Source organism: Electrophorus electricus, chromosome 25 (assembly GCF_013358815.1).
Source record: "Electrophorus electricus isolate fEleEle1 chromosome 25, fEleEle1.pri, whole genome shotgun sequence".
Classification (NCBI taxonomy): Eukaryota; Metazoa; Chordata; class Actinopteri; order Gymnotiformes; family Gymnotidae; genus Electrophorus; species Electrophorus electricus.
Window position 1 is genome coordinate 6,364,322 of NC_049559.1, and position 60,787 is coordinate 6,425,108.

Below are 60,787 nucleotides of genomic sequence, written 5' to 3' on the forward strand. Positions count from 1 at the left end.
AATAAAGGTGAGAAGGCTACAGTCCGATGACTGTTAGAAAAAGTTTGTCACACCAGCTTTGTGTAATTTAAATGCTTTTTCAATAAATTCATTTATACGTGTTGCATCTAAGCTAAACATTGGTGTCAATCTGATTTTTTTGGATCTATGAGTGTGTATATATATATATATATATATATATATATATATATATATATATATATATATGTTAAGTGTGGTTAACTGAAATAAGAAACACATTCTACATTGTTAATTAGGGCCAAATTACACTCATCACTGTCACGGTACGGCCCCTCCCCCCAGACGTCTACCCGTGTGTGTGTGTGTGTGTGTGTGTGTGTGTGTGTGTGTGTGGCCACACCCCCACGTTTCACACCTGCTCCTCCTTGTGTTGTTAATGTGAGTGTATATAAGTCCTTTGGGTAAATGTTAGTATTGTCAGTGTTTGATCCTCCGATGGCCTTAGAGCTACGTTGTCTTCTGTGTCTATAAATAAATGTCGTTGTGTGTGTCACGGCTCCTCTTCGCATCCTGCTAAGCCTCCCCCATCACAATCATGAAATTATGTCACTAAATTAGTGTCACATTAAGTTATTACTAAATAAATTTTGAACAACAGATGGTATATCCATACTCATTATTAATATTTCATATGCTCTAAATTTTGTTCTATCATGTACAGACATTTGTTGAAAATATGAGTTTCCTTGAATGAATGAATATTTCCTAGAATGAATATCTTTTAAAAATATTGTCCAAATATTAATATTAAATGTTGATTTTTATTCAATTTTCATATCCTTACCAAGTTTTATAAAATTTTAAATAACTTCTTGCCCTGATTCAGATTGTTGTATACTTTGTATACTCATATACTTTGTAAAACTGTATTTACTATAATCACACAATACACGTTTCAATGAGCACAGTAATACGCTCCTGTGCAAAAAAAATGGAATGTCCCGCTCAGACAGAAAAGAGTTACCATGCCTGAGCACAGGCAGCCTAACGTCACCTAGGGACGGATGAAGTGGTTCACATTATTATTATAGAGCCTACACATAATCTTAACGTCAGAATAATATTACTCTCTTTGAATTTCACGCTAGGGCAGAGATAAGATCATCCCAGATCCACATAGATCTCACCTTTAGAAACATTCACTGGCCATGATTTAGTGATACAGTACAGCCTAACTGCACTCTTTTTTCTTCTCCTAGTTGCTGGGATATTTTTCCTGCCTTGTCAGCCTTCGCGTCTCATCACCGCTGTAACGTTCAATATTCGTAATAGTTTCTGAGACTCCGGAAGCTCAGCTGGGACATGCTGAAACCGCAGAACAGATGAATCTAGACTATGTCCGAGGGTCCTAATAGAGAAGGGCAAATCTGCACCCTGGACTACATTTACAAAATGACCATCTGCACGGATTTTGCTTATGGGTGCAGAAATTATTTTAAGACCCATGTGAGATGAGGGTTTAAATGGAATAGATCAAACACGTGATTAATAACTATGGATGTACAGTGTACTTGCTGCTACAGCAATTATAAATAACTCAAGTCTGTGAGCACATGGCCTGGGGTTCTGGCCAGTATACTTGACAATGAGTCCCATTTTGTCCAGCATCACCTACAACAGTGGTCTCCTGTGTGTCCAATCAAAACTGAGTTATTTCTTTGGGGTCATGTGAATGTCTATGAATTAAAAGGAAAATACATACAGGATCCAGTTTATCATATTTTTTGCATGTAAATATTATGCTGTTAATATCACATAAAATCTTCAGTTTAATTAGGGTCCAAGTGATTAACCTTATTGCAACGGCTTAGGTGGTTTCTTGAGATTATTTTTCTCTGCTAAAATAAATCATGCAGACCAAACAGTAAGGCCGAAAGACATGAAATTCCATCAACAGCTAGTGAGATGAGCCTCAGCGGCATGAAGGGGATACCACAGTGCTGTGTTAGACATTTTCACCAATAACCTCTGACTCTTAATTCACAGACACAGTTCTTTTTTTTGGTCTTAAATCCTTGGCTTCTGATGTATTCCACTAAGCCCCACCCAAAAACTTCTGCCATTATGTTTTTTGTTGTTGTTGTTTGTTGTTGTTGTTGTTTTTTGTTGCTAATTTGCATAATATAAAATACTTTTAGGGTTTTCACCCAACCAACACAAAATTGGTATTCACAAAAGTTTGAACTTAGTTTAAAATAATTTATGTTTTTGTTACTGTAAACAATATGGCTGTCATATGCCAGTCAATAGTCCAGGGACCTTTATTTACTAAAATGGCTATGACTACTGAAAAGTTTCATCAATTTTCATGAAATCTGAAAGACTTATATGGCCTTTCGTTTTGTTGGCTATGTTGTTACATGTTGTTACGTGGGGGAGTGCTAACGGCCTCAGTCTTGTTTCAAATATGAATTATAGGGCTGCTGAAATAATCTTTATAAAACAGATTAAAAAATAATATTTTGGAGTTGCAAAACAAGCCACAGAAACCAGTATCATCGTGAAGCACTATCATGTCAACTGCACAAAGTGCAAAAATGGGCTTCAACCTCGCTATTGCCACAATTGTGGCTATATATTTTTTATTTATTTATTTTACAAGATAAACATTTACTTTTTGCTTTCACACATTTTAAATAAAAGAGAACACTGTGTAAATATTTTTTTCAGTTTTCTACATATTTCTGTTAGTGAGGCAAGCTCACTAGTTGCTGACTGTGTGTGTTCCTGTTTCTGACAGATGTGCATTTTGGGTACGTTTCCAAAGCTGTGGCAACTAAACCTCAAAAATAAGGTTCAATGAAACTTTTAATATAAGTATTGGTTATTTGTGGGAGGAAGATGTGCAGTACTAACCCTAACCCTAACCCTAACCTAACCCTAACCCTAACCACAGAATATCTGTGTAGAAATATTCCTAGATTTTTCAAATGAGGTTGATAGTCCCTCATAAATATTTATGGAGGGGTAACAATTTATCTTGTTTGTTGTCTATGACACAGATAAGCCACTTCTGCTGATTAAAATTTATTTTGAGATGAATCTCTGCCTTCAAGTTAAAAGTGATACATTTGGGGGCTCTCCCTATGTGTAGTTGTAATTGTAACATGTTGGTTTCATCAGTTGGGTTGTTGTTGCTGCAGAATTTTGTATCTAATCTTGTGTGACTCATGTTGTTGCTTCTTCTAAACAGGTTTTTGAAAATGTATTTCTCTGAATTTATGTTAAAAAACATCAAGTACTTTGTTCCCTTTAGAAATCTCTACATCCTAGGGTCAGGATACTCTGGGTTGTTTGAGAAATGCAATCACTGAAAGGTAGTAAGATGGCCTGAAGGAAAACCAGACTCTTTCAGTATTATGCCTAATAAATGGAGGAATTCATATGCAAACAGCACTGGTACCAGGGCAGGCTGCTTTACAAACAAGGTCCCCAGTGCGGGAATACGCAATTAAGAGTTACGGCTAACCCAACAAACTCTTCAGGCGGCGTGATCCACGGCTGCTAACAATAATTGTAGACCATCTAGTCTTTGGTTCCTCAAAAGTTCAAGCTCGTTCAAACCTCAGTTCTGCATCGCAAGTAAACTTTAAAAATGCCAATGGCATTTACATGATATGGTAGCTTTTAATTTTTATTCCGTTTTTAAATAAACAAAAATCAGCATATTCAGTAAACTCGGTGTTATCAGCATTTGGCACAACACAGAATAAGGACACGTGAGTGTGAGAAGAGAGAGAACAGGCAAGTTCAGCATTCAGGGATAACGAGTAGGCATATCACAGCTGGAGAAAGGTGCCTTTCCTTTGCTCTACATCAGTGGGTTTCTGGTTCAGAAATAATATTTATTCAGCCAGGGCCAGTGTTTCAAAAGGGTTGATCTTGCTTCAGCTCGCTAACCAGTGAGGTATTGTCATGACAACGTCCTGTTTCAAACACTGCTATCCAGGACCCTGTAGATGTATGATTTTATGAATTGAGGTTCTCCGCAAATCCCATGTATATCGCCAAATTGTGGACAGTTTTTTAGTACACTAAGATCATTACTTATGAGCTTGGGGGGGGGGGGGGGGGGGGGGGGCATGTTACAAGCTGCTCTGTCGTTCAAAGATTTGATTCATTAAGTCCCTGTCCGCAAATCTCCGTACTGCAGCAGTATATAGCGCATGTCATTGCGTGACCCCTCGCTGTCAGACGTAATGCGAGGTGCTGCAGCATGGCAGAGGGGTGCTTTGGGCCGGACGGTGGCCCTACACGATGCCCTCGCTGCGCTTGCTCCTCCACACCACTAGGGCAGTCATGAGCAGGGTGACCAGGACGGGCACGATGATGAAAGGCCCCAGGACACGGTTGGGCGGGTCGTGCAGCAGCCGACCTGTCGGCGAGCAGTCGTGGAAGTAGTGGCGGTGGATGCGAATGAAGAACTCATCCACCAGTCTGTTGGGCCAGAAGCAGTTCATCTTCAGGGCCACTAGGAAGGTGCAATTTGTCAGTTCTAGATAGGATCTGTATGACAAAACAGAAAAGGGCAGATTACGATGTGTCCAGGTACAGAAGAATGAGCTGTTTCCAATTCATACATTTGCCATGTCATTGGGAATCAGCGATGTCATCTTAACAATAGGATATAATATAAAAATGAATAATCAAAACACATGATGAAAATGACAATGGCAATTTATTCATAGCTACAGAACACCCTGCTCATGCCCCAGGCAGAGCTGAGTTTAATGAAGACACAAATGGTTAAAATAAGTGTGTATTTTGTGAATATGCATTAATCCTATGCACACGCACTGGTTCTGATAGTGATTAATCATTTGGCTGTTCCCTGTGTGTGCATGGTTATGTCATCTCTGTGGCAAAGAGAATGCCCTAGTCCAGGAAAGTCATCATTTTATAAAGCATTCATTGCTTCTGCTTCCTGAACATGCGCAGCACATTACTGCAGTCATTCATTGTAATGACATGCACCCAGCGGTTCCTGAGCAAATATCCTTAACTCCCTTAAGTATTTTAAACCGTCTACTGTGGACAGTGGATGGTTTATATGCATTTGTGTCCACTTTTCATCTGTTTCTCTCCTGATGATCTGGGCTTTTATGGAGTGACATGGACCCTCAATAATGAGAGTGGGCACTGTCTAAACAGAGCCTGGTGGAATAGGCAAACTCAGGCAATCTCTCTCTCTCCCTCCCCATAGGATCTCCATAGCAGTTCTCACACGCTCTCTCTCACCCATTCGGTCACCCCAAGCCCCCTCCCCCCAAATAGCAGGCTATTTATAAGACCAACCGGCCATGCGTGGGATGCATGCCACTGCTGGCGCAGACGTTTCATCAAGGGCCCTCTCCTGCCATGCTTTCCGGGCTAGCACATAACTGCCCCCCCCCACACTTTCACCCCACCCCCAGCCACATTTCCCCTGCAGGGATAAAGATGGTCCATGGAACAGCAGGCCAAGCTCTCGGAGAGCGCGGCTGATCCTTCCGCCACGGAATGCGGGGCAGGCGGGAGCGTGTGGGTCAGTTCTGGCCACCAGGCCTAGGTGGAGGCTTTGAGCAGAGGGTGGGAGTGTTAAGAGGAGGAGAATTAGAGAAATGTTGGTGCCTGGAACTGTGTCTGATGCCAGTGTGGAGCGCATGTTTTAGCTGTGAGAGCATTTCACGTGCTTCTCGTTAAAGATCGGTGTAAATCTAGACGCTTAATACATTTCCATGCTCCGTGCAGCTGTGCTTATAAAGACAGGTGCACGGTTACTGTGGCTACACCTGTCTTTCCCATTATTTGACAACTGGAAACAAAGGCAGACAGACTCTTTATACAAAGATGTGGGGATACAGGCAGTTACCCAGTCATGAGCTGCTCAAGCACTGGCCAGGTTCATTAGTGGTGGGCATGGGAGAGTAGAGAGATTCTCACCAAGCTGTCCGAGACAAAAGCTTTGTTGTTGGAACAGCAGCCATTTCGAGCACAAGATATACAGTTTAGTTTATGATCATAGACAAAGGAAAACAAAATACCCACATATGTTTTCAGCTATGAAAAATCTATCAAGTTAACAAGGTTTCTGTTTATTTATTTATTTATTAGTTCAACACGCCTTTCTCTGCATATCTGCTGATATATAGCATGAATTAGACACTAATTATTTACAAGTGCATTCATCAGCAAAGGTGCAACCAGACCCTGCAGGGAAAGTTGCTGTACTGCACATCAACAGAACAAACAGGAAGGCTTAAGAAATGGTAGTCACTATGAGCCCTCATAGTAGGAGCTTACTGGAGAGGAATGAGTTCTTAGCTGGTGAGAAGAGTATGTTCCCTGTTCCCCTTATCGCTCCCTCACTCTGTCTGTCTGTCTGTCTGTCCATCTGAGAGACGAGTGATAAAGTGTGGTCCTCATTATTCATGTACTATAAATATGAAAATACTTTCCTTTGCAGACACAAGACTGTGCCACTGGTGCTGATATTGGTCAAAGTAGCCAAATACTGTGTCATGACCGGAGCCACTAGCTTCCGAATAACGCCACTGTAATGCTTGGAATTCCCACATTATCAGAAAGTCTTTACATATTGTCCATGTGAACTTAAACTGGCCTGAATTTCAAAGATGATAATAATAATAAATATCCCTGTAAGAATATAGCTGTTCTATAATAGGATCAATCTAATTTATAAAAAATAAATGCACAATTAAATGAACAGAATACCCACAGACAACCCAGACCATAAATTCGTTTCAGTTAGAGAGAAAGGAAACAGGTGTTTAATGATACTCACTATACACATGCAGCCAGTAAGCCTGACTGTGTGCTTTTATCACTGCTACAAACAGATGCAGCACAGTAAAACTGCTGCCCAAGTTATCAGCATGGGGAAATGATTCAGGCAATCTAATCACATGGATGTGAATCGGCTTGTTATTGTCCTGTCAGGTGTTATTATCATGTAATTAGCTGGAGAAAAGAGATGGAAAAGCAACACGGTCAGAGACTTGGGTGATGTAATTTCACATGAGGAGCACAGATTCATCTGGACAGGAAATTGCTTTGCGTGAGCGCCTGCTGGTGCCCAAGCCTTTGGAGAGGACAGATCCTTGCTAAGAGGATCTACATGAGAACTGGTGTTGTCTTCCTGGAGCTCAGTGTCAGCATGATGTTCTAAAATGGTCTGACGTGCTAGTCTGCGCAAACCCACGTGAACCAAACGCAGCTGCGCTGATAATGTGTCTGTAGGGTTTCGTTATGGAAGCGCTTCACTTTCACATTCTGATTTCTTTCCTTCTTTCTCTCCAGCTCATATGTGACGTGAGTTATGTCCAGCTGGTCCACATGCTGCATTTAATATTTAATATTATTACAATCATGATCATTATTATGAGAATTACTATTCAAATGTCTATTATTTAACTACTACTGTTTAAACACTGTTTAAAAGGAACCAGATCCTTCTTGCACATGCAACAAACATGCAAATTGTGATTAGTCTTATGACACCCACTGTAGCCTCTGTTGTCTGACCTGTGGCAGTATCGTCACAGTAACTAAAACTGGCATGTCCAGGAAGCTTGTGTCTGGTTATAAAGTGCTGTTGGGGTGGGGGCAGGAAGAATTATCTTGCAGCTTTCAGTGCCAGATTGAATTTCCAATTGGTTTAGCACCACTAAATATAACCAGCTAGTGAGAGTGGTGAGAGTCAATGACAAGCATCCACACCCAGGGACTACGACTGTGGGTCACTGCTGTGACTTTTATTAACCCTGCTGTTGTACTTGTATACAGATCTGTGATGCTGCCTGACCTGAAATACATTTTTAAATGCCACTTCACATTAAAGGGGGTTGCCCTTTGACATACTGATCCGATTTTGTCTAATTGAATCCTACATGGATAGAAATTATCTATCTATCTATCTATCTATCTATCTATCTATCTATCTATCTATCTATCTATCTATCTATCTATCTATCTATCTATCTATCTATCTATCTATCTATCTATCTATCTATCTATCTATCTATCTATCTATCTATCTATCTATCATATATGTATATATGTATATATGTGTGTGTGTGTGTGTGTGTGTGTGTGTGTGTGTGTGTGTGTGTGTGTGTGTGTGTGTGTGTGTTTAAAAAAAATCTTGGAATGTCTTTTCCCCCAGTAAATATTAGGACTGCTTTAGTGTTGCGAATAACAAATGTAATCAGTTTACACGAGTTATAGGGTGCTAGTGAAAATAAGTGTACTGTGTTTTGGCCAAGCTCATTTACCACTACACATGCCTGAAGCATGTGTCTGCTTGCTTTTAACTCAAACACACAGTTTTAACAACTGGCCTGATGCAACATTTCTCTTAGGTCCCTAAAACGATTCACGTGCTGTAAGAAGCATTGATCTTAACAAACAGCACTGCAGAAATTTACCTGGGAACAAACTAAAACATCACTGTCCACTATGTCATGCTCAGAACTGTATAACACTTTCTAGCCTGAATGTATATCCATTCATTACCTCATAGAGTTGTTCCTTGCAAAAATGAAAATGAAGAAACAGGCATTAATACTTTTAATAATACTATTAATTATCAAACATAAATTCTATTTGGGCCAATATCTCAGGGGTTCTCTGTAAATGAGAATGTAAATATTCACTTTGTAGCTTCTTTCCCACACAGATATATGTCCCTGCCAGCTAGCATGGAGCCTTCCTTACCCACTCTACATTGATTAGCGAGCAAACCTCCCACTGTTCATAAAAATCAGCGGATTGGCACATTACTCAGCTGATGTTCCTTATGCTTTAAATGATGCTCTCCGTGGCACGGCTCTGCACAGCCTCTGTCTCTCTCTCTCTCTCTCTCTCTCTCTCTCTCTCTCTCTCTCTCTCTCTCACTCTCTCTCTCTCTCTCACTCTCTCTCTCTCTCTCTCTCTCTCTCTCTCTCTCTCTCTCTCTCCTCCACCATGTTACTGCTCCGAATGTGCAGCCAGACTACACACTGGACCACACAGACCGAGGCCACTCGCCACTCCCGCCAGCAGCATTCCCGAGCAGAGCTGCCTCCTTCCCTGCCCTGCCTGCAGGCTCAGGAGCCCCGGCCCGGGGACACAGCTCGGGTGCTTCAGCGGAGTTACACAGCATGGAAGAGGGACTCCCATTCACAGGGTGACCATCTCCCGGGAGGTGGTGGATCCACTGTATCTAGCATCGAAAAATAGCCTTCACGTTCCGTGACTCTTCCCAGAACAATTCCCAATAGGAGTGTCTGACCCCTTGTTCGATCAGTGACAGATTTAGCTATTGTAAAAGAAATAAATGGGACATTGACCTTGATTTACCCACAGGCTGCTGCTTTTTCTATGAAGTCAATGAGATGACATTGAAAGGAACTGATTGAAGTAGATAACAGGATATGTGCCACACTGACTGACACTTCACGCCTGGTCTTGAAAAGCGAGAATGATGGGGAGAAACATCTGTTCACAAGACACGCAGTAGGAAGATTTACAACTCTGATCTGAGAAATATGGCAAGAAATGATTGCAGCCTTCCACCAGAGACCTGTTCAGTTATGTAGGACGATAAAAATCCAATTCCCAGCATTAACCTGAAGTTCAAGATTTAAAGATATCTCCATAAATGCAGTTGGTGCACAGTCCAGTGGGCTTACAGAATTGATTTATGTCAGTATTTAGCTGTTGATCTTTTTCAGTATAAGCAGTAAAACCCAGACAGAGCTGCTAAGGGGTGGCTAAAACAGATACCGTATGAGTCAGGACTGCTTTCATGTTCATTTTTAATCTGATTCTCTTTATGTGGGAAGAGACTTGGTTAAGACTTGGTTTTGGATAAATAGTCCCTTATAAACAAGCGATGTGTCATGTTGTTTGTTTCTTTTTTGACACTTGCACAGTGTCAGTTTCACTGAGTCCCTTGGAAAAAGTCAGGTGGATATCAGGGGAAATGTCTTTGCTCCCAGCAGGGACAGGGAGGGCAGCCGTGGAAGTTTAGTGTGCCATGTGCCATGTGGTACAGTGTGGTGACCTGTATTGGATCTCTGGCTGGTAATCAAGCTAACCCACTGCTCAGTGAAGGTGCAAAAGGTCTCCGTCACCCAGTAATGGGTTGATGTGGGGTAAATTCTAGCTCTGTATCAGGAATTGATGTAGTCACAGGTTTCCTGGTGTAATAATCTTGTTGCCTGAGCAACAGGCATTAGCGTAAGCTGCTTCAGAGCGCTTACACCATGGCACTCTACTGTCCCTGACCTCTGACCCTGAGCATTGCTTCCAGGCACTCCCTGGAGGGGAGAGTAAAGCACTTTAAGTGACCAACAGAAAGACCAGGTGCCTGATATTCTGTTTACTGTATATAGGCAAAATGCAGCCTGAGGAAAGTTCACTGGCCCTCCATCAGCTACAAGGAAGCTCCCATTTCCTGCAGATTAGTTTTAGGATCTGAAGATCTGTAGGAGAATTATCCTGACAACATTGGCTTGCAGTATACTGAGTAGTTGTACAAGGGTTCCAGAAGGATTTTGTTTCTTTGATGGATAAACCCTAAGAATTCTACCTAATATTAGTAAAAAAAAAATCCATTGTCTTACTATAGACAGAAAAAAAAGTGTTCAAGTATGATTCATGGTTCAGGAATTTGCAATGAGAATGCTCTACTTGTTTGGTGCTAGTGCCTGTATTGCACAGCATAACTGATATTAATGATATTAAACACCAGTGTTCAAGGTTGATCCTGCTTATCACAGCAAATATTGGTCATGGGTAGCATAACAAATCACTCACTGTCGATAGAGACAGCAAACGAACTGCACAAACTGGTCAAATTTGTAATTAAGGAGACATGGCAACCAAATGGGGAGCTCACTGCTCAATGTCAGATGTGACTGGTCTAATTATTTGCAACAGTCGGGGGGGTTGAGGAGGGGGGCGTCTGGCCCTGTAAAGCACGGCACCAAACCTGCCACTTACAATAAAAAAGCAACAGCCTAGGAGCATGACGACAAACAAAGCCATCACACTTTTTGCACCGTGGGCTTAGCGGCGAGCGCGCCTGCCATGTTTGTTAACAGTCCGTATTCTGAGTGCAGTTGAGGGAATTGCCCTTCACTCCTGTGCTGTGCTTGAGCAATGAAATATGAATGTGGCTCACACTAAAATGTGCCTGACTGTACTAAAACCAGAGTGTTTCTTACTTGAAGATGCGCTGGAGATTTAGCAGGCCGGATTCGCGGCACCGACTCTGTTCCATTTTGGACACATTTCAAAGGCTGAAAGCAGTTAAAAAAAAAAAAAAAGCAGGAAGTATAAAAGGCTTAAAGTGCTCCAAATAATCTGCCTCACACTCTTCATCCACTTCAGAGGACGACGCATCATACGTTTCACTGATCTGATTCGTCTGGACTCTTGTATAGAAGCCAAGTCAGCTGGAGCGTGCTAAGAGAGGAGGCGATTACTCACACTACTGTGTCGTCCCAGCTGCACCAATGTTGCTGGTCCAGGCCCTCCATGTCTAGCTTAAACTTGGCCAGACAGAACTCCTCGATGGCGTACTCATAATGGCTGCTACACGCCAGCGCTACCACAGGGAGCATCGCTGCAGGGAAGACAGGACATGATTATGCAGGGTTGGTCAGGAGCAAACTCGCCTGTCTACTCTCTCTGTCTCCTGGTTTGTTTGGTTTTTTTTGCCTGTACAATAAATGGCAGGTCGGAGTGGCTGAAATCACTCAGCGGGTGTTTAAAATATTGCAGAGCATAAATTGTCCCTTATGATGGGATTGACTAAGATGAGCAAATTACTGACATAAGTGCACAGATCAACATCAAATTCTGCATTACACTGTATCAGTCATGAGCCACACACAGCATTTTATTTCATCCTGCATTGTCTATTATTTTTTGTATAAGCAGGCTGTCATATAATTTGCATGGCAAACTACGAAAAAAAAGGCCATTCTGGAGTAAAAGATATTAGTCCTGTTACCACGTTAGTCATTTACAGATAACCCATCTGTACAATTTAGAACCAACATTTTATGGTATGAATTTGACTCAGACTTTCAGTGATTTATTGCTTAGACTGTTGTCACACTTTGCTGGCAGGAGTGCAGACAGACTACAGCTTTTTCGAAACAAAGCAGCAGGAGTACTAAAGCACCCCAGGCACTGGGAGCCTGTCACACCTTCTTTAGCACCACCAGTACAACTGACTGTCTGCTTCATTCCGCATGGATTTCCAAATCCTCTTATTGGTTTTTAAAGCTTAGCAGCTTATCTTTATAAGCACTAAATGTTATTCATTTGATGCCCTTTACTTTTTAGATTTAAACTTGGGATTTTTTTGCTTCCTGATACAAGCACTAGTTCCTGCTTGCCATATTGTTCTTTTATTTTATTATTTATTAATTCTACTTCAACTTTTAAATTTATATCTCAGCAAGATCAGAAATGGGATCCTTGGTCATTAAGTGCCCATCTAAAGCTCAGGGCCAAATCAAGAGCTACAGTATTTAGAAAAACGTAATGTTGGGAGGCAAGGCAGGATATAGAGGAGAGCTGTCATTAAAACAGACACTGATGTTTACTCTGAAACGCAACAGAACTGAGAGCAGCAGCGCTAAGCGAATACAAGACAAAACTTGATAAGCGACAGAACGAATTCAGAACACAATGGGGCAGATAAACAGCAGTATGCACAAGGAGAAATACAGAACAGGACCCTAAATACACACGCTAACAAGCACAACAACTGCTTGTCATTGTCATTACATTGTCATTCCACTCAGCTGTCTTCATTGTGATGCTTGGAGGTTAAACAAAATCTAAAAAAAGATATTAAAGACCATCTTGGGGACAACTGACATGCAGCTGTCAAGAAGTGACTGACCTTTGTTCAGTAAACACATGGGGGGTCAGCGTAATTGCCTGGTTGGAAATATGTGCATTTTTTCAGAAAGTCCAATTCCGTGTGTGTGTTTTTCTTTTTCTTTTTCTTTCTTTCTAATTTGTTAGTGTAAAGAAACGCATCAAAGAATTGCTGAAATTCGGACACATCTAAATGTGAGGGTCTAAATGGCACAGGCTGGGCGGACAGAAGAGGAAGAATGCCCGAGATGGGAAGTGGTGATGAGTAGTGTAATTACCTCTGACAGAACTGGCTTAATATGCAGCACTTGGGAAAACCAGTAGCCCTTTCCAGTCTGCCTAAAGCGTACTGGTTACTGGCTACACTTATGCCCTTTGTTCTCATTATAGCCTCTATCGGTAGTCCATTTTGAGTTTGCAGCCATGACCTATGACCCATAATGCCATGGGTGAGGGGTTAATGGTTGATGGGCCATTGTCATAGCTTGTCAAGGGAATGTCAACTCTGGCAACAGTCCTTCTGGAGAGGGAGATGTCCAGGGGAAGCCAGGGACAGATCGATGCTTTTATGTGTGGATATGTGTTTAGCCACCAGGCTTTTATAGTGAGTGCCAGGCTACAGTGTGTGGATGATTACGTAAGTATGTAAAGGGCTGTTTGTAGGGGGAAAGTGAGTAAACATGTGGGAACGGGCAGAAAAGGAAATGTGAGGTTGATAAGTACATCTGCAGCCCAACCAACCGGAGCAAACTGGAGCAGGTTTTGAAACATCTAATTACTAGCATGCAGACACATGTGGAGGAGGCACATGAGTACGTGCTTTTATTGCTATTACTGCTTTTATTGTTTTATACTCTGTGTAATAACTCAAAGCATTTCCATAGAGAAAATGAGAGCGGGAGAAACAAACAATAACACTGCATATTCCCATATGCACTTATATAGACCAGAAGATTTTTTTTGTTTTGTTGAGCCCATTCAGATCATTCAGATTTATCGTTTCCAGTGGCAAGTCATTTTAATTCTTATGGTCTTTGCATTGCCTTAACAACATTTCTGTTTGCATTGCCAGTAGTTGCTATGACAGCAAAAGTTCTAACTCAGAACTTTACAACCCCATGGATTTAAAAAACACTTTTTCTAAAATAAACTGGTTTCTGCTCTGGAAACGTGGGGGGGTGGGGGGGGGGGTGCGCGTGTGTGTGAATTCAGACACAAGCTATCAGATCAAATGTTGAATATATGAATATATATGTCTTACTAAAGACATGGTGTGGCTGTGTGATGTTATTGTGACCCTCTTGTTTTGGTTCTGTCAAAGCTTTCCACATATTCAAGGCCTGTTGGAGGGATTTCATCGTAAAGATCAACTCCTGCACTGAATCCTGGGAGAAATCAAATGTAACCATGTTTTGTGTGGAACTCATTATAGCAATATAGCATAGCATTCTTCAAGGCCTTAGGAAATAGATGACAGAAGACAATGATTCCTTTTCCTGGTGATTTCACTCACATCATGCCATTGGCTTCTGTGATAAGATACATACAGCATAGAGTCCTGAAGCAGCCCAAACCACATCCGCTTTCTCAACTGACTGTCAGTACCTAGGCAGTCAGGCCTGCTGTTTATTTCCTTCAGTCTTAAAGTACACATTTTTTGACAACATGTGCATTTTTGTGCGTGCGGGCGTGCGTGTGTGTGTGTGTGTGCGTGCGTGTGTGTGTGTGTGCGTGCGTGTGTGTGTGTGTGTGTGTGTGTGTGTGTATGGCTGGGATGCCTTTTATTTACTGCATAAATGCTGAGTTTGAAGAACTGCAGTATAGAAACTCCCAGGAAAATCTGGAAGAAGCAGTAAAAACTGAACCTGAGCGAGAACACTTCAGCCTGAACATCCACACACACACACACACTTCAGCCTGAACATCCACACACACACACTTCAGCCTGAACATCCACACACACACACACTTCAGCCTGAACATCCACATACACATACTTCAGCCTGAACATCCACACACACACACACTTCAGCCTGAACATCCACACACACACACTTCAGCCTGAACATCCACACACACACACACACTTCAGCCTGAACATCCAGACATACACACTTCACCTTGAACATCCACACACACACACTTCAGCCTGAACATCCACATACACACACTTCAGCCTGAACATCCACACACACACTTCAGCCTGAACATCCACACACACACACACACACACTTCAGCCTGAACATCCACACACACACACTTCAGCCTGAACATCCACACACACACACTTCAGCCTGAACATCCACACACACACACACTTCAGCCTGAACATCCACATACACACACTTCAGCCTGAACATCCACACACACACACACTTCAGCCTGAACATCCACACACACACACTTCAGCCTGAACATGCACACACACACACACTTCAGCCTGAACATCCAGACATACACACTTCACCTTGAACATCCACACACACACACTTCAGCCTGAACATCCACACACACACACTTCAGCCTGAACATCCACATACACACACTTCAGCCTGAACATCCACACACACACACTTCAGCCTGAACATCCACACACACACACACACACACACTTCAGCCTGAACATCCACACACACACACTTCAGCCTGAACATCCACACACACACACTTCAGCCTGAACATCCACACACACACACTTCAGCCTGAACATCCACACACACACACACTTCAGCCTGAACATCCACATACACACACTTCAGCCTGAACATCCACACACACACACACTTCAGCCTGAACATCCACACACACACACTTCAGCCTGAACATCCACATACACACACTTCAGCCTGAACATCCACACACACACACTTCAGCCTGAACATCCACACACACACACACTTCAGCCTGAACATCCAGACATACACACTTCACCTTGAACATCCACACACACACACTTCAGCCTGAACATCCACATACACACACTTCAGCCTGAACATCCACACACACACACTTCAGCCTGAACATCCACACACACACACACACACACTTCAGCCTGAACATCCACACACACACACTTCAGCCTGAACATCCACACACACACACTTCAGCCTGAACATCCACATACACACACTTCAGCCTGAACATCCACACACACACACTTCAGCCTGAACATCCACATACACACACTTCAGCCTGAACATCCACATACACACACTTCAGCCTGAACATCCACACACACACACTTCAGCCTGAACATCCACATACACACACTTCAGCCTGAACATCCAGATACACACTTCAGCCTGAACATCCACATACACACTTCAGCCTGAACATCCACACACACACTTCAGCCTGAACATCCACACACACACACACACACACACACACACACACACACACACACACACACTTCAGCCTGAACATCCACACACACTTCAGCCTGAACATCCACACATACTTCAACCTAAACATCCACACACACACTTCAGCCTGAACATCCACACACTCTCCCATTGTGAATAATATATATATATTTTTTAACCTGAGACAGTGGAAGAATTACAGCAGGCAGATATGCTTTTTCCAATACTTTCTCCTAGTAACAATTGTCCTCTGATGCTGTAAACATTATTGCTTTATTGTTTTATTTGATAGTGTCCGGTCATAGCATTCAAAACATCCACCCACTGTATCTCTCTGTCACCACTCACGCATGCATGTGTAAGTCAGCGTGCTTGTGTGATGAAGCGCCAAGCATTAGAAATACGGTCAGAGTGTGAATCGAGGCCAGGACCCTTCATTGCCCAGTAATTAGTAATGCTTCATTGTTTTTGATGAGCTGGGAAAAGGCACCTATGATGAGGGGGCGTCACTAGCAAGCAGCTGGGATTAAATCCAAGGGTTCGGCCGTAAGGTGGAGTCGTGCTAAAAGTGGAAGGTGCACGCAGCGCAGCGGCGTACGCCGGGGGCTGTCTGCGAAAGGTCACCACAGCACCCACTCCCGTGAAATGGCAAAGGCGCCGCACCTTCACGGACTCCTTGTGAGGAACTCGAAGGAGAGCGAGCTCTCACGCTGAGGAGGGGGAACAGTTCGATAACAGCGCAGCCCACTTAGTTCCTCACATTAGGTTCCATCTTCAGAAGCAACGTGAATGCCTCCTTCGCAATTCCAGGTAAGAAATGCTGCGGTTGTGATGGTTCTCCAGCCCAGCCGCTTCTCAATGAACCCCAGGGTTTTATAGCAGAAATAAAATAAGCACAGCTGGGCGAGTGTGCATGCCAGCATCCAGCACATCTGGAATTAGTGCAAAAACAAAGACTGGGTCTCACTCTCATGGGAGTTAATGTTTGTACTAACCTTTCTTGTTTTCAAAATGTATCATATATGTGTTGTTTAAACAATACTGTTGAACATTGTTGTATATGATATTGTGATAGCTTGCATATTCAAAAGAATGTCCCACTGCTGGAACTGGGGATTCCCTGCAACAGGGATATTATTGAACAACTGTTGGTATAATTTTGTTTTAGTGTTTCTCATTATTCTGAAGGCGCAACTCAGAGAAGCAAGTGGTGGTAATGACTAAGAGTGACCACGGCTACTACTTATTCTACAGATGCAGTATCCCAACACCAAATCTTTCAGTGGACAGCTTATGAAACGTTTACAGTATAAACATACAAAATGAAAAATAGGAGTATAACATCCTTTTTCCTTAATGCTAAATACTAATCTAATGTACAATTTATGCAGAAACTGCATCCTGAGCAGAGAGAGGCATGAGGTGCACGTGAAGGGCACGTCCTTGAAAGGGAGCATGGGAGGTGGGTCATTCACATGTTCAGGTCCTGCCTAATTGGTCAGCTACCAGACAAGTGCTTTTCAGTTGTTGTGTTTTTCACCTGAAAGGATGGGAGAGTTGTGGTAACTCTGCCGCTGTGATCGGCAGCGCTGAATGACTGGCACAATGCTTGAGCTCACCAAACCTTTACGCACAAAAGCCCTGGAGAATGTTAGGGAGCAATGCAATTCCAGGCAGATATGTTGTTAGGCACAGTGAAAGAGACATAACTTTTATACTCAGAAGAGAAAAGAGACTTGGTGCACAACAAGCAAGAAACAGAGAGAAGCGATTTGACTGCTATATACTCTGTGCTGGAAGTCATTTTACATTCAGATGGGGACAATGACAAAAAATATTACTAAAGAAACAGCCTAAATCAAAAATTAAACTGTAACAATTCTGAATTAAAAATACTTTATGAAATACTTCACATTTTCCAGTGGAAGGTTAATGGAGTATTGCGTCCTTCACTGTGGGCCTTGTTCGTGCCTGTACACCCACTCTCAAAGCCAGCTTTGCTGTGTATTTCCGGAGCCTTTCAACTTGGGACTTACTGTTGTGTAACATACACAAACATGCAATGGAGCACGGAGCCTATAAACATACTTGACGGAAGAAAACACAAATCACGTACTAGAGTGAAGTACTTGGTGCTAGAGACGCAGAGGTTAAGGCATTTTGCATATGATGTCTTTATTCACTTAATTTAATTTAAATTTGACTAAAAGCTTACTAAAAGTTTACCCAAAATGTATTTTGAGGGGTTCTAAATGTTTATAAAATGCCTAAATACCTAAAAGGCCATAGCGGAAGCCAGACTGCAGGATTTCTGCTGGGGACGGCCGTAGCTGCAGGGGCACTGAGATATACTTGTCCATTTCTCTGGGTTTGACTTGCTTCATTGATTCAAACACTACATTACTGCAGACTGTTCAGCAAATAACAAGTCTCTACAGCCAGTGGTCTTATAACAGTCCTTATGTTTTCTCATTTCCTAAATAAATAAATCTTGGAAAGTATAATATATGCTAGAAGTTAACATAAGGAATGAAATATTTTTCAACACATAAGTGCCAATGAAATATATAACATATGGGACTTCATCTGAAATATCAAACAAATTTCTTCCAATAACATGAAATAAAATTCTGGCAACAAACATCCCCTACGGCACAATGTCATTACAGATAAAGATTAGCATTTGAAAATGCAGCTTCTAGACACGTTTTGTTTCACAGTGGTCACCCCTTATCAAATCTGGAAATTAAATCGCCTTTTTGTGTCTGTGTCAAACCGTCCGTGCTTTTCTAAACGTAATGGCCATGTAACAGGGGAAAGAAGCATCTGGCCCGGTGAATGCCACCAGCCAACGCTGCTTGGTGAACAAAGGCCTGAGATAGTGCGGGGCTGCATTCTGCAATCACAAGCCCACAGACGCACAGGACACGAGGCCGCACCTAGAGGTTGCCTGGTGACGTGTTAGCAGTGGCGAGGCATGGACGTGCTCACCCAACCTCATATCCTCTGTCTCGCTCCTATCCCTGCTGTGAATCGCACGCATCATCGATTAGCTCTCCGCACGTCACGTAACAATTATACTTTAATCCCATTGTGACACTGCTTATTATAAGAGAGGAAATGAATAATGAACAATTCCTTTTCTTACTGGGTTCGATGTTGAATAGTCCTATTCACGCTAAAACATGGCTGGGGGTAAACAAGAGTCCACTGGTTGAATAAGCATATATACAAAGACTTTGTCGTTTTCAACTGAAGATTACATAAACAGCCATTCAGGTTAGGCTAAATCATTAACAAAGTCAGAAGCAGAACGCCAGCATCATTAAAAAGGATATGGATCTGCTCTCCGCTGTAACGTATGGATTAGAAAGCATACAGAAAGGGAGGTGAAGAAACACAGGTAGCGGTGCATGATGGGAAAACAAGCAGCAAAGCTCGGCACAGCATTAACGCAAACAGCCTTCACTGCAACCACAGCATAAACAGCTCCACTTTAGCGCCGGTTTTGTGCAGCTGTGGTATCATAATATCCAGTTTTCTAGGTGACTGCTTGAACTGACAGGCTTGGTTTATAGTCCACCTACAAGTCCAGCTTCAGGGCTGTAACAATCTATCACACAGGAAAACAGTCAAATGTGTTGAAGCAAACTGTCCCTTCACTTTCTTCGGCATGGCTGCTTTACAACTATTGACAGAGCAAGCGCCAATGTGATACCCTCGCTCGCTCGCTACCTCACACACAACACGCTCGCGCTTACACGCTAGGAATTCATCACCACCTCCTGCAATAATCCAAATGGCAGCGGCCCTTTGTGATGTTGTAATTACAGGGGTCACTGGATGTCAGCCCATTCTGCTGTACTGGTGACAGATCACTCACAGTCATTATACAGAAGCTGATTCCCATCAACAGAAGCATTTGCTGGGGGCTTGTAGAGACTCACTGTTGCAGCCTTTAACTGACACCTTGCACTCTGGTTTGTTGTAATCTGCGACTGAGTTGAGCTTGCAGCTCAACGTGACTGTGCTAGAATGGCATACAAATCTATCCTAAGAGGGTGGGGACCCTTCCGATTTGTATGCATGTCTTGAGATCAAGATGGGAGAAGGTGCAACAGGATTTCTATAATTAGACAGATTGTCACAGCACAAAAATTGATAAATACATAACATATATTGAGGCAAATCGATACGTACTGGTGTTAGTTTAGACAGTTAACCTGAGCTTAAAAATGTTTTATTGTGCTTATTTTATAATTGAGTAATTGGTATGACAGGTTATTATCATTCTATTATTTATATCAGGCGACACATTAATGTCTACTGTAGCAGTGTCTACAGTGTTGTGGTAACACTGGATTGTATTACCTCTTCACACTCCAAGCCACAGCGAAAGAGCTCATTAAAACATCATCAGATGTGGGATTGGCTAACGAGGTGTCATTCATCAGTCCTCTTAACCAAATGAGATTACAGAGCCACACGCTGCCACAATCAAAGTAGACACTCAATAAAAAAAGAAAACCTTTAGTAGCCATTCCAAAGTACAAATGATCTAAGTTAAGTTAAATAAGTTAAATTGAATGTTTGAAAGCAATTCTTTTAATTTGAACCTGAATTCTTGGGAACTGAAAAAATGAAAAAGATCTGATGAATGTGATGAATGAATGAATGAATGAATGAATGAATGAATGAATGAATGAATGAATGGGTGGCCTAAAATATTAGTGTTTGTGTGTGGCTATCTGAAGAGCCGGGTTAACAGCTCGAGGGCACGCAGTTGTGGCTCTATTCAAACTTTCTTTTCATTGAGGTCTCATTTCTCATGCCATAGTCTGAAAAGAGTTGTTAAAAAGGACAGCGTGGGGTACAGCTAGACTCAAATTCCCATCGGGTGACACTACGTGTCGAATGAAAATAAAGGAAATCTGTCTCTGAAACCTTTAAAAACTGAGGCCCAACCTTAAGCAATGTGTGCAAAAAGCCATTTGACTTGGGCCTCCCTGACAGGCAGCACTGGCTTGACCGTCAATCACGCAAGAAAGGAGGGAAGAGTCATTCTTCCTCCTCCTGTTTTCTTTTCCAATGTATGTGACAGTGTCACTCTGTAGTTCACTGGAGGGTGTGAACTAATGGATATTCGTTGGAAGGATTTCCATTCTACTTCCATTCTGCAGCAGTGTAGCCAGCAGAGCCCAGCTCCTCACTGGCATTCTGCCTCAGATAAACATCAATAATTTACTGTATGCCATCCATACACCTGTTGCGTAATGCGACAAACCGCACATGCTCGATGCAAGACACAAACCTCAGCGGGTGGAGGAGGGCTTGAGCCACATTTCTTAAATATTTCATTATGTGTTTGTTTGTCCTTGTCCTCGTCCCCACAGATACTCGCAGTGTGTGGCCCTATCTGGAAAATGGCCGCTGCGGACATCGTGGTCCGAGGGCGTCTGCCATGCAGAACGGAATGGGCTTCTGGGTTAATCTATACCAAAGCGAGCGGCAGTGGGCCGTGGAACGTTCTCTGGCTCTTCAGGAGCTCCCACGGGGCCCCGCGGTACCAGGGGGAATCGACCACACCCTCCACGAAACGGGCTGTGGCACAAAATGCAACTGCAGAGATCTAAGGGGGCAATAAAAGCTTGGAACGTTATGAGGAGCTGCTTTCCATACTGGAGTATTGAGTGGTGAGGATATGGCCATTAGCGCAGCTCATGTGGAAAACTGCGACAGTAGCACACGCGGTTCCTCATGTTACCAAGAAACATCTTCTCTGAAAAAAAGGGAGACGACCTTCAGTTTTACCCCAATACGTGGCTGTCTGTATTAAATGCAAAACCCTCCTTTGCAATAAAATGCAAAAACAATCTGGCAGGCCCCCAGTGAGTAAAAAGTCCATCTACATCATTCACTGACACCAGGACATGTCCAACTACTTCAAAACAGCAGTAAAAAAGCCTTAGCAAACCTATATTTGGGTACATTTTTATTTTAATGCAATTAGCAACCATTATTTTGTTTATGTTCCACCTGTGTGTTAAATCCCACACATTTATTAAATTATTAAAAAACTGTAACCTGAGTAGATTACAAGGTCATTCTCCACCTTCAATGCTTAATGTTAAGGTGTTAGTGGGTTGAATTTGAAGGCTTAGCTGTTGGTGTGAATTCTTATTTTAGGATGAATTGGATTTTTGGATGCTGTTTTAATAGTAGGTCTTGTTCACCTCCCTTTTTAACATTTTTTTTCTGGCACACTTTCTTAATATTTTGTATGAACTGTTAAATCTTTAAATTCAAAACTCTCAGTGAAATCTTTAAATTCAAAACTCTCAGCAAAACTCTCAGTTTTAGTTCATGTACATTTAGCTTCTAAATCTAATCAGTGTAAAGAATAACAGATCAATTCATATATTTCGAATAGTTTAATCGCAAAAAGCTCAACAGTTACACAGTATTAATAATACCTTCGTGAATTCTCAGCACTTTAATAAAATCTTTTCTATGTTAATTTATTTTTGTTTTGTTTTGGTGGGGGGGGGGGGGGGGGGGCGCCAGCCACCTCCTCGTTTGTAGGCCCCTCGCCCGCGAGCAGCACGATCTGTCGCTGCATGTCCAACGCACGAAAACAGCGGGACAAAACCGCACCATCATCACTCTTCACGCCCGTGCACGGCCAAACTACAGTGAAACGTTATGAGCACATGCACAAAAAACACGGAGGTACTACGTGTGTAGCTAGAAACAAAGGCGACATAAAAGCTTCGTTACCCGTGCATAACACCTGAACCGCCCTGGCAAAGTAAGTGAAGTGGAGTCTCTCCAAAGCAAGGCGGTCGCCATGCATTATTAACACATTTAAGAATTCACCCATGTGTAGCCGGCTCTGTCTGTTGCATAGATTTTTGATTCAGCAATTTAACGACTACTCATGGCTTAATAAGTTCCCAAAAGAAATGTTCAGTATAAACCGTTCCGTTTTATGTTTTGGTTCCTGCTGTGTTACTAATTAAAATCTAATTTGTAGTAGTTTAGGGAGCTTGCAGAACTAGGCAAATCCATGTATAAATCCAACCTATGTCTTAATTTTGTAGTTTCACTGGGCAGATCCTCTCGGGCGGTGAAAGGAAAGTAACACAACTTGCCCACACGTTCCTGCCGGCGAACAGTCGCGAATAAACGCGTAAGTCCAGCGCGGGATTGCGGGAGGCTGCAGCAGCTTGGAGATGACGCGTGCTCGGACACAGGCGATCTCTGGTGTGCATGTGAGGTTATATGCGCGGCTTGAGCAAACTTACCTATTATAAGACAGACAGTGACACGCTTCGGGGCGGCCGCGCTGCTGACCCCCATGGTCATGTGAGTGTGCCCACACAGCACCGGAGAAGTTTGACGGGTCCTCTGCTATATCCGAGTTAGTAATATTCTAGCGCGCTGATCTCCACGGCACGGGGGACTTCTCCGCAGAGAGCGCGTTGGACATGTCCAAACAATGCTGGAAACATTTCTGAAAGCAACGACAGTTTAGCACAGAATCTGCACGGCGCAACGAAGCTTAGGCTTCCCGGCGCACGTCCCAGCACACCCGGTAACACCCTTTTAATGGGAAGCGTCTTTGCCAAAAAGCAAAGTCCGTGCGGCCGCGAGGACACGGAGAGGGTAGAGACTCGAGCGCGCGCGTTTAGCGACAGCACGAGCGGTCCGTGCAGTGGCGCGCTCGCACGGTAAAAGGAGCGCGTTTCGCGCGGGGAGGGGTCGCGAGCACACGGCGGAGAGCGCGGGATCAAAGTGTCAGTGGAATTGCGCTGGACTGGCGTCGCGCGGGCGTAAACGCATTATTCTCTGAGATGCACGCAAGTGAAGTTTGTTTTCCTCCAAAGCACGCGTTAACTTCGCGTCGCTGCATTAATTTAATGTCATCGTCACCGCCGAAGGTGCAGGACGTGTATTTGTTACATTACTTATGCTTTAAAATCTTACAGCCATAAATAAGATTCACATGTCAGTAACTAGGCGTGCACTGCTATTCACGTTGTTTTAACCTTTATAAGAAAACGCGATAAAGGATACGCACTTACAGTCAACTTGTTGCTGCTTTATCGCGTAACCGCCGTACAACATCCGTTTTGCCTGCTGGGTGGAAGTTACTGTCGTCTTAGTTTTAAGATACTATAGGTGTTTGAAGCCCATTCACTTTGTATCTGGGCGAATTTAAAACACTCTTTCAGTTTGTGCCCATTACCCTTGTTATTCCTCAGATCTGTCAGTCCTTCAGAGAAGCCTGTTGCCATGCCGGTATTCCTGCTCATCCTGCGGCGTCTGTTGCCCCCTGCTGGTAACGGAAGGCTCTGTCTCCACTAGGTAATGTGAGGGCAAAGAAGAGAATTTTAAGATAATTCCCTGAACATGACATAAGGCTAATTTTAATCTCATTAACACATTTAATTTGGTTTTACCTACTGTTGGATTGAAAACTTCCTTTACTGTTTCTCCTTTTTGTCAAAGGACAGTTTGGATTCACCAGTTCACATCTCAGACTCTGGTAATACCTCCTAGGTTTCCCTTAAATGCCTTGGTGTCTGGCTATAGTTCTAATTAACATAGACCACTTTCTTTCACTCAAGCATTGCTGACTTCGTTCGAGGTATTCCCTGCACTTATGTTGACTTGCATCCCATCATATTTTAATTTAAACTTGTTTATGTCCTCATTTTTTTTCTCAGTCATTTTAAATGAATTATGCTCTTGATATCCACAACAAAACTGCTGTAACTGTTCTATTTCATTGCTGAGCCATCTAGCCTCCTCATCTGTATATGTTTTTACCCAGTATACATATGTCTCTTTCTCATCACCAAACCTCTACGTCCTGGCACTTGGTCTTCAGCTCCACAATCTCTTTTCTTATTTATACATGCAACATTTGAATTGTTCTTCTTGTGTTGTTTGCTCAGTTCTTCCATGTCATGCTCCCTGTCCTGGGTTTTCTGATCATACTGCAGTTTTACCTCTTCCAGCTCTGTCACACTATGTTCACACGTTTTGATGTGCGATTCACACTTTTTTTTGTGATCCTCCAGCTTCTGGTGCAGCCGCTCTCTCTCGTCATCTTTGTCTGACGTCTCTTCAGTCGGTATCATGCGGTTCCACCTTATTTGCTATACCTTCATCTGCATTTCCTCATGCTAGGCCATTAACCTGTTTAATCTTTCACTTTGTTTTTCCGCCATGTGTTACTCACACTGCCCCTTCAACTTGTCAGTATTTTTGCCCCTTTCCTACAACTTTTCTTCATAAAGGTCTTGTATTTCATTCTCTTTCTCCATAATCATCTTCTCATGTGAAGCTTTTGGCTTCTCCGTGTCTTTTTCAATTTTCATTATCTTGTCTTGTGGAGATTTCTTGAATATCGTTGTCTTTTTCATTTAGGATCAGTGTGTTTTCATTTCCTCAAATTCTCCCTGTTTGGATATGTGCATGCCCTCAATCTTCTGCCACAACAGAAGTCTTGAATATCTTTGCCTTTCATTTAGGTTCACTGTGTAACCTGTTTTCAGTCGGTCAAGTTCCCTCTGTTTGGTTTTGTGCATGCTCTCATACTTCTGCCAGAACGTATTATTCTCTCTTATGCATCTTCAGTTCAGAATAAATTGGTGTGATTAGAGAAATGGATACCCCAGTTCTCCTTGACTAAATCTAAAGCTAAATTTTCAAACAGTTCGCAGTTTGTTTGGCATTGTTTTGTTTTCACATACATGAAGCTGACCTCTACACTTTGCTATTAGATCTTTCGACTCTGGTTGCCTCACAAGGAATTGTTCTTCACGTTCGAGTCCAAGCTTTAACCTTCAGGTGAGCAGGACTTTTGTGTGCCCTCACACAGCGGCACCCACAATTCCCAGCATGTTCTCAGTCACCTTCCCATTTCTCTGAGAAGTCTCCCACTGGAATGACTAGGAGGAAAGCATGGGGTCCTGGTTCACACAGTGGGATGCTGTTTGGAATCTCCTCCTGGATCTGAGCAGGCATGTCCTCAGCTCACACGTGGCCCCAGGTTGAGATGACAGTGGCTAAAACCACTGCCATCCACCCCGACCCGCCCACGGACGCACTTCTCGAAGCCTTGCTCAACATCAAAGATGGTTCGAGCCCAAGATGTTTTCTGAGGAACTCCTACCTGCCCTCCTTCCTGAGCCCTGATGTCTGTGACATCAGACACTGAATCTTTTCCCTTTAATGGTAATTAACCAGCAGTAGACTTACATTTACACACATAAGATTAAAATCTCTATTACTGGCAGTAATCTGGACATACTAGAAAGTGCCTTATATTCTTGATTAATGTGGTTAATTTGTATTTTGTGGCTAGTTTATAGAGATAGCACCAAGACACCAAGGTCTGAAAAAAAGAGTTTCCTACGGTTATCGGAGCACCAGGGGCTGTCACACCCAAACTGGAAGAAGATCCGAGTTCTGTGTCCAGAAGAGTGCAGTGCTAGGAACAGCACTAAGGTACGATCTCAAGCTCCCAGGCCTCTGATGGAGGACCTGAGCTGGTAAGAAAAAGACCATCCAGAGCAGGATGACTGGGGAAGCTCTATTACCCATATATAAAAACCAGAACATTAAAAATCATACAGCATAAACATGTCTAGTAAACATTCATATTCCTCCCCCCAACAATCATGAGAGTAAACAGAAGGACTTACCATAGTGTGGCCTGTCCCGTATTTTTAATGCTGGCTTTTTCTGTGTCTTTGCTTCTCTCCAGAGAACCACAGTGAAAAGAACATATTTCTTCTGTCCTAAGAGACCTTTTTCAGGCCTTCAACAATGACATCACACAAGTATAGTCTTGTAAAAACGGAGCACATCTGAATTTGAAATAAACATTTACATTTTCAAAAGCGATGAGGGTGGTGAAGTAAAACGTTCATATCATGTAATAGTCTGTACATGTCATGTGGTGTGTAAAAGTTCACTGTTCAAAGTTCAGAAGGAAGTATAAGAAGTATAAGATGACATCATGTCACCAACTACAAGAAATTGAGTGTGTGCAATGTCCCAAAGTTCACCCAGACCAGGAACAAATGTAGGGCTCAACACTCAATAGCGATCTGTGAAAACAGTGGCTTTGGGACATTGCACACACCCAGTTTCTTGTAGTTTAAGATTTATTAATGATGCTTTTGGGATAATGTGGCCTAACTATGTTAGTGATTAACCAACTAATCTTGGTCTGGGAAACTGAAACAAAACCTCCACAATAATAATAATAATAATAATAATAATAACAATAACAACAACAATCTTTTTCATAAACCCAATTATGTTAGGATGAACAAAACTCTTGGGATGTAGAGAGAGAAAAATATGTCCAGTAAAGAGGAAAGTGTTGAGCTGAATTTTAAAGGAAGATAGAGCAATTTTTAATTATGTGGTAGAGAATTCCAGAGTTTAGGAAAACCAGCAGTGAATGACCTGCAAGAATTTCAGAACTGCGGGAGACAGGGAGAGTATACATGAATCTGCTCAGTGAGTTAGACGGGGGCAAAACTGTCAAGGGCTCTGAAAGTTAAGAGGAACAGTTTGCACTCAAATGGGTTGAATGAATGAGTGGGTTACCAGCGAAGGTGATGTAGTACATGGATAAGATGAAGAGAACGTTTGGCATATGTGAGGACAGTGGTGAACTGAAGGCGGTTAAGACATTTAGTAGGGAGTTAATCAATGAGGGAATTGCAGAAACCCACATGAAAAAAAGGCATTTACTGGCCTCAGTATCACCGACCAGCGGAGGGTGGAGACTGGTTATATTATAAAGATGAAATAATGCAGTTCCAGTAAGGAGACTTGAAATGGGGTTCATATGTGAGAGAGAGGTCATAAAACAAGCTTTTATGTTTTTAATAAGCGGAGCTGATCCAACAGGAAAACTGGCATCAAAAACCAGTGTTTTAAGTTTGAAATGCATGTAATCCCCTTAATAAAATTGTGGATGAAGCACTACTAATATAGATCTGAATATCAGCAGCATAACACTGAAACTTCAAATCTTGATTACAAATTATCCAACCTAGGTTAGATATAGCTTATATAAAAAGCAGGGGTCCAAGAAGAGAACCCTGGGTGACATCGTGAGTGACTGGGGCAATGGATCAATTGTGCATACCTATAAAGATAAACTGTTGCTTGTTAGTAGTACCTGGAAGATGTTCTCTTTAGGCCAAGTAATACTTGTGCGGAAAATAAAATGGCGAGAAAGAGTATACTGTTAAAATACATTTTTATTTGGAGAATGACCTACATCATACCAAATGACAAAAGGCACACTACTCAAACTTCTTCAGTCAGTGTACATACATGATACCAATCAGTGCTGCGACCTCTACAGAAGTCATTAATACATCTATGGTATTCTACAGAGAGTAAAACAGGGTGCTTGTACAGAACAGAGAGAAAAAAGAATAAATTAAAGCCAGACAGCTACAGGAAACTGCACTTCTGATTACACATATTCTCGCAGCCATTAATCGTGAACGTGAAAGCGCTCAAGGCCGACTAGGACTCGTAACGGCCCATCGCAGCGTGGTCTTGGAGAAGACAACAAACTGAAAAACTGACAGCTCTCATCAGAACACTTTCATTATAAGATCAAGAAAACATTTCAGATTTTTGTCCAGAGATCTTCATCTGACGGTCTAGTTGTAAATTCAAATGTGTGATGCAGACAGCAGGAAAAAAAAAACGAAGAATACAACAGAGGTAAATGAAAGAGCTTATCTGGTTGTGCAGAGGTAACTGGTGGACAATAATAGACACAGGACATATTAAAGTGTGACCATATTTATGGTCAGACTAGCCTCAGACTAGCCAGCCAGCCTTCATGGCAACACAGTCGTTAGTTGCAATTTCAGAACTACTTGAGAACTGGGTACAGTTCCTTTCTCTGTTCCTCTTTCTAGCCAGTTCTCATAACCAGTGTCAAGACTACATGATAACCATCATGCATTATCCAGTGAATTACAGTAAAATGCAGTGATCCAAAAAGCAATATACATGCTAGTAGATTTGATTTACTAAAAAAATGAGTGAAGTATTTAAAATCTGCAAAATGAGCAGTTAAGACAAGGTAGGTAATTAGGCAACTACGTCTCTGACAGACATGAAAACAGCAACAACAGATCGAAGGTCAAACCAAAGTGGCTCAGCCATGCCATGATGGCATGTGGTCCAGTGCTACGCAACACAACTGTCCTAACAATAAACAGGTTTGAAGTACAGTGCTTTAAAGCTTCATACTGAATACTACCGTGCCTCAGAACAGACAGGACAGAAAGAAAAAAGCAAACAAAAGGGAAAAACATGCTTGTAAAAAGACCTACGGCTGTTCTATAAATAAAAGTTTCCAAAGTCGGTGATCCATAGCGGTCTGGCAAATTGCTCTGTCACAGTGATCTAACTACACGGAGTTTGAGAACAGTAGGTGGCCGAGCAAAACCACAGCCCTCTGAAAAGAAGTCCCAGCACCGCCAAATGGAGGCCTCCCAGCCCTGACCCTGGAACAGCTGCGGTGATATCAAATCGCGCCATGTCGCAGTGGCTGTAACGGAAACGATGTCTCGGAAAATCAGTGTCCACACCCCTCCACGTCCTTAAAGTCCAAGATGAGGCTGTTTGGTGCCGGTGAGGCTGATCCTGGGTCAGAGCTTGGAGGCCCCTTCTGAACCCTGATGCTGCTCAAAGGTGGAGCGTCTGGTGGAGTTCAGCCGGTAGAGTCACATGTACCGTACACGGGGCATTAGTGTCTTGCTGTGCTTTAAGCTCAGGGTGTGCTGGAATGTGTGTGAGGAAGCCTCACAGTAGAATGTAGTGGGGGGGGGGGTTGGAACAGCCCAGAGCGGGCGGCTGAGCAGCTGGCGGTGAAGAGGCGGTGTGGGGCCCGCGGGTCTCAGAGCTCAGTGGTCAGCAGGGTCCTTGGTTTGTGGCTGTTGTCCCTGGGAGGAGGAGGAACAACGCTGTAGTCAAGAGGAGACGTGGTGAATCCCACTGCCTGAGCCGTGAGGACCACTTCTACACAAAAAGGAACAATCTGAGACACTTAAAGACTATTTAAAACACTTCAAATTCAACCAAGTTTCAGTGTTAATTTGTTATTATTAATAATAATAATAATAATAATAATAATATTAATCATCATTATCATCAACAAACATCCAAAAGCCGCATCCCTTAGTGATAATTAACAAGAAAAGCGAAGCAGTTTAATTGTGTAGAGGACTGCATACTGCATTAAAATTTGCTAAATAATTATGGGGATGTTAATCACTACAGCAAATTGATGATAATTAAAAAAAAAAAAAAAAAAAACCCAAAAACTTAACAGTAGCAAGATTTTAGTCTTAAAACAACATGGGAATGAAGCAGGGCTTGCACAAACCTGGTGCCAATCACATTATGAGTGTGAGAAAGCTGAGGAAGAGAGGCGTGAGCGCCCCCTTCAGGATGGTGAGGTGTCGCCTTTGCTGTGCAATCCAGCTCTAGAAGGCCGTTAGTAAAGGCGCCGGCGGCGTGCTGGAGGTGGGGGGGGGGGTCACAGAGAGGGGACGGAGGTCACTATACTGGCTGTGTGTCAGCAGAAGAGCGAGAGGATGACAAAACGGACACCAGAAAGGTGAGCGCTGGCATGCATGGTCAGAGCGATGGGCAGCACTGCTCCCAGTGTCATGGCACACTGAACGCCCAGAGAGGCCGCCGACCCTACGGGTCTACAAACGCACGCAGTGTGCGCGGTACAGGTCAATATGTCTGCAGGACGCAGAGATTTACAAATGTCATCTTTTTTCCCTCATCTTCTTTTCAACTAACAGTGCATCCCAAGACTCTGGACTGCAGATTAGTAATGATAGCACCGAGGGTTGTTTTTAAACCAAAGAGCTTCAGAAATCATTGGACAATTCTTGAAAAGCCACAATACGATGCTGAACATTTCGAGATGGGTGTTGAAAATATGAAAATCTATTTGATGCTCATATTTTTCCAGCTGTCCCTGTGAGCGTCACGATGCTGCACTTCATACATCTGAGATGATTACGAGGTTAAAAAAACAAAAAACAAAACAAGCCCATCTTGTTCTTGTTCCTGTGGACATCATGCAAAGAGGAAGCAGTAATGCTATGAAGTGCTGGTAATGGATCCTATGCCTTACGGTGTTAAAAGACACCCACCATGCAAGGTCCACATGCCTCAATTAAATTACCCACATTTCAGTGTTGCGGTTAATTAAACTGAGGGCAAACACGGGCATTTAAATTAAATATATGGAGCTTGAGTGTGTGGCTTTATTAGTGACATGAAAAGCTTCCGCATGGTAACGACATGATGCTGTTATGTGATCCAGTTATTGGAGCCTGTCAACTGCCTGAACTCACCGTAGCTGCTGGAATGATCCACCGGGGGCCGGTAATAGGCTTGGGCAGCTGCACTTGCGTAGGCTGTTAAGATAGGGACAAGGTCATTCCAATTTCAGCACCATATCGCCTTACAATTTGTTGCACTTAGATGATTCGGCGTGTCCTCTTTGGCCGAGAGCTGACCGTTTTGAAATGCATTTCCTTTAAAAGCATCACAACACCTAAGCTTGATGGAATGCTGGCGTGTCTGTAGTGTCTTTGGACTCACTCCTGGGTTAGGATCAGTGAAGTCAATCAGGTTATCGCTCTGGGGTACAGGGCGTGGCTCCTGCTCCTCCAGCCTGCCCTGCGTTGGGACAAACACTCCAACGGTCATTTGTTGTCTGGTTTAAAAGGCATAAAACCTTAAAAATGCATTAAAAACTGCTTATGGACTGTCGTTTTTGCAAAGAAGCTCATGACAGCTGCTCTGCACAAGCTCCTTTGCTTTGCTAGCCAGGCTTCTGCTCTCGGGCAGCGGCGTGAGGGGAGCGAGGCCCTTCACCCTGCCGCAGGGCGCCGCCCGGAGGCTCTGCGGCTGGAGGGGGCAGGCTGTGCGGCACGGAGCCGCCTGGCGCCTCTGTTACCTTGGCGGAGTAAGCTTCCTCGCTCCTCAGCTCCGCCGGTGTGCCGGGCGGCGGAGATGTGACCTCATCTCCCGTCACGTCGAGGCTGAAGGGCAACAACAAGCAGATGATGAGCTGGATCACGTTTCAGTCGGTCTGTGAGTCTGCCTGAGCAGTGACATAACACATTCCTGATTCTGATTCACAAAGCAAGGTTTCTGAGTGAGCCAGATAACTGAAAACCACATGAAACCTGAAAGTCTTCTATATCTGGACCATGGGGAGGAAAAAAAGAAAGAAAAAAAAAGCAGTTTCAGGATTTGAAGTGCAATTATCCAGATAAGACAATAAGCCTGTTTTGTCAAATACCCATTTGGACTTTGCCGAAAACCAGGCTTGGAGTCAGATTTAGCTTTTGAGACCCGCTGGCTATAAAGCTGTTTGAATGCAGTCTTTTCAAGCAGTGTTGGGGTTAGTCTGAGCTCTCAAAAGAGGACCAAAAAAAATGCCACATGGCAACCCAAAGAGACGTTCATCTTATTGATGACTCACTGTTGCCCCTTATCACTCACTCAGTGAAGGGGCAGGCATGTTTGCAGGAAACCACATCATTCACCGTGAAGCTTTAGAAAACATATGTGCATTTTAAAATCATCCTGTCATAACTTCTGAGCTGGCCTGTATACACACACACACACACACACACACACACACACACACACACACACACACACACACACACATATATAATATATACATACATACACACACACACACACACACACACACACACACACACATATAATATATACATACACACACACACATACACACACACACACACACACACGTATGTGTGTGTATGTGTGTATAGTTTTGATTCTTCTAGACCTTTCAGCAGCCTTTGACAGAGTAAACCACAACATTCTTCTCTCCAGGCTTGGTGTGACTGGCTCTGCTTGGAGATGGTTTCAGTCCTATCTGGTGGGACGGTCCAATCAGGTGACATGGAGAGAATCCACATCCAAACCGTGTAGACTCTCCACTGGTGTTCCACAAGGCTCAGTATTGGGCCCCCTTCTCTTCTCTTTGTATACTCGTTCTCTTGGTGATGTAATATCTTCTCATGCTTTCTCCTACCACTGCTATGCTGATGACACTCAATTATTACTTTCTTTTTCACCCTCTGACACACAGGTCTCCAGATGTATCTCAGCATGCTTGACTGACATCGCGTCATGGACAGCCCACCACTTGAAGCTCAACCCCAGTAAAACTGAGCTTCTGTTCATCCTAGGTACTCCCACCCCTTACCATGACCTCACTGTTTCCTACGAGAACTCCCTGGTATCACCATCCGAAGCTGCCTGGAGCCTGGGCATAACTTTGGACAACCAGTTGTCATTCTCAACTCATGTTTCTAATCTAACCCAGTCTTGCAGATTCCTCCTTTGTAACATGCGAAGGATTCGGCCCTTTCTCTTGCAGGAAGCTACCCAGGTGTTTGTGTAGTTTCTTGGGATCTCAAAGTTAGACTACTGCAACTCACTACTTGTTGGTCTTCCTCCAAGAGCCATCAAGCCTCTACAACTTGTCCAGAATGCAGCAGTACGACTGGTATTCAATCTTCCGAAGTTCACACGTTACTCCACTGCCGTGCTCCCTTTATTGGCACCCTGTAGCTGCACGTATCAGATTTAAAACCTTGATGCTTGCCTACAAAGCCAAAAATGGACCAGCCCCTTCATACATGAGGTCAATGGTCAAAGCCTGATCCGTACCTCGAGTACTTCGTACCTCAAATACGGCTCGGCTTGAAATACCGTGCTTCAGGTCTCATGGAAGACAAGCATCGAGACTATTTTCTGTCCTGGCTCCAAAATGGTGGAATGAACTCCCACTTGCTGTCCAGACAGCAGAGTCTCTTGCAGTCTTCCAATGCAGACTGAAGAACCATCTATTTGCAGAATATTTAAAGGACAACTGACACTGCTCCCATATTGACTGACTACATTAGTACTTATTGTAGGGTATTGTTTATGTTGTTTAACAAACTCTAGCACTTATTGTTCATAGCACTTATTGTTTAAGATAGACCTTGTGTATTTTGTACTTCTAGGTATCAGCATTCATCCCTGTATTCTACAGTATTCTAGTTCATTGGTATGTTTGATTCTAACCTACTGCACTGTACTAGGATGTATTCTATGAGTAAATGACAAAACACTTTTGTAAATCGTTCTGGATAAGAGCGTCTGTTAAATGCCGTAAATGTAAATGTATAGGGTGTTATATAGCTGCACTGAGACTGGATTCCGAATGTGGAAATGAGGATTGGAGGAAGCATAAAAAGACAAAAAGAAAATAAAATCCATTGTGTTGGATGCCAGGAAGTGCGGGAACACAGTCAACGACATTTAAATTCATCATCGGATGTTTAAATATGATTTACATACATGCATGTAGCACTCAACTTATTACACAGCTGAAGTGGATTTTAAAATGCGCCAGTGAAATTGATGTCCTATAAACACACACACACAAAAAATTAATTATTGATGACCTAGTTTATTTCAATTCAGCCCTAGACTTATTTGGTTACTTATGAATTGTAGTATCCTTTGGTCTGGCAAAACTTTTTTCCAGTTTCATCACAGACAGAGCAGATCATAAGCGCATCAGGCAGACTTTTAATTGCAAAAGTGTATTATTCCTGCAAGCTTCCTGTCTGCATCTACAGAGACAGGCTGCTGGATCCATACTGGGTAAAAAAAAACAAAACCTGGAGCACATTAACAGACACAATGGGTAAATGACTCAAATCCCCAGCACAGCTGGAAAAGTTGTGTGTGGCTGACGTGTGGGGTGATGTGGACCCCAGCACGTTCCCCGTGCTATGGCCTGCCTCGCTCTCTGCTCTGTGCCTTGGCTGGGGAGAAGAGTCCTTCTGTCTTGAGAATATCAAAGCTCAACGTATCCCGGTCATGCCACAGCGCTAACTGCACAGTCTAGCTGATGCATCTGAGCGCATGTGGTTATGTAAGGACAACATGTATCTAGGCAGAACTTTGGTCACGTGACCCACAGAGCCAGCTTACCTCTAGATGGCAACAGAGAACTGGAAATGGACTAATGAAGTGGCTTTAGTTTTTACTAGGTTAGAGACCAAAGCAACCACTTTCAGCATTAAAGGACAACATGTGTGTTTGTTATGAAGTGGGTCATGTATAGCATTCACAGGTGGTGTTTGAAATGAAGCCTTACAACCTTCCTCCCTGCATATTCAGACTTCCCAAATGTCATTACTCCTGCACAGTCAAGTCATCCATCTGAAGTCAGTCACTGTACTTGGAGAATTCCACATGCTCCTGCAATCAAATCCACACTCAAACCGTTCCTTCTCCCACAGAGCGCGAGTGCCATGTACAGGGCCTTACCTCATGGAGCACGCCCCCAGGGGGGGCTGCCTGAGCGGCTGCCTGGCCTCCTGCGGCTCGGCGCGCCCGCCCACCGTCGGGGATGAGGTGCTGTCTGTACGCCCGCCACGCCCCATTAACCTGGGGGAGGGTGAGGAAAGAGATTAGATAATTCTAAGTAATAACAATAATAACTACAAATGAGTAACAGCAATGCCAGGAATGTAAGACTATTAGATTAAACAGTACAGGACTTGAGGGCTCAATAAAAATAGCCAATGGCTTTAGTGCATTCATGGCAACGTTCACGGTAGTGATTATTAATTTTTTTTGTTTAATTAGAAATGCTCATCTGTGAAGCATTAAGCATTCTACAAAAGCAAGGACACTTCAGTGCATTCCTAACTAATCAGTCCACAAGCATGACTGAGATATAATCAGTCATATAACACAGAAATACGCAACGATAATCCGAAGGACCCACAGCAACCACATGCTTGTAGGAGTCTGCACCATCTAATAATCCCTTATGAAGTCCTAAAGCAACCCACCCCCCCCACCCTCCGTGCTGAATCAGGGAAAGACCGGATGAATATTCTTAACAACCAATGAGCTTCACAACTGCATGTTACTAACTGCATGCTAAAACTACAGGAATGTTAAAATTCACTTCACTGTCTAATTGTTTGTTTATAGTCCAAACAAAAGCTCCTTTTCCCATTTCAAAGAAAAACAAAAACAAACTCTTTCCCTTCTCAGTTAGCCCAGAGTCTCACCTGGCTGCTGCATCCTGCAGGTTACAGTTCTTCTCCCCAGACAGCAGGGCCTGTTCTTTCGTGTTCTGAGCAGACAAGCCAGCATTAGATCCATTAAAAATAAAAATAAAAAAAACGATTTACTCTTCAGCATTAGAACATGCTGCCGTTTAAAAGCAAACCCTCAGACTGGCATGGGACACAGGTTGTTGAAGTGCCGTTGCCGGGGGCAGCCTGTGCAAGAGGGGAGAGTGTTAGTGGGGGGGTGCAATTCACCCGCAGCTCAGCATCTGCCTGGGCCTTCAGGACATTGCTTTTGAGCTGGTCAGCAGCCTTCAGATGGGTCAGGATGGGACTGCTGCCCACACTGTTCAGACCCTTCTCCGAAAGCTTCAGCACGTCCTCCTGAACACAAGCGCAGACACACACACACACACACACACACACACACACATCGTGGATTCAAGAGTTAGACTGTATACAGTGTGATGTATGACACAGACTCATGTGTAACAATTCATCACTGACTAAGGCAGGGCAAATCATTTCATTCGTACGTAATGTACAGTGTGGCCTGACTGTAGTGTGTCTGCGTGTGTGTGCAGTCGAGTGTCCGACACAGATGACGGTGATCATGCCCTTCTACTGTGTCGTGCCTGTGCAGACATGCTTCCTGACCCCTCTGAGTGTAAACGACCACCACGCAGAACTCCGCACACCCGCCATCCGTGTGTGGCGGGCCGGAGACGGAGGAACAGAGGGTTGCGTGAGTGCCGTTTACCAGGTTTTGTGCTCTGTGAAGCGTGAGGTGTGAGCATGTGTGTGTGTATCCGAGGGTTTGGGTGTGCATGTGGGGACAGAGTCCACGTACCCTACTCTTCCGAGTGGCTGCACCTACCTGGTTGTTCATGTTGACGTTGACGTTGGAGCGGGTAGGACTGGAAGCTGGCACACTCTCCAACTCCAACCGCTTCAGGCGAGCAGCGGCCTCTGGGAAGAAGGGAGCAGGGCCCAGACTCAGCGTGACCCATGAACCATGCACGTGCACGTGCACTTAGCATGCCTTACTCTGGGGCAACCACCGTTTACATTTAAGTGAAGTTGGTAAGACATAAGGTGACTAGACCGCGAGAGCAAAGCTCCCAGTACGGCCAGAGGTTCTGCTTCCATCTGCACCCAGCAGGGTCTAAACTACCGAAGGGTCTGTTTGCTCAACATGCAGTTTTTCATCTGCATGATGTAAACTTTCCCTTTATTGCATTTTCTTGTCGGTGTTCTGTCAGTCAGCAAATTATGATTATGCAATCATGTAATTCTGTAACTAATAAAATGTTATACATGTACACATTTCTATAAATACATATTTAAAAATATAAATGTTATAAAAAAAGTGTGTGTGTGTGTGTGTGTGTGTGTGTGTGTGTGTGCGCGCGCGTGCATGCACTTGCCTGACTCACCCACGAGAGAGAGGCTTTCTGCGATGTTGATGGGGGCAGGCCCGGGGCCCGCTTCCTCTGACAAACTTGCCATTGCCATGGAGACAGGCATCCGGACTACCTCGTCCACGCACGTCTCCGGCAGGTCTGCCGCACCAGGTGTGCTGGGTGGGTGGGAGGGCAGCGGGTAAGGCAGAACAAGAACCGAGCCGGTACTTGATGGCTTCTGCAGTAGAATTCACTTTGGTCCATGGATCTGGTCTCCACTTACCTGCAGTCTGGCACACCATGTCTAACGAGCAAAGATCCCTCACAGTGGGATGAGCAAAGATACTACAGTGGGGTCCCCACGGTAAAACTCCAGGGATGACGTTAAGTATACTGCTGCTCCTTGTAGTCTAAGTTTGGCTAAAGTGTTAAGAATAGTATGTATGATTGTTGTCTGAGAATGATTTTTTTGTTTGAGTATGTGTGATGAAGGAATAGTATGCATGATTTTTTTCAAAACCTGAGCATTACCAAAATAAGGAAAACCTGCTACTACTTAAAACTCCAGGCAGTGTAAAGTTTAATATGTAGGTGTCTTTGGTGTTTTTGTAGAACACCAAGGCAAGGAATACTGGCATAACATACACAAATCTTCTTTCCAGGAAAATAAAATTTAAACAATTATATTCCATTCTTCATAGAAAAACAGCATTTCCAAGAGTTAAACAGTTGACCAAATCATACGCAGCATTGGTGTTAGTGCACCAGTACAACCCGCATGATGTAACTAGTTCTTGCAAGATCTTAAACGGAATAGAAGTTTCATCATTAATAAACACCAAACTTCATAACTGGATTCCATAAATAACTACTGACAAAAGTTAAAAAGCTCAATATAAATGTTATTTAACATGAATGTGTAACGTCCATTAAATCAACATGTTAGAAATACCATGTTACTACTACAAGAAGTTAACTAGTAGTGGACTCAGTGTGATTTTAAATGGCCCGTGGAGAGAGACGAAATCCAATAATACACACTTCTAACAGACGAACAAAAAACAACTGGAACATTACATAACAGAAATGCATGCCTGTCTGACCACACCCGCACACACGGCTTGGTTAAACCAAAGCCCACACCCACACAAACACACTGCAGTAATGTAAGAGAAAGGAAACTCAAGGAGGCTTCTCCTTAAAACACCCTGCTCTCCCACCACAAAAGCCTTCCTACCCTTGTGTGATAGGGTGCACTCAGGAGGGAGGGAGGTCACTCACATTCCACACATGGCTAGAAGGAGACTGAACTTTGGTAGCGGTTTAAATGTCACCATTTAGTGATATTCAGCTCAGAATAGACAGCACCTCGCCCATCTATACAATGTGACAGTGCCCCGAATCTTTTTTGATGATGTAAGAGTTTAATAAACTACATGGTCAAAAAAGAATATATAATTAACTTCTAATACACTGAAGCTGCAGTTATGACTTTCATACAAGTCATTACTGAATTACTGCAACCTCATATCAGAGTCAAAGCAAGACGCTTCCCAGATCTACTCTCCTCATTAAGAAGAACATACTGTACGTTATAGCTGAAAAGCTCACTGCCTTCTTCATGCTTCCACATTGTGTTCTTCTCAGGTTTTGACTGCTGTGTATAAAACATTTTTCCCCCCCAAAATAAAATGTAATCCAAACACATCAATGCACTTTTATTGGTATCCACTAGGAAAAGTGAAGTAAAAGCGAAGTGAAATTGAGAAAATCTTTTGTTCACACTTTATATGTAACAGAAGGCAGACACAGTGTTTTCTGGTAAAGTTGTGTAAGGAGGGAGTCAGCATACAGGGAAGGAACACATGAATCTGGTACAAGCTTTCAGGACAAAAAAACCCCCAAAACAACTCAACCCCATGCAAAAACACAACACACTCAAAAACTTGTTCTGTGTTCCTGCCACTCCGATTCAACAGGGATTCAGTGAAAATATAGATGAACTGAAATGGCAAAAGGATACCATTAAAAAAAAAAAAAATTTAAAATCTATGCTTCCAGGAGTTACCTCATACTACAACATTTAAGGCAAGACAGAGTTAACCATAACGATGATAAAATATTAGCATTTAGCATAATTTCAGGAAAGAGATGTATTGTTGCTCATTCACGTCTTCAGTAAAAGGCCGTGAGCCCAGCGCTTCAGTGAGCTGTTTACAACAGGTGGGCGTTTCCCAGCTGGCTTATGGGAGACATTTGTTCGATTACTTGTACACTCACGCAACTTTGCTCTGGCTAGTTTCAGTCACAGGAGCAAAGGAAGGGTGGAGGTTTTTTTAATTCTTTTTTTTTTTAAAGCAGTTTCTGTGGTTACAGCAAGACTAGGCTCAAGCTCAGGTGGTTTCACTCTGGTACGCCCTTCGTCCCAGCACAGTCTGGGGGCGGAGCCGCAGCCAAAGAATGCAGGGGTGGGTGGGGCAGAGGCGGGTTCCCAGGGCGGAGGCAGGCTGCCCGAGTGGGAGGGTTTTTCGGAGGAGCTGAGGGCTGTAGTTAGGAGAGTGGAATGCAGAACAGTCAGGGGAGTGTGGGTAAGAGACAACACTTGAACGGAGGAGGAGGGACTCTGGAGCAAATGAGGGGGATTGGAACACAAAACAGTCGAGAGACTCGGATTAAGGACGCTTTCTTTACACGCCTGGCACTGGTCGTGATCCGACATGTAGCTATGCCCGTCTGAAATTTCAGCAGCTTATCAGGGAGGCAGCAAAAAGGTGTTAAAAAACAGCTTCCATGTCTCATTTACCTCTACGCACTCTGGTCCACTGTGATCTGTGGCATAAGAGACCAACACTCCCACTACGTGATGGAACACAGCTGAATGGACTCAAATGCCTGGCCTGGGTGCTGCGTCCACGCATCCACACCAGTGTTTTCCTCGTTCCAAAGCGCTCGAGGAAAAATTGACCGATTCATCTCGGCACAAACTCTAAATGTTTAACAGTCTCCGAATTTCTGTACTTGCAAAACCGACGCGAGACCAGGCTGCAGCCGCCCCGATAAACATGCTTCATCATCAATAACGCGCCGAGAAACTACGTTCTTAATATCGACATGGTTCTTGTCGAAAGAAGAGATCCCAGTTATTTAGGAACAAGAGGTCAAGGGAAAAGGGAGCAGAGGTCACAGGTCAGAAGGGTGGAGATGTTGATCAGCCTGATGAGACGTCAGAGCAAATAAGTTCAGAGGCATAAAACAATTGAAGCAAACCACTAAAAATACTTGCATGGAGTGTTCCTTGAATGATGCGCTGGGTTAGTTTAAGAAGAGTGGGAGGAGATTCGTTTTCAACCGTGCATGCTCAGAAACACACAGAACAGAGGGGAACCTACAGAGATGATGCTAAAGCGGAATGCATTAGTGCTAACTGTGCTTTACCGCACACGTCCACCAGCGCAGTCAGGCCGGTAAGGGTAGTTTTTCCCCAAACCTCAGTGAGATGAAGAAGAGCTGACCGAGGAGGAGGTCCGAACCTCCCCCCCAGCCCTGCTTTATTTCAGTAAGCTGACGCGGTCATCTGCACTGATGCACTCAACTTCTTCCATACGGTTTCACTTACAAGCTCTGCCCTTTGCTTTGGTCTCAAGGAGCTCTGCTCAACTGTTCTCTGTCAGTGATGATGAATGTCTTTGGTAAAAAATGTGCACTTACTGTCTCTCACACACACACACAACAGGGCTTTGGTAGCACAAAACATAAGCTTCTCAGCAAGTAACTGGACCCTCCACCACACACACACACACACACACACACACACACACACAGGTCAGAAGCCTGCATGCAAAGTCTACTTCGTTTGCTTTAAATTCTATTCTGCGAGAAAATTGGGTTTTTCAGGCTGGGAAAATTAAGAATGACGTCCGAGACTTTGGTGATAGCAATGTTGCTGTTAGGGTGGATTATAGTGGATAACCCTTTTGTTATTATTGTAAATTGTTGTTTATATACATTTTTGCTGAAATTAGGAAAGGTCTACTTTTTAAACATTTAATTAAAGACATGATGAGTAACAATGGAATTCAAATATACAGTTAGAAAAACTCTACAATGTAAGTGCAGAATAGTTCTTTGTAAAGGACTTTATACTGTAATGCTTCGTTTTGCATGTACACAATTTAGCAGATGTCCAGAGCAGCTTGCTAAAGCGCCTTGTTGTCTCTGTGAAACACAGGCATGTTATACTTGGCCAGAGTCTAAGGTTCAAAGACCCTTTAGTGGTCAACATAATTTGACATTCATGAACACTTCATGTCATTCATTAGTTTAACATCCCCATTAAACTCTGAATAAATTAAGATATTAACTTGTCTCACACCCCTTATTAAGGTTAGACATTTTTTTAACATGACGATTTATCATTCTATGACCAAAAAAGAAAAATGCCGAAGCGTACTGTTTATTATTATTTATTATTAGTATTTTGTGTGTGTGTGTGTGTGTGTGTGTGTGTGAGAAAAAGACAAAAGCATTTTTAAAATTCTGCTAAAAAAAAAAAAATTTCAAAGTCCTCTATCTTCATCTTACAAACCTTATTCTTCTTTGGGAAAATAGGCCTAATTTTGTGTAATCATAAATGGGAGCTACTCTGTAAGACCCTGAGGTCTAAATGTAATTATATATACCATTTCAGGAAAAGGTATCATATGCATGAGTGGGCAAACACAGTAAAGCTCTTGGAGTAATTAAAGAGATGGCAATTAGATCTGACCCAGGCTCTGTAGATCATCTCATCTGCCCTAACTTGCAGAAATCTTTCTGATTAAAATTTTCTTTAAACTTCATTAAATGCATGTTGACTCAAAAATGTGTCATATAGCTGTTCAGCATTATATATGAATAAATGTTTTTTTTTTTTTTGTGTTGTGATTGTCAACTGCTCCACTTCAGTCAGCCCCTGAAGCTAGCAAGATCCCGAACCGTCGATGGTGTGTGTGTCCATGGAAGTTGCTCTTGACAGCAAGTACATCAGTCTATTAGTCGAGCAATCACAGAGGAGACAGTTACAGGTTAGCATTGGCCCGTTTAAGATTTGAAAGGGTAAAAAATAAATAAATAATTTTGATATCCAGACCAGAAAGACCCAAGGCTTATAAATCGTGGAAGAGAGAGAAGAGAATCAGTGCGAACTGTTGGTTTACCCCACAGCACTGTGGACATTTGACAAGTCTGTCGTGTCTGTTGATTGGCTTGATTTGGAAGCACAGCAAGACAGTGCTGTAGAAGTTGATTCGCTCAGCTAGAAGAGGGCCAACTGATCCCAAGCCAATCATGAGAGCTCACCCACAATTCAATCACAGCGCGAGCCGTAAGAGTACATACCTCACCTTATGAAAAGGCCACATGCTTTCAGAACATCAGACTAGAACAAACAACAACAACAACAACAACAAAAACAACAACAGTTTTAATAAAAGAACCCACCCCCCCAAAACAACACACCAGGAATCAGGATAAAAATTCATGAGAGATAAAAACATATCCACGCTCATCTCTGGGCTTCATACAGGCATGCACACACAGCGCTAATGCAACGGCCCAACTTCATTACTTTTCAATATTGCAGGAAGTTTAGGCACAAGCGTTTCATAGTACAGTAAAACCAAAAGCTGCCTTAAGGGGAAGAGAGAATGAGAGGATGGAGAGTGAGCAAGAGTGGGAGACAGAGAAAGATAGAGAGAGAGGGTGCATGAGGAAGAGAAAGATGTCCATGCTTGCCACTGCAGCAGGGAGGTTTTCCCGTGAAAAATCACCCTCTGCTCAAAGTTGTATTGCTCTCACCACCAATCACAAGCCCCCACAGCACCAAAACCACTCCCACCACATAGCCCACTAGCTGCCTGAAGGAAGTACTGCACATAGCCGGCCAGCCAGGACCCCTGGAGCGAAAGGATGGCCAAAGATGACCCAGCTTATTTGTCTTAGTACATTAAAATCGCATTTGACTCACCTTCGCCTTTCCGACTGGCTGCCACCTGGGCTCCTGGGGAGAACTTCGACTTCTAAGGGGCTCTGGGCCAAGGGCGGTCCACGGACAACAGACCAGGGAGGTCGAGAATGGGCCAGCTGCGTAGGGGGGTGGTCAGGCTTAGATGCATAACAAATGCTACTGGATGGCAATGATGCATCGGCAAAGCCAGGCAGCTACAAATGAAGCCACTTGGATAGCCTTGTAATCTTTACACGTCAACATGGAACGCCCAGTTAGGCAAAAGTTTCAAATTATTCTTCCAGCAGCCTAATTCTTAATCTGAGAGGCATGTAAGCCTAAAATAATTTAAGACATCGACTACATCTGAAAGGTAAGATGTAGTTTAGTAGTTAATAACCAGATATGTTGCACCTTAAGATTAAATAACAAAAGGAATCCAACTGAGTGCCATTCTTAGATGAAACATTTGACGGTTTAGTACCTGTGTCTCTTTACTGGGACTTACTCCATTATTGTGCATCCTGGAGAGAGGAGAAATGCAACAGACATTATGAGCAGCAACACACTGAACTCCTGAGCACGTGAAGCCTGGCTATAGACCTTGCTTCGGTCTGGATGAACCGAGCTGAGGTTGAGTGTCTGCTTTGTGACGAGGTAATGCGATAGCAGACTCCCCCACACCGTGCTCCTCGGCCCCCCTCATCTTCTGCACAAAGCCACGTTCTTACATTCAGTGTCTGCCAGCATCAGAATACGAGACAGAAAGTCGCTCTACTCAAGTTTAGTCCCTCTTAGTGGGTTAGGTTTTGAAGTCTTGTTCTGAAGTCTTGCTCAGTGACTCGTGGGTGTCGGCTGTAACTGATCTCTACACACCGCTACTACTTTCCAGCACTCAGACTCGCTGGATAAGAAACCACTGACTTAGGAGTTCAGAACTTTGGAATCTAAAAGACCTCTCATTTAGCTATTTTTTCCACAATGAACTGCTCAAATCATTTCCACTGAATGTGCAAATATGCCCAAATGAATGCGACAGCAGTGACAAAATGCAAAATAGAAATATTCTAATTCATTAAAACCGAATGGAACAGACCCGTTAGTTAGAAATGTTTATACTGCACTTCAGTATAATAAGGAGGGTGTCAGACATGGTTAGCCTCACACAGTACTTACAAATCATGTCTGGTATTCGATCCGAATACAAGCTCACTACAGAAAGCTCTGGGTAAGTGTACTAAAGTGGCCTTTATGAACACAACAGGGCTTTGGTAGCACAAAACATAAGCTTCTCAGCAAGTAACTGGACCCTCCACCCCACACACACACACACACACACACACTTCAGTCATCATACTAGTACAGCTTCAGAGGTCACTGCAGAAGCTCCCATATTAAACACTGCACAATAAACCCAGTAAAAGAATTAGACATACTTACTCTAGGGATTTAGGGCCACCTGTGAAGAGAGATGACCAGTGGCATTACTGCTCAATGACTCAGTACAGTAGAAGGTTGAGCTAACGGTTCAGGTAAAGGTTTCTATCCTGGGGGGGTATCTTCAGTCACCTCGGTTCTGCAGGGTCCTCCTGGAGTAGCGTCGGCTGGGTCGCCTCTCGAACGAGGCCGACCTTCTGGCTTTGTTCGCTTTCGTGGTCTGGTACTCTGTCTTTCCACTGCAAAGAGCACAGGAAACTCATTCAACAATAACGGTGATTTTATATGCAAAATTTGTTTGTGTAATTGGAGATTTGTGTGTATACCCTTAAGAGTGCATTTTAAAACCGTAACAGGCAAATATGAATGAAGGGGAGGGGGGGGGAGGTAAAAAGAGTGCTGGCCCAGTGGACATCTGACAGCGCTGTGTCAAAGCAAGAGGATGGCAGCTGGAGATAAGAAACAAATACCACTGCGCGCGCACACACACACGGAGGGAGGGAGAGAGAGAGAGAGAGGGGGAGAAGGAGAGAGAGAGAGAGAGAAGGAGAGAGAGAGAGAGAGAGGGAGAGAAGGAGAGAGAGAGAGAGAGAGAAGGAGAGAGAGAGAGAGAAGGAGAGAGAGAGAGAGAGAGAGAGAGAGAGAGAGAAGGAGAGAGAGAGAGAGAGAGAGGCAAGCAAGGGGACATTCCAACCAATATGACAACAAGTGTGCTGTTTTGTTCTCTGATGAGAGCAGAAATGTAAAAAGACACCACTAGTCTAAACCCTGGGGAAGCCCCGTTCCTTACTGATGTGCTAAACTAATAACATACACTGAAACAACAGGGCAATGCAAGGATTGAGAAACTTAGATATTAGTCATAAGTAGTACATTTAAAAAAAAAACTAAATAAAAAAAAAACTCTGTTATATAACTGTTCGGGGAAAAAAAATTATAGTAATGAATGTTCTAAAAAGTAATGAACGAAAATTAACACCTAGTTCCCTAAGCCCACAGAAAAGTGGCCAAACGTAAAAGTGGCTTGGACATTTTCCCCTGACTGAATGATGAATTGCGCCCTTTCCAAACCACGGTAAGATCTGAGAGGAGGAGACCCTTCAGCAGCATGACTGACGCATATTCTGGGCTCTGCTCCACCGCGCCGGGCCAGTACTGCGTGGTTAAGAAATCAGCGCAGTCAGTCGGCGAGACACAGTGCTAGCCATTTACATCAGCTTCAAAACAAGCCAGTTTGGCACGTGGCGCTCGATTTCCGTGGGTCCGGACGGCGTGCCTAGCGGCACGGCGTCTCCCCGCTCACCTGTATCTGAAGCGGGAGCCCATGCGGATGAAGCTGGAGTGGGCGGAGCCCTTCTGGACGGGGCCGCGCAGGCGGAAGAAGGCGTGGTGCTCCACGGCGCACTTCCAGAGGTGCTTGCAGGCCTTCGGGTGGTCCATGCGGAACACGAACGTGTGCTCCTGTTCCTTCCCCTGTAACACAGCAGACGTGCGGTCAGAGCCGCACGCGCGCGGGGAATCATTCCCTCCAGCAACGGCCGCGAGTGCCAAGGAAGGAGGAACACTGTTTATTTTCCCCCTGTAGGTTAGATTAAACCTTTTTCGAAAGCACCATAGAGCGCAAGGAAGTGATTCAATACAAGAGTGATGTATTTGCTCAAAATGCTCATGAACATTTATTTCTTTTTTTTATATTATTATATATTGCTAACAGGTTCTTGACTAGTGGTATATGGGTTTGCGGTCTTCAGTGTAGTGATGCCTGAAAGCAGGAGGTAATAAACCACTGTCCTTCCTCAGGCTACACACACATGCACGCAGCACCAGAGTCAACATGACACATGAGCCACTCATCATTGGATAGGCGCACGCGCACACACACACACACACACACACACACACACACAAACTTACATATGCAAACACCTTCCCTGGATGCACCCATTGTACTTTAAGCCCTTTAATTGGATGCATTAACAGAGAAGAAACAGTCTCTTTCAAGTTGGCTTTGATCGACACTGGGCTTTCCAGAGCCCAGACGTTTGACTCACTCTGCACGCCTTTGGCTCTTGACGCCGTGGACAATAAAGGGCTGCATGGTGACTTCAGAACCCAGGTGGACCTGGAAGAATATAGTGACCAAAAGGGACTATTGTGCTGGACACGCACAGCTCATGGTGGAGCGTTTCCATGCATACCCTCTACCCAACACTGGCGGTATCCAATGATGCAGGACAGCCGCGTCCTGGCTTAAGGAAGGACTGTGGGGATAACTGTGGAGAGGTGGAAAGGGAGCATTACAAGCTCCGGGGCGTCGCGTCCAAGGTTGGAGGGACATGATATCCCTGCTGCTCCCAGGAACAGACGTGCATGTCGGAGCGAAAGCGGGAATGGGGGCGTGTCTGCTGTTACCTGCTCGTCATCCTCCACCACCACCAGGGTTAGCTTGCTCTTCTTGAAGTCCAACCGTGTGATCTTGGGCCTGCGGGAAGCAAGAAAACAATCACAATCACAATCTCCCTCGTGTGCCCAGCTACAACGCAAAAAAAACCAAAAAAAAAACAAACAAAAAAAACACAACAAAAAACTGGTACTACCACCTTACAGCTTAAACACCTTAAGCTAGATAGTTTAAACCCTTACAGACAAAAAACAAAAATACAAAAAATATTTTTAAAAAATCACCCAAAACCATCTAACATATGCAGGAAGTGGGCCATGGTTGTCCGTTCCCCCAGGCCTACTCTTCTCTGCCTGAGAGAACAGGGCCATCGTACCAGAAGAACAGGCCGATTTTGGTTTCCCCCTCGAACACGAGCACTCCGGTAGGGGTCAGTCCCAAACTGTACTCATTCCCGTCACGGGCCTGGAGGGGATTGCAGCAGAAGGAAATGACGCGTGTCGGGATGTTACGCGGACCAGGCCGAGCCCCAGGAAACCCACTCCTGTCTGGTACATGCCTTTGTTTTATTTGCTGAACACAGTATTTACAGAGAAGTGTTCACCTACCTTGACCATGTGCATGTCCACGCCATACATCTCTAGCCACTTGGCTTTGTTGAGATAGTTTATCTCAGCCTGGGCTGGCATCTGGCCCCTGCAAGACAGCGAGAACAGAGAAAAGGTAATTAGGAACAGAGTTCCTGCATATATATGCCTCCTAACTATTCCTTTTTGGGACTTAACTATCATAATGTACTTTTCTCTGAGAGGACAATGTGGACACTACAAAAAAGAGCACCTACACATGAATTCAATTACTAATGTTGTGATTTCATGTCATGTTGGCCTAGCAATAAACACCTTAGTAATAACAATATATAATAATACACTTATTACATTTTAACAAACATTTCATGCATGAAATAACGAACCTTTAACCTGAAGTCACAATTCATAAAGGATTACTCTGTCTTAACAATACAATCCTTTATGCTATATGTCCAAAAAGACAGTGGTGTACATACATGCTACATGTGTTGTTGATTACACACTGCTGTGTGTGGAATGAGTGTTTATAACTCATGTGCACTGAACTTGACAGTCCTTCAGCAGCACCACCGAGGCGATGGCTTACGTAAGACATCCGCACTCGATCCGTGCGCGATTCCCGGTTTCGCTCCCTCTCCCAGAGCCCTGGTTTTGTTCTCTGGTCTGATCTCCGCCGTACATACCTGCACTCCTTCCAAGCGCTGAAGATAGCTTCCTCCATCTCCTCTGTTTGCTCCGGGACAAAACGGAACTCCGAAACCAGTTCGAGATTGTGCTCTGAAGGGTCGCAGTCGCCCAGCTCAGCTGAGGGGGGGGGGGGGGGGGTGCCAAGAGTTCAAAGGTGAACCACAGAAGAGGTAGTGCATTCAACCTGGATGCCATGGTGGAGACCACAGCTCTAATGTGCTTGACAAAGAAAATCTAAACTGGACCTGGCCAGGACCTATAAACCTTGAAGCAGAACTGCAAATAATCACCAAATAATCATCGTAACCCCTGACAGTAATGACCTACATAATAAATTGCTTTCATTGCCCATTTTCTGGCTAAACATTTCTGTTAGTGTTTCAGTTTAGGAAATCAGGTGCTATACTCTAATACAATACAAAAAGGTAAATGAGATTCTAAAACAGGTTTTGCCTGAGCATTTCAGTTAATGGGCTCCTTCCTTTAATGCCATAAAATGACAAACGTAGCCATCTGGAGGTCAAAGACATGCACGGCGCGTTATGAATTAGGCACGACTTTTTAAACTGCGTGTCTCTAGGTTTTGCCCACCAAAGCCAAAGCACGCAGTGCTACGCAGCAGGCGCGCAGGGCCATGGAGTGCAGCGTGCCAGGACAGAGAGCGAAGGTACTGGATTAAGGGGCCCTGCTGTAAGCCTCCACTAATGAGCTGGGCATTTACCCCACAGAAAAGGGCTGGAGACCGCAGACAGACAGTGAGAGAGACAGAGAGCGCAAGGCAAAACAGGAAGAGAGAAAAAGGAAATGAATAGAAGGCAAAAAAATAAAAAAATAAAAAAAATCTCATTTTAGAATATCTTCCGCTTATTATATTAGCATTAATTATTCATTAATTTTCATAGCAAATTATTTCAAACGATCCCCAGTGGAGGCTTACCACTGTTATGCAGCACTTAATCCAGACACTGACACATTCAGTCTGCAGTTTGGGATTAGTGGAGTCTACAAATGAGCAATAATGTTTCTGCCCAGGGTGGTTTCATTATAAACCGCCCCATCGACCTGCAAAAGGCAAAACACGTTTTGCCAAAGGGGGAGGGGCTTTTCACATGCCAGTGACGGAGGGGCCCAGCTGATGAGCGCCGGCGTGGCCACGCAGGGCCTCCACTCACCCTGCAGAGAGCAGGCTGCCAGCTGCACGGCCGTGTCGAAGGGGCAGTCCAACCTGGGCCCAAGCAGGACAGAGGTTAGTCAGCTTCATGTCCACGGGAAAGAGAAGCTTGTTTACAAACGCGGCACGACAACCGCGCGTCCCAGTGGCCTGCTAACCTAGTGCTAGCAGAACCTTTTTTAGAATAAGCAAATGACAAACATATATTAGCATGTGCATTTAGAATGCAGTTTGCACGGTGTTGAAGCACTTGAGGTCTGTTTGTTATGGCTAAAACCAGAACGAACCGCATTTGAGAGTTTCTAATGAAGTCAATAGTGGCTGCTAAGGGGTTTGGAGATACAGCACAATGTTAAGGGATCCCAGATGATACCAACACCGTGTACTGTGAACAGACAAAAGCACTAAATCTTCTTATCTAAATAATTCCATTCCAGTCTCAAAATATAATCTACCCAGTGTTCTTACTGTTAGCATCAGTACATGCATAAAACTGCAACAAATTACTACGAGAATACCGTTTCAAACCAGTGTTCATAATGCACAGAACTGAGGCTGTCCAAATAAACAGCTGTGCCTGGGAAATGGGGACAGCGTGCGGCATGTTATAGAGGATATTCCTCCAGCACCTTGAATGCGTTCCCTTACTTGCCAGTGAGGACGTCCTGTTTCAGCTGCAGTACAAACAGGTACCTGTAAGGCAAGCGGTCAGGTGGTAAGGTTGGCAGCCTCCTTCGTCTGGAAATGCACGTCGCCACGCGAAGTGTGTGTTTCGCGGGTTAACTGACCTCGTTAGTTCCTCGTGTAGGTTGTTGGGCTCTGAGGAATAGAACTTGACCCGCATGTGGAGACAGTATGGAGGTCCGACTGAAATAAATACATGAAATCAGCAGAAGACGTTAAGACCTTAAGACTTCTGCTTTTTTTGCCCCAAAGGAGACATTTATGCCAGAAACCCCTTCATTTTCAGATTTATTCCGACCCATTTCTACTAACCAAATGAACATGAAGTGAGTGGAATGCAGGAAAGAAGAATAATTTTTCTTGAAACATTTTACCGCAATGAGCTGAGAAAACGTACTTTTGACTTGCTTTTTAATGCTTTTTGTGACATCCAGCCAGTGCTGAAAAGATAAGAAAATTACATTTCAAAACCAGTTTAAGTCACTGTAAGTGCAAATAGATTACATTCTGAATATGGTATTTCAAAAATAATGTCCTATTTCACAAAGGAAATATTCACCTTTGATATTGCAGACTGTTCAAGAACTTAAAAAAAGGTCTGAATTAGCCTTTAAGAACTCACTACAACTTGGAAGGAACACGAACACACACACACACAGATTCCTTGCTCTCCTTCTAGGTTTGTCTATTTGAAGGCCGTGACAAGTGTGCGTGGGGGGGATTTAAGAATAAAAGGCTTCGCTCTCTTCTCTCCCACATTCCTCTCTCCCTCTCTCGCTCTCTCCTTCCCTTCCGCATAACATGCACATAACATTCCACATAACCTCGCTCTGGCTCAGTCTTCTCCAACCAAGGAGAGGACTACCGATTCAGTAAATATATACAGACACAAAGGAGTCTAATGGTCATACGACATCTCAGGCCTTCCAACAGGCAAGCTATCGCATTATAGGTCCCAAAGGAAAGCTTTAAGTTAAAAAGTCGGTCAGCAGAAGGTATGACCGCTGATGACAAACACAAACACACACACACACACGAACACACCACCAACAGATGAACAAATCCAAATCTGACCTAAAAAAGGAAGAGACAAAATTCAGGCGTTTTCATACATCTCAGCCGCTGGTCTTACCGGCACTTGTGCGGAGTCCATGAAGCGTAGACCAAAGTAATCCTTCTCAACGATGTCCAGGTGATACATGATCTGGTCAAACAGCTCCTCACCTTTGGCTTTTTTCTGCCGAGATACGAGCCAGCTTCAGAATTCTGAAGACCCGGGCATCGCTTACTATTCTAATCAGCGTCAAACCAAAAGTCACTCATGGTCTTAAAACGGGGTGTTTTATACTACACAAATAACCTACATTGCACAAGCAGTCTAGTAAATGTGTGTGTGCACATTTTTAGACAGACTGAGTATGAGGAGAAAAGAATATGAATTTGCAAGAGTTCAACAGAATAATCAAGTTAGCATTTTTACACTGTTTATTAAAGCTACATTAAAGTGGCAGGGTGTGACCGAGAAGGATGCCCACACTGCCCAGGAACTTTGAGCCCAGCAGAGTGGTGATTTGAAGCCAAAAGGCATTTATTTATGAATGAATGCGCTGAAAATAGCACCTAGCTGCTTTCTAAACATGCATGTGGCTACGTAAATAACTCAGGTCTGAAAACTAATACTCTAAGCTTTGATTTGAAAAAAAAAAAAGGATATTCGTCCTCCATTAAAATTTCCACCCATCAGTGATTGTTCAGAAGCAAATGCTACTTAACAGGTCAAAGCTTCTCATTTTTCACAGCAGAGCAGGGCAGGTTCAGGAGAAGAGTAGCACCACCCCACAGTATGACACATCCATTTCAGAGTTACAGGAAGGACGTTAGCGACTGCTATGGCACCTTTGAACTGGGATCTCAACTGAAACTTCTCCTCAGACAAGTGAGTCACAGCCTATAGCCTCATCAAAACAAAAGCTAGGCCCTGACCTGCGACCTCTAGCAGAACCAAAGGGAATGTGCATCATAGTGTTGGAGACCAATGTCTGACCACAAAGCACAATGCAGAACAATACAACAGTCATATGATATTTTGCTTGTATTGTATTTATGGCATTTAGCTGACGCTTTTATCCAAAGCGGCTTACAATTATGACTGGGTACAGCTTGAGCAATTGAGGGTTAAGGGTCTTGCTCAGGGTTGTGGCAACTTGACAGTGGAGGGGCTTGAACCAGCAACCTTGCGATTACAAGTCAACTACCTTAATCACTGAGCTACCACTGCTCACTGAACCAAATGCACATTCTTCATTAGTTCCACACCTAACATTGCTTTCATGATTTAGAAAATGCCAAAGTGGAGTCTTAATAAGCATTCCCCCCCCCCAAAAAAAAAACAGAAAGCTCCACAAAACAGACAGCATTCGGGATATGCTTTGAAATGCAGTTATAAAAAGCAACCCTTAATCTGACATTTTAAAAAAATTATCTGCAGTAGATTTAAATGTTGCTTGTTGAAATACACAAATGCCTTGATTCATCAATCAACTTACGTACAGAACATTTATTTGCTGTTGTTTATTAACAATGTGAACTTCTGTGCCTGATATTGTGAATAACTGCAAACGATTAATTGCACCTCCCTAGAAGGATCCTGGGGATGCACACAAAGGGCCCATTGTGCACTGCGGCGAGCGTTGAGGCTCGCAGTGCAGCGCAGAGGGCGTCCTGCTGGCTCCCTTCGTCGGGAGGGACGCGAGAGGGGATGAAGAAATACGGCCCTCGGCACGGAGGCCCGCGAACACTGGGGCCTCTGCCGCACGGGCCGGGGTCCACGTCTGGTGACGGATGGGACGCCAAGGCAGTGAATCCTGGGCATGTTGTGAAGTGACGGCAGACAGGGCTCGGCCGCAGAGAGAGAGACTCAGAGTATTTTCATGGTATCCCGTGGAAACGTGGTCTTTTTTTTTTGCTTCTGAGTTGCTTATCTCTGGCCTGAAGAAATGCATGCTCTCTCTCAGTAAATGCTGCCCTGATGGGATTTATTAAGGTGTAATGGCAAGTTCAACTAGTGAGCTCTAAAGGTATGAATTGTTGGATTGTTGACAAGTACGATTCATTGGTCGGCGAGCTGATTCAAATGCTTTGTTTTGTTTTGTTTTTTTTCTGGACAAGTCAAGTAGAAATGGACCCCTTGATTCTGTATCTGTCTGGATTTAGAAATTTCAGTCTAACAAGTACTTGAAATAACGACAATACAGGCCTGAAAAATCATGCTCAACTCCATAAGATGAATCTTTCTTCCCTATTGTCAGTTTCTGTAGTATGTGTCTTAACAACAGGTAGACAAGACATTTAGACAGATAGAAATTTCAGCAGCAGTTATTAAACTCTAACAAATTAGATACCACATGGAAAACATTAGTCTACTGATTTCAAACTGTGAAAGAGACTGTGATATAATAAGACCATCAACATGAGCGAATGGTGTATGTAAAACAGCCCACATATAACAGAAAACATAGGATTTAGTATAAATCTCCGCCTCAAATAAAATATGGGAGTTTTGATTGATAGGCCAAATAACCCAGATTCATGCAGGGGCCTTCTGCTAGCTCCCATAATGGCTTGCATTCAAAGTAACAGAATATTTACAGGAAATGCGCTAGTTCTGAGACATGTATGCATGAACCATTTTAGACTCTAAACAGAAAAGGAGGCAACAGTGACCACACCGACGCCCCTCGATGCTTTTATTTACTTTTCTCACCCGCACGGGACACTTTTGGTAAACATTCCTGCAACCATTAGTCATGTATCCCTGGTGCATCCGCTAATCGTTCAGCACTTTGCTGATAACGATGGGAGCAGTGCGGAATTTAGAACGTGCGTCTGAGGTGAGAACAAAGCAAGCCCAGGCTGATTATGATGCCAGCTGAAACCAGACCGAAACGAGACACGCATATTCGATTTCAATGCGGGCCCCTTCCAGCCTGCAAGCCAACAGGCAAACATCTCCGTGGACACCTCTCAGAGTGCGGTCAGAAAAAACCCCCGCAGGCCTTGGGTGGGTGCAGCCTGGAGCAGTTAGCCCTCATTAAAAGGAGAGAGTGTGTATAACACCCAACACCTAGCCTAGGATCATCAATGCTTAAGGATGCAGGCATACCCTCGGACAGATACACATACGCGAAGCTCTCTGAACTGCTGAAAAACTTCAGTCTTCGAAGCTTTTATTCTGCTATACCCCACATTAGGAATAAACGATCACAAGAAACAAGAACAATCTTACCAAGCCATAAAAATTATGGGGGGGGGGAGAAAAAAAAAGATTGTTATTGCAAAAACACATTCAGGAGCGTAATAATCCTCCCGGTTCACGTGAGGGATATGAAGCATCAAAGTTCAAAGTTTATTTGCACAGTATAACTGGCAGTGAAATGCCTTTAGCGATTGCTCTGCCCTTAGCCGAGGATTGCTCTGCATGTCCCCGCACCGCTTCAACTCCCCCACACGCTTCCATCAAGAAACCAAATGGTGCCCACCCTGGGCATGCCAGCCCAGGCTGAGGCCCTGCAGAAGTGGCCTGAGGTGGCAGCCTAACTCCCTGCTCCCAGTAAACCCCGCAGGAGACTGAGAGGAGTGAGCCTGTCTGCAGCAGATCGCGAGGCCGCAATTGATTGGAACGTGGTGCGACGTGTGCCGGTCACGTCACAGCCAAGTGATTCCAGCCTGATTCTGTTAGTCATTAACACTGGAGCTCACTGGCACCAGTATGGCCTTCCATCCTCCACCTATGTGAACTGGAAAGAACCCAAACAGCATGCAGAACCAGTCCAGATAAAAAGCCTGTACGGCCAAACCACTTCTGGGCAGATCAACTTCCAAGGAATTTGATTAAGACTTTCACATTTTTCATATCCGTCAAACATTTGCAGATGGAAATCACCAGAATTACAACTGTAATATGAGGGGTTTGGAAAGTGAACTGAGTTTTCAGGGATTGTGAGCTAATTTTGGGTTAGTTTCCTCATAAAATTATTTTTAAATGATTTTTTTTATTTTTTTAATCTCCAGCCATATACTTTGCTATAAATTTCCTCTTTCTGGCTAATCTGCACTTTTCTTATATAAACTCAGTTTATACACTTAGAGTATACCACTCCAGAGCTTGGTGAAGCAGCACTGACCTTGACTACTAAACCTAATCCAGCCTCAGTTTGGAGTATACAAGCCACGCTAAAATGATGGAACTTTACCTTTGTAAAGTCCAGAATAAGCAGGACAATCGTCTGTCTACAAGACACATCATGAAAAGCATGTGCAGGGAAAGTTCAGTGGCCTACTGTGGAAAATTAATCCTCGACAGAGGCTTCAGTTGGTCAAACTCCTGTTAACTCTGTCATTCGCTGCAGCCTCCTGGCCAGAAGTCCAAGAATTTTTAACAAGGCCCTTAAATAATAAGCTGGAACTGCAGAGGCCACAATACTTGCGCAAAACTGGGAGGGCAACACGAAAGCGTTTCATAATTACAGTATTAGTCACGAAACAAACGCAACCCAACTGGCATTGCAAGAGCTCTTACCATAAAAAATAACCTAACAACAAATTATTATTAAAATGAATCTTCTGAAGAACTAACACAGCCTGAAAAAGGTACACTACTCATCTGAAAAACTGCTATTTTAGAGTCTTCATATATCCATACCGGTAAGTCGACACTAACGTCTGTGCCGTCCAGCAGCGCCACTCGGCAGGTAATGACGGACTTGGCGTCTCCAGCCGCAGGGATGTGCGTGTTTGCGCGCTGGGCCTCCCGGTGTCGGGCTTTCTCCGCCTGCCTGCGGACGGACCGCCGGCCCAGAGTCCGGCGGAGAAAGCTGAGCATGGTCGGTGAACCGTGTGAACTCCCTGTGAAGAGGAATAAGACGGGTCTCAGTGGCTTTAAACAGCAGGACACTACAGGACACTACCCATTCAGCGTCAGCTGGTTAAGGCACAAAAGTAACTGGTGGGTGTTCAGGAGGAGGAAGCCACGCCGTTGTAGCGTTTCTAAGGAATTGTAAGGAAGTTAAAGATTAGGATGCAGGTAGCAATCTGCCAAATTCTCTCCAACGACGGCACTTGCGTTTCCAACTTTAAAAAAAAAAAAAAACCCAAAAAAACCCCAAAAAAAAAAAACCCAAAAAGCCTGTTGCTGTTCAGCGATCCATCATGCGACCTATCCGACTGCAAATACAGCTGACAACTGCCAGAATTCATGCAAACTCCAAATGCAACTATCCACTTGCTTACATTATCATTACCTGTTTGTTTACAACAAACATGCACATTTACAAACGCCACATAGCTCAAACAGATGGTTAGATTTGCGGATTGCATGTGCAGGCTGCATGGCTGTGGCGACTCCACTTGTTGATCCGGAGTCCCGAGACAAAGCGGCACGTACCAGTGGCTTCTCCCGATCCCAGTCCGATCCCAGTACGATCCCAGTGCAGATAGTCCTTGCACTTCGGAACTAATCAGAAACCAGCCTTGTGTTTTGCATTACCCATGCCCATCGCGTAAGCCCTCCTTAATGCGGTGTTCCTCCAACAAGAAATACAAACGCGAGCTAATTTCCCATGTAGCGTTAGGAGGGTGTTTTTCCCTCAGGAAATGACGTTGACCTACATCCCTAAGAGTGGATTTACATTTAAAGGGCCAGAATTTACATGCAAACCACATTTGGATGTAATATTTAGGTAGTGGAATGTTTAATGGCTGCATATCGCCTTGTTTTGATTAGTGTCTATATGCTGAAGGTTTCCAGTCACATAACTAACCCATTTCTGTGATGAGGCACAATGTTATTTCCCCCCTGACGACTCCATCATAAAACTGAATGGAAAAGCAGTGAGTTGCTGATGTTGGACTGGATTGGTGACTACAATGCACAAATCTTTTTATCCCAAGACTACCCAGTCAGCAAAGACATGGTTGGTTTATAACTGAGCTAAGAGGAGCTGGCAGATACGGCCTTAGCTATACTTTCAATTGGCATGGATTTGTTACACCTAAACTGGAATTTGTTTAATGGTATAATACTTTTTTTTCTTCCTCTCAGAATATCCTATTCAGTCAGACACTGAACTGTAAGAAATGTCCTCTAGCCTTAATGCACATGGACATAAATTAAGGTTTATATTTGCAGTCTTATATCAAATAAACTGTAACATCACCTCAAAGTTTTGAAGTATTCATTCTTTATTTCATTAATGAATATTTTGTAATCTGACAGATGAACACTAAATAAAGTGTTATAAACACAAACAAGGATATTAACATTAAAAAGCAATGTAGACTATAAATCGTTTGTGTAAACGTCTGTAGCATTATCTGAAATTGGTAAAGAAATAGTAAGGCAAGCCATATGCAACAAAACGTTATTTAATGAAATGTCACTGTGCATCAAGAATTGTGCCATAATCTCTCCCCATTTTTGTCTGTCACCTCCCTTTACACAGCTGGCCAGGCATTTCTAGGCAATTGCTGGTTTTTACAACAGTGCCACCCACTGGGTTTTTTGAGGATTTTACCACCTGTAGGAAGCAGAAATTCCCAAATGATACAGGGACGCACAGGTGGGGAAGAGTGTTTACTGACTACAAACTAAAGAGAAGTTATATAAACACTTGGCATAAAATAAGACGCTCATATAGCCTTAGGCAGTCCCGTGCAATGTGATAACCCCGAGAGGCAAAGAGAGCGTTTGAGATCGTACTCTTACTACGTGACCTCAAGCCAGTTTTTCCCCTCTTCACTCATTATGATGCCACTGATTTCTAAACGCATAACAAATGTGTTGGGAACCTCCTGTTATTGCCTTTGCCAGCAGGGGGTGCCAGAGTTGGATGCAACGAGAAGGAGAAACCCTGGACGCCCCACCGAAGTCAGTGTGTGAAAACGGAGGAAAACACTGGAGAATAGCCTGAAGTTACATTCCACATTTAATGGCTTGAGCTTTAAAGCAGAAGGAGCAGTAGGAGCAATGAAAGCCTTTATAAAGATGAAAAACCAAAAAGACAAGGGAAGGAATATAGTTACCTTTCTATGTAGTTCACACTGAGTTTGGTGGTTGGTGAAATCGGTCAGTTAAGAGGAATTTGAAAGATGAATGGAGGTCTATGGAGTGTAAAAGCATCCCATGAATAAGGGAGGCCAATCTGGGGGGAAAATGTAGTGAAAGCAGTTAAACAAATGATTAGAGTAAGTCAGTGGGGGAAAGGAAGGGAAAGACTATCCTATCTACTTAAACATTACGTCCTTGGCAAAGTAAAAAAAAAAAAAATTGAATGTAACATCACATTCCTTTTATTTAAAAGATTTTTTAATATACAATATTGTATTCACACTGTCCAGAATATTTACAAAATTCAACAATTGGCACAAGTTTTCTTTCTTACAGGTGTCCATAGGGAACAAAAAAATATAATGTCAACAAGACTTTATAAATGTTTCATTATGTATGTCTGAGGAGCTTTCATGAACTTCTCTGGTGGAAAGTGCTGTCCTTTTTCACAAGGCATGAAACATTTAATTTTTCAAAAATTGCTCAGTTTTCCATTTGCCTCAACATATCAAAACCTGAATTTTTATGCTGGATGGGTTTTGCTTGGGTGTTCAGGAGGAGAGAGATATTAATCCTTCCCCTTAACTCATGTCCCTAAAATGCCTGATTCTCAAGCAAAAACCCACATTTCTATTATGCATACGGTACCCACTACTAGGGCTCAAGCTTGACCATGGACTAATTTCCAGTACTATTAGAGGAATATGCAACAGAACTAACATGTAACATTTCATGTTCTGCAGAGCTGTGCAGGGTTCACAAGACTCGCAAGTCCAAAATTGTTTCTTATTGTCCAGCGGTTTCCTCAGTAAGAAATGATGAACCTGAAAATGCAGCATGCTGAACAGGGCGTGTGAAATAGCTGACGGAATGGGACATGGGCTTTTTGATGTAGGTAAAGCTCATAAATTGCTGATTGTTGTGTACAAATATATATTAGCATATTTAGTTTGAATCAGGCTCTCTATAATTAGGCTAGGCTAAGAAAACACAAGAAACAGTTAACAGAACAAGTCAACTTGCTATCCTGAAGCATACACCGCACTGAATCATTTTGCTGAATCGCCTAAGGCCAGGGTCTGGGAAAGGTCATGACGAGGCACGCATACATTTCCACCACAACACAAACACCACAAATGGCCGCATCATAAATACACAAACATACAGTACTAGCAGAGCAAGCCAGAACACCCGCTCATGCGCGTGTACGCTCGTGCACACAGTCCCCTTTCTCTGTTTGTGCAGTGTTGGGTAATAGGCTTGGCAATGATTTCACCGTCATGCAGGCTCGGCATAGTTAGATGCTGTGCTGCATATGCACAAGAGTGTCACCCACTGAGCCGTGCTGACAGCACGATCAAAACCCAGGAACATATGTGATCTCCTAGCTACAGACCAGAAATGGAAAGGTCAGATTATACACATACGTACACACACACATACATACATACATACATATGTGTGTGTGTGTGTGTGTGTGTATAAAAACACCCCTTGTACAAAACCAACACATGGGGGGGGGGGGGGGGGGGGCTGACAAAAAAAAACCAAAAAAACAACAACAACAAAAAAAAACCCCAGGGCCTATACCCATGATGTTCGATTTAGCATGTAATGCACCAACTTTACAATATAGTTGTATGTATAAAGTAATTTCTATATAAAAAAATGCACACATACAAAATTGCCTGCAGCAAGAAGAGTCAACTACACCCCTTGACAGAAGATGAGCTTTTAAGTGGAAACAGTTTATTTCAAGAGAATGTTCAATTCCTGTCTCCTGTCTTTTACAAAGCTATTGCATACGAAACTTTTAAAGGGGGCCTCATGAATAAACTTAAA

At 43.5% G+C, this 60,787-nt stretch overlaps 2 protein-coding genes and 1 long non-coding RNA gene across 11 annotated transcripts; 1 reads left to right on the forward strand and 2 right to left on the reverse strand.

Annotated features, from left to right (window-relative positions):
* Nucleotides 1-4,099: 4,099 nt before the first annotated feature.
* ramp1 (receptor activity modifying protein 1) lies at nt 4,100-24,584 on the reverse strand. 3 transcript variants are annotated; one of them, XM_026995700.2, is made up of 3 exons: nt 24,518-24,584; nt 11,497-11,632; nt 4,100-4,527 (listed from the first exon to the last, which is right to left on the reverse strand). In XM_026995700.2, exons 1-3 carry the CDS (start codon nt 24,582-24,584, stop codon nt 4,272-4,274), a joined length of 459 nt encoding a protein of 152 aa, XP_026851501.1. In that variant the 3' UTR covers nt 4,100-4,271. The 3 variants fall into 3 exon arrangements, with proteins under 3 accessions (XP_026851501.1, XP_026851516.1, XP_026851509.1); XM_026995715.2 differs by having other exon boundaries at nt 24,354-24,545; XM_026995708.2 differs by lacking the exon at nt 24,518-24,584 and adding an exon at nt 23,574-23,933.
* On the forward strand, nt 23,783-27,186 carry LOC113567636. Of its 2 annotated transcripts, none has more exons than XR_003409480.2 (4): nt 23,783-23,863; nt 24,534-26,514; nt 26,645-26,787; nt 27,047-27,186. It is a non-coding gene; the product is annotated as an uncharacterized LOC113567636 (long non-coding RNA). The 2 variants fall into 2 exon arrangements; XR_003409478.2 differs by lacking the exon at nt 23,783-23,863 and adding an exon at nt 24,024-24,209.
* A 1,358-nt stretch (nt 27,187-28,544) lies between these two features.
* On the reverse strand, nt 28,545-57,477 carry epb41l5 (erythrocyte membrane protein band 4.1 like 5). 6 transcript variants are annotated; one of them, XM_035522819.1, is made up of 26 exons: nt 57,284-57,477; nt 56,543-56,745; nt 51,974-52,078; nt 51,239-51,281; nt 50,946-51,024; nt 50,806-50,850; nt 50,159-50,211; nt 48,983-49,103; nt 48,318-48,405; nt 48,086-48,174; nt 47,721-47,790; nt 46,612-46,781; nt 45,441-45,547; nt 45,312-45,330; nt 44,356-44,395; nt 43,893-44,008; nt 37,922-38,064; nt 37,363-37,454; nt 36,741-36,869; nt 36,486-36,550; nt 35,731-35,850; nt 32,315-32,399; nt 31,957-32,034; nt 31,707-31,769; nt 30,716-30,849; nt 28,545-30,272 (listed from the first exon to the last, which is right to left on the reverse strand). In XM_035522819.1, the coding sequence occupies exons 2-26, from the start codon at nt 56,720-56,722 to the stop codon at nt 30,227-30,229; spliced, it is 2,280 nt and encodes a 759-aa protein (XP_035378712.1). In that variant the 5' UTR covers nt 56,723-56,745; nt 57,284-57,477; the 3' UTR covers nt 28,545-30,226. The 6 variants fall into 6 exon arrangements, with proteins under 6 accessions (XP_035378712.1, XP_035378709.1, XP_035378708.1 ...); XM_035522816.1 differs by having other exon boundaries at nt 28,545-30,348; XM_035522815.1 differs by having other exon boundaries at nt 37,913-38,064.
* Nucleotides 57,478-60,787: the final 3,310 nt, after the last annotated feature.

Excerpts from the sequence above, each read along its gene's own strand:
- epb41l5 (XM_035522814.1), bottom strand. The coding sequence starts at position 56,722 with ATGCTCAGCTTTCTCCGCCGGACTCTGGGCCGGCGGTCCGTCCGCAGG. Across the intron at positions 48,175-48,317 it reads TGGACATGCACATGGTCAAG|GCCCGTGACGGGAATGAGTA; the intron begins GTAGGTGAACAC and ends AATCCCCTCCAG. Across the intron at positions 47,791-48,085 it reads AAAATCGGCCTGTTCTTCTG|GCCCAAGATCACACGGTTGG; the intron begins GTACGATGGCCC and ends TGCTTCCCGCAG.
- ramp1 (XM_026995700.2), bottom strand. The coding sequence starts at position 24,584 with ATGAGCAGGAATACCGGCATGGCAACAGGCTTCTCTGAAGGACTGACA. Across the intron at positions 11,633-24,517 it reads AGATCTGAGGAATAACAAGG|CGATGCTCCCTGTGGTAGCG; the intron begins GTAATGGGCACA and ends TCTTCCCTGCAG. Across the intron at positions 4,528-11,496 it reads AGCTGGGACGACACAGTAGT|ATCCTATCTAGAACTGACAA; the intron begins GTGAGTAATCGC and ends TTTGTCATACAG.